We start from the raw sequence: 72,089 nt of genomic DNA, 5'->3' as shown, positions 1-72,089 counted from the left end.
GGGCAGAAGAGAGGGGTGAGTGGGCTAATCCTTTTATGTTGTTGGCCGTCCCGTTTTTTTGTCTTGAAAATCTGGTCACCCTACCACTGCCTCCCTGCCTGCTCCTACGATGTCTTGGGCGTGAGGCGTGGGTTAACCATATGGCACTGAAACTTGAGACTGTCCCTTTAAGGAAGAATATCAGGGACGTTAGGAGCCTTGAGACAGGTTTGGATGCTTGGAGCCCTTTATGATAACAATATTACGCTGTCACCAGATGCTGTGACGTATAAGAATGTTGGGTCGCGTGCTATAACGTCAGTGTATTGAGCTAATGTGTTCTGCGAGAGAAACAACTAAGCTCGTATTATGGAGAGACTCAGTGATAGAAGTGTACCAAAAAAGTAGTGGAACTGTGACTCTGGTGGGGGACAGAGTAGGAAGGAAGGGAGCAACGTGCCACACTTTTTTTTTTCATTATGCTGGTTGACAGGCAATTAATTGAGTTGAAACTGAGTTCAGTTTAGCTGTAGCTGATGTCTGGTAGTAAAATGGAGAAGTGTGCTTTAACATCACAAAGAACAGTACTGGAATAGTGAAAATGGTTGCAAAAAGTAGTGGAGCTGTTAACAGTAAAAAATTTAAGTAGTGGAATGCTGCTCCTGACCGTTCCCACTCATTCCGACCACTGGAGAGACTAGCAGAAGGAACAAAACACTTATCTGACATGTGAGCAGCTCTGTGCTGCGCGGGGATGCCGCCGGCCAACACTCTTGTCCCACTCATGAATGGGGCAATATTAAAGAGTGAGCACAAAGAATGAGATGGTAAAGTACTTTCCTCTGAAGGACATGTCCACATATGCACCGTACAGCAACCCTAGTGCGCACTGTGACTAATGAGGAGTGAATCCTAGTCCCTATCGTGCAGATGAACATCTTTGAACTCTAAAAGGAATGTGAGTGAAGGGCTGTTTAGCTGAGGGCGCCAACATCTGCCTTACTTCTGCTCATGGTACCAGCACTTAAGGAAGATATTTTCTTTGAGGATGATTGAGAGAATCACACAATGAGTCTATAAAGAAATGACCATCTCCCTCCTGAGGAGTAACAGAATAAGTGGCAACAAAGCTTTGTCCATAATGTGGTGTTGTGCCCCTATGGACAATAGTTGATGATGGGGGAGACTGCCTCTCATGTTGTGAGGAAGGGGAGGAGATAGATTAATAAAGGATGCACACGTGCTGGAAATCAGGCTGGCAGTGCAAGCAGTGAAGCCACCACAAGTGTCTGTGTGTCTTATGTGTACGGCCTAGTGAAAGATATGCGACTTTCAAATGTGGCGATAGGACGCAAACGCCACACAACACTGACCATTGATGAGCTGATCATAGACCTGACGGGAACAACAGTGTTCAGTAAACTGAACCTACATTCTGGGTACCAGATACGCCTAGCACGTGAATCAAGATACACCACAATGTTCTTGTCCCGTCTTGGCATCCGGAGGTACCGCAGGCTGAATTTCGGAATATCTGCAGCGGCGGAGGTATTCCAGAAAGAGATACAAAGAGTTCTACATGGTCTAGCAGGCACAACCAATGTCAGCGATGACATCTTGGTCTATGGGAAGCTGTCACAAGAACACAATGCCCGGCTAGGGGCGGTATTAAAATGACTGGAAGAATCACTTACACTGCATGCTGAGAAGTGTTAATTTTGAAAGAGTGAACTCGACTTCTTTGGATATGTATTTAATGCTGAAGGAATGTCACCTGGCCCTGCCAAAGTCACAGATATCAAAGGAGCAAGAGCCCCTACCTCTGCTTCCGAAGTCAGAAGCTTCATGGGCATGGCCACGTCCTGTGCCAGGTTCATTGCAGATCTTGCCACGGTCGCAACTCCACTGCGGGAACTAACCACGAAAGAAGTGCCATGGGTGTGAGGGGAAGGACACGAAAAGGCTTTTCAACAGATCAAAGACTCCCTAACCGGAAGACCAAAGATGGCCTTCTTCAACACCGAAAGAAGAACCAAACAAATAGTAGATGACAACCCCGCTGACTGCCAAGTAAAATAAAGAGTGGCAACGAACCCCCATTCACCAGTCGGTAGCTGTGGAACTTTCTTGAGAACCTTCACATACGCATGCACAAAATCACCCCTTTCTGGCCACAAGGTAATGGGGATGCTGAGAGGTTCATGGGGTCACTGAACAAGGTAATACAAATCAAAAAGATCAACAGCAGCAGTGGTTACCAGCGGTATACCATTTCCTGCTGTCATACCAACAGACCCCTCACACTGCCACTCAAATCAGCCCCACAGCGCTGATGTTCCGAGTCTCAAATCAGGATGAACGTCCCCTCCACTGTAATTGGGTGGTGTCAGAGATGGACATGGAGCAAGTAGAGAGAACACAGAGGCAGCACAAAGAGAAGGAGAGCTGGGGCCAACAGGCCCAACACCGGGAGCTCCAAACAGGAGACACAGTACTATTAAAGAATCAGAGTTCACCCAAGAAAATGACTATGTCGTATAAGTCACACCCTTTGACCATTGTGGATGCTAATCACAGCATGGTGACGGTGACCCGAGAATGAGAGACTGTCACCAAAAATGTATCTCACTTCCGCAAGGTACCTCTGGCGATGTGGAGAGAGAAAGTGGCCGAAACCCCAAGGAGTGATGAGTCGCCAGCACATCAAGAGGAAGCTTCAGGGGCAGAAGAAACAGCTAATCTGAACGACACTCTGACGGTACCTGAAACCACTAGTCTGGGGTCCCCACCAGGTGAAGAAACAGATCTCCCCAAGAGAGGGTGAGGGTCTCGCTACATGCTGAGAGAACAGCCTCAACCCTCCTCCCAACTGCGAGGGTATGTACTCAACAGGGTTTACCACCAGGAGGAAGGACCAAAGTGATGGACACATCCAAGACCCTGTGCCCCATATCACTGAACTGTAGAAGGGGTCACACTATTGTTTTGTTAATGTAAGTTTTTGAGCAATGTGGTGTTGTGCGGAGCCTGCCTCACGTGATGATAGATTAATAAAGGACACACGCACACCGGAAATGGGGCAGCGTGAGCAGTGAAGCCACCACTAGTGTCCATGTATCTTATGTGTGATGCCCAGTGAAAGGCTGCCAGGCCAATCCTATGCTCATCCCAAGCGGGGAAGCACAGGTAATTATTCAAAGTAATCCCTTTCTTACGTGTGTTTCTAACTTTTGTTTTACACAAGTGTGCAAGAGCTGAAATGCGCTAATGAAAATCTGAACGTGCAAGAGTCCTTTTGTAACATTGGTGTAGAAAAGATGACTTCCAAAATGGCGCCCAGGCTTAAAGAAGCTTCAGATTCCATGACTATACAATGGGCAGTCTTGAAATACACAGCCCTGACATGAAGGATCAAATGAAGATACACCAATCTCTGGATAGGCAATTTAAACTGCGCTATGGGAAGAGGAGGGACAACCTTAAGTGGAAGGAGGAAGAGGGTGAAAAGATTGAAGAGAAGGAGAAGGAGTGAAGGAGCATCAGCAAGAGAAAGGAGGAAGGGGAGAGGAGAGAGACAAAGAAAAAACACATAAAGTATGAGAACATACACAGAGGAAAATAAGTGAACTTTTTCATCTGGTATTCATTAGATTTATACGAAAAGAAGTGCCGATTATAGGGCTGGATTCGTGTTTGCACGTGAAAGTAGAACCAACATGCATCCAAACCACCTGTTAGCAAAATACCAATCATAGAGAGCAAACATACTCCCAGAAAATAGGAAACTAACGACAAATAAAAGCCTTGCTACTACCCTTATAGCTTCATAGATCCATTTGAATCAGTGATACCAGCAAAGTGGTGCCACAGGAACAAGCTCTGCTATTATTACCACCTGTTCTGAAGTAGCACTCCCAGGTACAATACATCTTTTAAGTTGCACAAATGGGCAAGTTTGAAGAAGTATGGATTACAAAAAGATGCCTGTTTAACAGTTCAAATGTGACTCTACTCACGTAAATAAAAAAGAATTGGGTCTAGGAATAATTTTGCTGCCACAATATAGGGATACGAACATTTATGATTCTTATCTGTAGACGGGCACATAGCTCTCTGGGGGCACTTGCAGACATAGGTTGAAGTGAGCAGGAACTTACGGCGCTACGTTCCACTTTATTTTTTTTTTACTGTTAACAGTTACACCCCTGGAACAGTTTTTTGTAATTTCTTGCTGCAAAAGCATGACTCTTATTTTCAAATGATAGGCACTTTGAAGCAGATTGCTTCACTTAGCATCCTGCTTGGCTGGCAAACAGTACAATAGTGCATTAGACCTCTGTTGTGTTGTGCCATGGTGTGCTCAGGCACCCCGTGAACTCCCACGGCCAACAGAGCACAAAGAATACGCTGCTTCCACAAGCACACTAGCGCTCACATGACACGCCCCCTTTATTAACCCACACCTGGCAGAGTTACGTGTGTCTCCTTAAAAATACAGACACAACACTCCTCCTTTTTCATAACAACAAAACACAATAGGAGTTCTGAAAAGGTATAAACATTTAACCATAATAACATTTCACTGCAAACCTTACTCCCCTGATTTCTTAATTCCACAGGCACCCAGGTCCCGACTGGGTCCAGTGGATAGGCTGTGCAAGTTCAGGGATCCAATATATAGTCATGGAGGTGGGCAGGGTTCCCCCTTCCCACTCTCTGGGGATACCTCCTGCTGCCTTCCTTGCTCGGACTCTCCTCACCTGTGTCCCCTCGACCCAGGGACCTTGGCAGGTGGCCAGAGCCACCGCCCTTGTCAGGTACTTCGTTGCAGTCTCTTCTCAGGGTCGCCTCCAGCCTGGCATTCACAGTCATTTCCGCTCGGCTGGTTTCCCCCACCTTCTTAAAGAAACTGGCGTTCCGGATGACAGTCACGGTTCCATTTGACGCCGTCACCATTGGGCCATTGACTAAAATAACATCCATGGGGTTGGGTTAATAAATCAGGGAGAGTTTGTCCTGAAGGTGGCGGTTTCTCACCAGCACCTCATCATTGAGGCTTAGCTGATGCTGTCAGAGACCTCTTCTCATGTTCTCACCCTCTGTCCTTGTCCTTTCCGTTCCACTTAGGCATCATCATTCACTGCTGGCTCCCACACGCCTGCATCCGTATCAGGCCCCTCGGGCATCGCTGACACATTGCCTCAGCCAGTGACACTCTGGTTGATGCATGAGGGGTAGCTCTATACTCCCTCAGCAATTGGTGTAGTGCCCACTGTAGGAATTGGCCCTGTCCATGAGGATTTCTGAAGACTTTGTTGAGGGTCCTCAGAAATCGCTCCACCTCGCCGTTTGCACGCTGCAGGCTGGGTGTGATCTTCTGGTCACGGATCCCGTATTCCTCCATGAGCTGCCCAAAACTGTCCCCTTGGAATGGCGGTCCATTGTCCGAGCATAGGGTCTGGGTCAGCCCACGAGTGGTGAAGATCTTCTCGAGAGCCACAGCTACCTTGTCAAACGACACTGACTCGACAAACATAACCTCGGGGTACGTTGACCACTCGTCTATCACCACGAGGAAGTGAACGTCTCTGCCTGCAGACCCAAAGTCTGCATGTATGATTTTCCAGGGCCGTGTTCCTCAGGGAATGGCCTCGATTAGGGATTCCCGCTGTGCTGGGGAGTCTGCTTGACACCACACACAGGCTGAGAAAAAGACTTCCAACTGCTTTTCGAGATTGGGAAACCACACCTTTACTGCAGTCTGGCTTTTGTCTTGCCATGCCTTGGTGTCCCTGGTGTGCCAGCTCGATGGCTTGCTGAATCTTGCTTGCCGGCACACAATGTAATCCCAGCTGAGAGGAAGCCCTGACTTCATGAACATTAATTCATCCCTCACTCTCCATAGATGTTCTAAAGTAGTCCATGCCAATTGGGTTCTTCCCCCCTAGGGATTCCACCACTGCCCTCCATTCGCCCTTTTGAAGTGCCTCCTTGAGGACCGGGAAGCACCCATACGCCTGCACCACCCTCTCCAACTCCTGGAGGGGAATGGAATTTGAGGTTGCAGACTCAACGAGCAACTGCACATGCTTGTCAGACTCATCCACAATGATGTTCTTTCCTTCATCGACCCCACACTTCGGATATCTTGACAGGTAGTCAGTTGCATTCATGATGCTAATGAGCTGCGTTCAAAGAATCACCGCCAAACTGGTCCTGCGGTGCCGTGGTGTGCATCAGGCATCCCGTGAGTGCCCCCAGACAACAGAGCACAAAGGACGCGCTGCTTCTTGTCCGGGCTCCACGGGCACTCTGGCGCTCACGTGACACACCCCCTTTATTAACCCACATGCGGCGGGGTTGCGTGTGTCTCATTAAAGAAACAGACACCACAACCCCCTCAGGTGGTGCTTTTTAGCTCTGGTTTTGGTGGGGAGGGAGCTGCAGGAAGAGCATGTTCCACTGAAAGGGCACATCTTGGTGAGTATGTTGCATAAGTGAAGAACTTCACATTCACCACATAATCATATATTTTGCTCTACTTAAAAGTCACAGAGAATTTGCATAAGCAAGACACATAGAACCTATCTATCCTTTTGGGATTAATGCATAGCACCCCTTAAAATGTTGCTTCCTCAAAAGTATTTGCATGCATTATTCACCTAAACACATCTTCTCCTGGACCACTCTGGGGTAATTATCTGCATCTCCAGCAGCACTGTCAGAGCCTGGAAACAGAGTTGGCAGATTCGATGAATAATTCTGCAGCACTGTCGCTCCTCCTTTAGAATTTCGTTTCTATTGGAAAACCTATATTTTTCTCTCTCACAACAAAATATCTGAATGGCCATCTCCTGAGATTTTTCCTTCCTACGCCATCGTAGCTTTTACTTCTAACGTTTCGTCTATTTTAATAGTAGACAAAAATGACAAACGACGGAGTACGAGACGGTTATTTTGCGCACGCTATCCATCGCGCCCCGCAGAGCTCTCTAATAGATGTGTTTCACCAGGCTCCCGCCATCTCCTTCACCCCATGGCCACTATTACATTTTGGCTACAAGTCAACTGCTGTTCGCAGTATGATGAATTCATTTTAAATTGCGGAGCACTGTTTACTATTACTCGAACAGCCTCATTTTCTGGCGCTCAGTTGGTTGTCCAGGGACCTGTGTTAGCTCCTCACACAGCTGAACTATACAGTGCAGGGCAGTGAGCCAAGAAGGGAATAGGACTTCACTCTACCTGACCGGGGAAGCCAATTCATTTCCCACTTCTGGCGCAAATGTTGTCAAATGGCACAAATCGACGTAAGATTATCGACCAGTCACCACCCTCAGACCGATGGTCAGACCGAGAGCCTCCTCTTGATCGCCCCGTAGTTCAGTCGCCATCTCTGTACCAGAAAGGTGTAATCTGGGTACGCAGTGATGGTTGCTGACGCTCTGTTTATTGTTCCCCCTTTACAAAAGTGCATCTCCAGGTACCTCAAGAGAGAGGTGTCACAAACCAACTCGCAGCGTCGGGACAACCGCCTAGCCCGACGACTTGGGGGTTTCTCTGCAGAGGAAGTGTTTGCTGGAATGACAGTTAAACAAGAAACCATAGTTTTCCTAGTCGTGTACTCATGCAAGGCTGCAAGGGGCACCCCGTATATGCAGACTATCACCATGTCGAGGCACAGTACTATGCACTGGTGTCCAATTCCCTATACACATTAAAACAAGTGGCAGTGTGTCAGTTGTAACTGAATGCGTTTGAGTTCAGGAATGTTTGACCCCGATGTTAGAACGGACCCTGACAGGAGCCTCCGGTCCAGGCAGGATGCTTAGCCCCCCCTACCCGCACAGCCTGGCAAAAAAGAAGTGTCAGTTCCTGAGCTCAGGAAAAGCTAAATATTTAGGGACAGGAAGAACTATGAAGCGACGATATCCCACAGGCTAGCACCCGGAAGTGGTCTTCCTCGAAAACCTTCATAAATCGAAAGCCCCGTTCTCCATATAACACGTTGTAAGAGTGCTGAACTGATGCCTCTCTAAAGGAGATACTTTCATTGTTTATGTCATACGATCTCTGTTTTTAAAAAAAAGACTGCTCACCATCATTGGGTAACGGTTTCTTTATGGTTGTGAAAAGGCTGATAACGCAATCTACTGCAACACAAGTGTGTCAGTTGATGTAAAGTGTGATTTTTCTAGTAAAATAGAGACCATATTAAAGGCAGTAGACGGGTATTGTGCCGTCAACTCCTTTCTTTATCTTTACAGCAACAACAAACAAGTTTTAAACCTTCCCATTTTATCTTTTTGTTAATGGTGCAAAAGCCTGATAAATCCTGTAGTACAGCCCCTCTGGAGTGACTAGCCTGTCCTAGACTCTGTTCTAACCTGGCACCCTCCGCTGCCATTCCTCATTTCCTGAAAGACAGCACTTATCCATACTTCTCCCCCCAGACCCTTGTGGCAAAGCATAATATCAGTAGCCTCCACAAAATCATCAGGGTGGGTGATTAAATAATAACATGTCCAATAAGCCAGTTGGTAACCTCTGTCCCTTAAATGCAATATCTACATTCCGTCGGCTTTAGTATGAAAATCGTAGTTTTATGGCAATACACATAGGCTTCCAATTGTGCATGTTGAAATCTGAGACAAACCAAACAGCTGATGCGTTACAAAACAGTTTACAATCAAAAGTACTGAATACTGGCCCGGAAGACCAATGTGCTGTTGTGAGTATCTGTACCAAACGTGCCCCTGGCCACAAGGCCTTGGAAGCCACGGCTCCACAGGTAGGGTGTACCCCAAATGTAGTGGTGCCAGTGCCACCTATAGTCTACCGAAGCCACCTGACTAGGGTAGGGGACGAGATTGCTTTGTGGGATTTCTGAACCTCAGAGATCTTCAGTTCTAGTTTTATATGTCTTAAGACATTGTACCATACGTAATAGGATAGTCCGAGAAGCCTGTCAATCCTACAATCCTGTTATGTGTGTTTGTTCTGTGAAAAAGGGGCAAACTAATGACCAATGGTAAAAAAGGATTTTGCTTGTGGTCTAATGCCTGAAGAGTAGATACTCTGCGGAAGGAGATTAAACAACAACAAAGTGAGTAGTATAGAAAAATGGTCATTACCGGAATGCTCATAATTTTCTAGACAGTCTCTAAAGAGTGATAGTGCTAGGGTGGTGCTGTTGCGCACGTCGCTGAATGCAGCCTCATATGTGAGCTCCAGTGGAGATCCATGGTCTTGGGCACGAACATTGATATATAATGCCCGTTTTTTTAACCAAAGTGCATATACAGGCGTAAGAAGGACCAGTGAATGCTGAGTTAACACATCGTGAAGATTGGCCCAAGGGAACACGAGTTGTGGGCAGTTTTCTGCAGGGCGTGAGACAGCCTAGGGGAGGAGCGATTCATGCCCACGTGAGCTCCCCCTTGCGGGAGGCCATGTATAATCCACCCGCGGTGCTCAAAGCCACGATCGAGGCCCTTCGCCCAGCATCCACAAGACTGAATGCTTCGTTGGAACGTGGCGATCACCCGAATTTGGAAGAATAAAAACAGTGAGAAGCTGGCCTGCCTTTTGAAGCTGAGAACGTGTGGAACAGATTTCGGCAGATCGAAATACCAAAGCAATGGGGCTGTGGTGGGCTCACCAGCCCCTCACCCAAAAACGGGCCTGCAGCTGGGCGGACAGCATGAGGCGGAAAGCAAGGGCAGCAGGGATAAGAGCCCATACCCACAGGTGGGGCCGAATAAATACAGGTGGCGTCACCCCTTCAGGGACATACGGACACAACCCTCAGCTCCGCATTGCATGAACGGCATACAGACCGCTGGCACCGGCAGCACCATGGACACATGGCACCCCACCGTGGTAACCTGCTGTTAAGACGGATTTCTGAACTCTGTCCTGGTGGCGCAGAAGTTCAGAAGGCCAACCTAATTACTTGGAACAGGGTAACCTCTGGACAAGCCAGACCAATCAAGGTAGCGATCGCGGCGGTCAAGACTAGGTCTCAAGAGGGGTGAGGGTGACTGAAAGCCCGCAGTGAGCACACAAAGCAAGAGCGCTTACAAACTACTCCAAACAGTTGTTTATATCAAAAATAGATACACATTTATTATAAGGCCTCGAAACTAATAACCACAGTAAAAGCAGCAAGATACAACGATATTAAACCAACACATACACTATCCACCCAATATATATACAGAATACACAGTTTCACAGCATTAGCAGCACGAAATATGTTATCCACCTGCAGGGGAAGGAAAACAGGCAGTGCGAACCAATGCGTGTAATATGTCCGCCTTCTGAGGCCCCTAACTGGATGGTAGTCCAATCCCTACGAAGAGTGGAGCCTAGCGCTCAAAAGTACCTGCACACGCCGGTGCCAATGGGCAGAAGGTGAAGCTCTTCGGAGGACGTTGGACAGCTCTGTAGGGCGCCCTAATGAAGGAGAACACGGTCCGCGACTCTAGCGCAGCCTCCACTGTGAGGCAGAAGCAGGGCGCGAGTACGGACAAGGGGTGCTGTATTTACAGCGGGGAAAAGCACAGGGCACTGCAGGAGGGCGACCAGATCCTAGCTAATCTACTCACCGGTCCCCGAAGCAAGCAGGCCCGAGCTTCTCCTCGATAGATGCAGCTTCTGGCAGGTTCTGAAGAGCAGGGAACGTCTCGTCGTCGTGCAGAGTAAAAAGACGTCCCGATCGAAGAAACAAGCACAGTTTTGTCGCCACAGCAGGGCAACGGAACGGCCGGGTGTATTCAAGCCAAACGAGCACCGCTCACCTCTAGCTTAGGGTTGCTAAGCAAACGAAGCGTGTGAGCGTGCCCCGGACTCAGAATACCACCCAACCTGTCGGCGATTACAGAGCAGGACTCCTTAGTAAGCTGGTCAGTCAACTGGATGGCCCAGAGACACTTCCGAAGGCTTACGGCAGGAGTTGATGAAGGTGCCGGGAATAGCTGGTCCTGCTATTCCAATAGGTCGAAGCGCCAGTACAGGCCTTCTTGTTCGATCTTAGGTGGAAAGGGCTTCACCGGACGACAGCAATGAGGAGCAGAAGTTCTTCAGGGGGTCACCAGCGATTCCTCGGTCCAGCCTCGTGTTCGCAGGATACTTGGCTCCTGTATCCCTGGGTTCGTAAGAACTCAGGAGATCGACATGGTAGTGGTGTTTCCAGCTCCCTCTTATCCACGGTTCCCTTCGCGCCAAAACGGAGGGGAGCCAATGGGAGATCCGCTCATCAACACACATACCATACGTGGACCAATCACGGACCACGGTGGTCCCAGGCATTCACACCACCCTAGACTCTCTGGCACCCAGGATGTGTATTGGGACCAGACAGCCCAGCCCACATCCTGGGGGCACTCAAACGACATGCAGAAGCCCGCGAAAGCAACCGTTGTTTCGCGGGAAACTACATGCCCAAATAAGGAAGGCCCCGGGTCGCCTGACCCGGGGGAAGGTAAAGGGAGCAAGACGGACAGTGGACGAGACAAAGGAGCCTCGTGGTCCGGCCATTTTGTGTAGCCGGGCCACCCTTTTGTGTTCGCGGCAAAAAGGTGCTCAGAACGGCAAAAGGAGCTCAAAATAAACCAAATGATCGCTGCCACCAGCCCAGTCCCTGAATGACTTGCACCGATCCAAAAACCATCCTACAAGAGTGTCTAGGGTCTGTAGAAGGCTAGAGACCCAAGAGAGCTGTAACTTAGTTTACAGTGCCCTCTTGTGTCGTGTTGCACTAAAATGGCGACACGGTAAAAGAAACTACGGGAAACAGCGTTCCCCGGTACTGACTGTCTTAAGGGCATGTCAGTTTCCCCGTAAGAAAGGAGCGAAAGCCCAGAGGAGTACGGCAGAAGGCTGCACTTCTCTGGCAAAGTCAAGAAACAGGTTGAAAACAATAGCAAAAAGTTTAGGGGTTGCCACATGGAAGGAAAGTTCCCTACAATAACGAAATCTTTCCTAACACTCGCCCCTCCCAGACTATGGACAGGGGGAACTAATCCACCCCTGGATGAGTCTCTTGTTCAGGTCGGTAAAACATTCTGGACAACCCATCAGCATTGCTATGTTGGACACCTGGCCTATGCTCAATAGTGAAGTCGAAGCCTTGTAGACTTATGGACCACCTAAGCAACTTTGGATTCTCCCCCTTCATGTTCATTAGCCACTTTAACGGCTTATGGTCAGTCTGCACAGTGAAGTGGGTCCCATAGAGGTAGGGCCGCAGCTTCCTTAGGGCCCACACAACAGAGAAACATTCTTTCTCTACCGTGGACCACCTGAGCTCTCTGTCCTTAAGCTGGCGACTAATAAAACCGATAGGGTGTTCCTTACCCTTCTCATCTACTTGTGATAGTACAGCTCCTATCCCAGTGTCAGAGGCATCCGTCTGCACGATAAAAGGTCTTTGATAATCAGGGGCCCTTAGGACAGGGGCCTGGCACAAGGAGTCTTTCAAGCCATTGAAGGCCTTCTCACACTCGTCGGTCCAAGTTACCTTCTTGGGTTTCTTCGGAGTTGTGAGGGCAGTCAGAGGAGCAGCTATGGTACCATAGTCTGCCACAAAATTGCGGTAATACCCCGTGAGTCCTAGAAAGGCTCTCATTTGGGTTTGCGTAGTGGGGGTAGGCCAGTCTTGTACTGCTTGTACTTTACTGGGGAGAGGCTGTATCCTTCCTCCACCTACTTCATGCCCAAGGTAAACCACTGAGCCTTGTCCAATCTGGCATTTACTCGCCTTTATGGTCAAGTGGGCTTTCTGAAGAGCCTGGAGCACAATCCCGAGGTGTTTCACATGGTCTTCCCAGGTGGCACTGAAAACTGCTATATCGTCCAGATATGCAAGACAGAATTCGTCCAACCCATTCAACACATGATTCACAAGCCTCTGGAAAGTGGCAGGTGCATTCTTCAATCCGAACGGCATTACCCGGAATTGGTAAAGCCCGTCGGGAGTTGAAAATGCTGTCTTCTCCTTGGCATGTTCTGCTAAAGCTATTTGCCAATAGCCCGCAGTCAGGTCAAACGTGCTGAGGTACTTGGAGGCACCCAAGGTATCCACCAGCTCGTCAGTTCGAGGCAAGGGGTGTGCATCTGTCTTGGTGACAGCATTCAGAGCCCTGTAATCCACGCAGAACCTCAATTCAGAAGTGCCTGCCTTTGGAACCAATACCACAGGACTGGACCAAGGACTACTAGAGGGTTCAATCACCCCAAGGTCTAACATCTTGTTGACCTCGGTCTTAATATAAGACCGTACTTTATCCGACATCCTGTATCCCCTACTTTTGGTAGGTACACTGTCTCCTGTGTCAATGTTATGTTTGCACCAAGGTGTCAAACCAGGCGACTGTGAAAACAGGGGGGAAAACTGCCTAAGCAAACTTTTCACCTCAGCCTGCTGATCAGAAGTCAGGTGAGGGGCCACTCGGACACCCTCAACGGAGCTATCTGAAGGACCGCTTTGGAACAGGTCGGGAAGAGGTTCTGACTCCTCTTCCTCAACGTCTGACGCCAGTAGCAGTGCTGCGATTTCGACTCTTGGGACGAAAGCCTTCAGCCTATTTACGTGGAACACTTATGGAGCCTGTCCAGGCCTTCCAAGGTCCACTAAATAGTTCACCTCACCCAGGGGCTCCACCACTGTGTAAGGGCCTGACCATTTGTCCTGTAAAGCGCGAGGCCTTATAGGGTTCATGATCAGGACTTGCTGACCAGGGGTAAAGTGAATTAAGGAAGCTTTCTGGTCGTACCAATGTTTCACCAGCGCTTGTCCTGCCTTCAACTTTTCACTAGCCAAGCCCATCAGGAGTACCATCCGTTTTCTGAGCCCTAGCACATAGTCAACTACATTGGTAGTAACAGGGGGAGTGGGCATCTCCCATCCCTCTTTGACGATGGCTAAGGGTCCCCGTACGGGATGACCGAACAGAAGTTCGAAGGGGCTGAAGCCAACACCCTCCTGTGGTACCTCTCTGTAGGCAAACAGCAAGCATGGTAAAAGAAGATCCCATTTTCTTCTCTGGGGTTCCTCCAGAGCCCCAATCATGCTCTTTAACGTTCTGTTGAAACGTTCCACCAGACCATTGGTCTGGGGGTGATATGCAGAAGAGAACTTGTAGGTGACCCCACATTCTTTCCACATAGCCTGCATATACTTCGACATAAAGTTGCTGCCACGATCTGACACAACTTCTTTAGGGAAGCCAACCCTAGTAAATATGCCGAGTAAAGCTTTTGCAACCGACTTGGCAGTTACAGTTTTTAATGGGATGGCCTCAGGATACCTGGTTGCATGGTCGACCAGCACCAGGATAAACCTATTGCCTGAGGATGTTTGCGGGTCAAGGGGACCAACGATGTCGATCCCTACCCTTTCAAACGGTACCCCCACAACTGGGAGCGGTACCAACGGAGCTTGGATTGTCGCGCCAACCTTACCAGACAACTGGCAGGAGGCACAACTCCTGCAGTGACTTTCTACTTGCACCCCCATCTTGGGCCAGTAGAAGTGCATAGATAACCTTTGCTTGGTCCTCTTCATTCCAAGGTGACCAGCAAGGGGAACTTCATGCGCCAACTGCAGGAGGAAGGGTCTAACAGAAAGGGGAACCACCAACCTCCTATGGTCTCCTTCTGTAGACTCTGTGGGCTCACTGTACAGGAGTCCACCTTCCCAATAAATCCGATGCTTCCCAGGAGGTTCACCCTCAAGCTGGGAGCAGGCCTGTCTCCTTAGGCCTTCCAGAGATGGGCACTCACGTTGGCCCTTACTGAAGTCGTCCCTATCAGGACCTCCTTCAACTAACAAGTCTTTTAGTTCAGGATGGTCGTTGGGGTCGAACACTTCAGGTATCGCCACCTCCTCGTCAGGCTCGGGCGATTGACCAACTCCCTCCACCGCAGTGGTAGGCGAGCTCGGGGGAATATTCTCTTTCCCCCGTCGGGACTTGTTGACTCCTTTCGCCTTGGGTTTCCCCTTCGGCTGGGGCGGCGTATTGGACTTGGCCAATGCTGCCCGTGCTTGAGACCGTGTGTAGGGTCTTTCGGCAGTGTCTCCTACGAGCCCTAGAGCTCTGAGATCATTGCCCAACAAGACCTTTCCCGGGACGTTTCTCTGAATGCTCACTGGAATCCTAACTGCTGTACCATTTAAAGTTAGATTAACAGGGATCACGGGAAACATACGGAGGGGGCCATCAGCCAACTTAGTGGGCATCAGAGGAGCTCTGGCAACTTCCTCTGAGTCTACCAAGGTAGAATCCACTACAGTTCGACTGCACCCACTATCCCTAAGAGCTGGAGTATCCACTCCATTGATCAGCACACTGTCTTTAAAGTAGTGCTTGGTATTATCCGGAATCCTAGCATACGCCTCTGCGACTTTAGGCTCCCAGGAACCCAGGGACACTAAAACTACCTCAGCCTTGATCCCGCTGGGAAACGAGTCTGAGGAGAAGGATGCTCCTGTAATCTCTTCTTCCTCGTAGGAGGAGAAGGCCAGATTAGCGGAGTGGACCCCCAAAGGTTTAACCTTACACCGGGGATCCCCCTTCACATGGTCAGTTGCTCCACAAGAAAAACAAGCCCCATTGGGTCTGTTTACGTAGGGAGGCTTATTATAACCAGAGTTCTGTTTCGGAGGCGAACCTCCGCTACCCTGTGAGTTCTCGTATGGCTTACCCTTATTTTTCTTTTTGTGGCCCTTTTGGGAAGAAGATTTAGCAGATTCCCCACCCTCCATATCTTTGGACTTTTTCCCTTCCTCCTGCTTACCAGGATGAGTTTTGTCCTTATGGGACACTCGATGTGACACCCATAAGTCTGCTGCAATGGCCAGCTTCTTAGGATCTATCTCCTTCGAATCGGCCAAATGCTGCTTAAGCTCCGGGGAAGAAGAAGCAAAAATGTGTTCCAGCATGACCAGATTGATCATGCCTTCGAAGGTAGAAACCTTATAACCTTCAACCCAGCCAGTCAAGTTTTTCAGGGACTCAGCTACATACGACACCCAAGTACCACCTTCCTTTTTCTTATACTCTCTAAACCTTTTCAAATATTGGGTCGGAGTCTTCCCAAACTTTAAAATGAGAGTCTGCTTCAACATTGCAAAATCAGCGCGCTCAGCCTTCGACATTTCCATAATGGCACTGCAACCAGAATGGGGCAGTCTGCTGAGTAACCATGCAATCTTATCCGCATTATCAACCTCTTGAACCTCGCATGCATACTCAAACGCATTTAACCAGTCCATAATGTCATTTCGTTCCTCATACACACTGAGCAGATCTTTTGGAAACCGTGGATGAGAGGCAGCCCCAGAACCATGTCTAGGACCCTTGGACCCATTTGCGAACTGAAGCTTGGCCAGTTCCAACTGGTGATCCCTGTCTTTTTGTTTTTCTGCCTGTTCGATTTTTAGTTTGGCTATGCTGAATTCAAGCTCCTGCTGCCTAACCCGCAGCTCTTGCTTCTTGAATTCAAGCATAGCCTCCCCATCAACACTGGCAGAGGAAACGTTAGACATTACATCCTCCCTGTCCTCGTGGTCGTGATGGATCAGTGCAGCGGCAGAACCGTCGGTTCTGCCAGTGAGAGCAGCCCCACCACCTTCTGCACTGTCCTCGGAAGTTATAGCGTCAAGCTGCGCTTCTTGCCACGCCACGATTCTCTGGATCATTTCCAATTTAGTGCCTTGAGAGGAAACCCCTCTCTCCGCACACATCTTCTTCAATGTTTCAGATTTCGAAGCATTTAAGGTTAATAAAGTATTCGTTTCCATACTGTCGATAGGACTATGGCCTTTTTAACGTTATATTCAATACTTTACTGCGTGTCCTGGTTGGAATAACCTGAAAACGCCTTAGCTCGTGCGCAACACTGGATACCTTCAGTCGTATCCCACCGCTGTACACCAATTTGTTAAGACGGATTTCTGAACTCTGTCCTGGTGGCGCAGAAGTTCAGAAGGCCAACCTAATTACTTGGAACAGGGTAACCTCTGGACAAGCCAGACCAATCAAGGTAGCGATCGCGGCGGTCAAGACTAGGTCTCAAGAGGGGTGAGGGTGACTGAAAGCCCGCAGTGAGCACACAAAGCAAGAGTGCTTACAAACTACTCCAAACAGTTGTTTATATCAAAAATAGATACACATTTATTATAAGGCCTCGAAACTAATAACCACAGTAAAAGCAGCAAGATACAACGATATTAAACCAACACATACACTATCCACCCAATATATATACAGAATACACAGTTTCACAGCATTAGCAGCACGAAATATGTTATCCACCTGCAGGGGAAGGAAAACAGGCAGTGCGAACCAATGCGTGTAATATGTCCGCCTTCTGAGGCCCCTAACTGGATGGTAGTCCAATCCCTACGAAGAGTGGAGCCTAGCGCTCAAAAGTACCTGCACACGCCGGTGCCAATGGGCAGAAGGTGAAGCTCTTCGGAGGACGTTGGACAGCTCTGTAGGGCGCCCTAATGAAGGAGAACACGGTCCGCGACTCTAGCGCAGCCTCCACTGTGAGGCAGAAGCAGGGCGCGAGTACGGACAAGGGGTGCTGTATTTACAGCGGGGAAAAGCACAGGGCACTGCAGGAGGGCGACCAGATCCTAGCTAATCTACTCACCGGTCCCCGAAGCAAGCAGGCCCGAGCTTCTCCTCGATAGATGCAGCTTCTGGCAGGTTCTGAAGAGCAGGGAACGTCTCGTCGTCGTGCAGAGTAAAAAGACGTCCCGATCGAAGAAACAAGCACAGTTTTGTCGCCACAGCAGGGCAACGGAACGGCCGGGTGTATTCAAGCCAAACGAGCACCGCTCACCTCTAGCTTAGGGTTGCTAAGCAAACGAAGCGTGTGAGCGTGCCCCGGACTCAGAATACCACCCAACCTGTCGGCGATTACAGAGCAGGACTCCTTAGTAAGCTGGTCAGTCAACTGGATGGCCCAGAGACACTTCCGAAGGCTTACGGCAGGAGTTGATGAAGGTGCCGGGAATAGCTGGTCCTGCTATTCCAATAGGTCGAAGCGCCAGTACAGGCCTTCTTGTTCGATCTTAGGTGGAAAGGGCTTCACCGGACGACAGCAATGAGGAGCAGAAGTTCTTCAGGGGGTCACCAGCGATTCCTCGGTCCAGCCTCGTGTTCGCAGGATACTTGGCTCCTGTATCCCTGGGTTCGTAAGAACTCAGGAGATCGACATGGTAGTGGTGTTTCCAGCTCCCTCTTATCCACGGTTCCCTTCGCGCCAAAACGGAGGGGAGCCAATGGGAGATCCGCTCATCAACACACATACCATACGTGGACCAATCACGGACCACGGTGGTCCCAGGCATTCACACCACCCTAGACTCTCTGGCACCCAGGATGTGTATTGGGACCAGACAGCCCAGCCCACATCCTGGGGGCACTCAAACGACATGCAGAAGCCCGCGAAAGCAACCGTTGTTTCGCGGGAAACTACATGCCCAAATAAGGAAGGCCCCGGGTCGCCTGACCCGGGGGAAGGTAAAGGGAGCAAGACGGACAGTGGACGAGACAAAGGAGCCTCGTGGTCCGGCCATTTTGTGTAGCCGGGCCACCCTTTTGTGTTCGCGGCAAAAAGGTGCTCAGAACGGCAAAAGGAGCTCAAAATAAACCAAATGATCGCTGCCACCAGCCCAGTCCCTGAATGACTTGCACCGATCCAAAAACCATCCTACAAGAGTGTCTAGGGTCTGTAGAAGGCTAGAGACCCAAGAGAGCTGTAACTTAGTTTACAGTGCCCTCTTGTGTCGTGTTGCACTAAAATGGCGACACGGTAAAAGAAACTACGGGAAACAGCGTTCCCCGGTACTGACTGTCTTAAGGGCATGTCAGTTTCCCCGTAAGAAAGGAGCGAAAGCCCAGAGGAGTACGGCAGAAGGCTGCACTTCTCTGGCAAAGTCAAGAAACAGGTTGAAAACAATAGCAAAAAGTTTAGGGGTTGCCACATGGAAGGAAAGTTCCCTACAATAACGAAATCTTTCCTAACACCTGCATACAGGGCAAACTGGGAACAGGGCGGCATACATGGTGCCCAGCACACTGGGGGGCGTAACAACAGAGGTCTTCTACACACAGAAGCTATATTGCCAGTCTCCCCTCATTTCCTTGTCGACACCACCACCGGTCACAGCGCTGGGCCCCCTCCTGAGACAGAGTGGAAACCGCTGGCATGGATAGCACTATACGACCACGGTAAGCTTCCTACACAGAGGGGGTCCAGATGGAGCCAGCAAACAGGGCCACAACCCACAACATAATCGCGCCACAAGAAATAGCGCATTAGTTACACTCCTAAGAGCAGATCACAAGAGAGAACATCACTGCACTCGCTGAAGCTGCACAGGAAGCTAGCTAAGCAGACAGTGGGGTGCCACCAGTGTACAGTACGCAGATCGGACCGCACAACAACAGAAGCAGTGGCAAGATCTTCCAGCAAACGCGGCCATGAGGTAATTGGAATCGGAAGGTGTACTCTACACCCAGTCACGGCTGGGGCGGTTAAACACGCTACACCAGACACGGAGGAGTGCCCATCATTGTATGGGATTTCTGAGAGTAAAACTTTGCAGGTACAGCTAGACAGAGTATGTAGGCACTTGTTGGTGTGGCATAGGATGCACCGTGGGCATCCACAAATGTGCTTTAGTGAAGGCATTAGACCCAGTCCACTACAGTTAGGAAATTGGGTTTTTGGTTGATGGCATGCTTACACTGTTGGGGTGTTCTGGTGGGACACAAGGAATGGTTTGAGACACTGGCAAAGTGTGCAATGTGTTGATGCACATTTATTTAAGGACACAGTATGCAGAAGTTAACTTGCACGAACCGGATGGATGGGCACCAAGATGTTACTTTTTGGACATCATGGTATGTAGCCAGTGGTAACTTTCCTTGGTGTCCTTTATTATTTTAATTCCTTTATAATTTTAACTTGTCTTTTGTGGTCCTGATGAAGGCAGAGGTTTCGATGAAATAAAATGTACCTAGCCGAAACTCGAGTTGGCCAAGCTTTTAGCTTTCTTCTGATTGGTGCTTTACCAGTTGGATTTCAGTTCCATTCAATGCATTGCGCATCAGCGGCATTTATTCACTGAGTATTTAGCTACAAAAAAACAGAAAGCAAATGCCAGCCAGAATTCATCACTGTGCAATATTTTTGGGATAATTAATGTTTTTTTTCAGTGTTTAGCATCTTTTTGAGTTGAATATTTGAATATCTGATTGAAGAGAGGGTGAAGTGTGCAAGTGGTTGGTGTTAGAGAGTGAATTGGCCATTTGAAGTGTTCATTTTTATGTATATGGGTTCATGATTCCGTTCATGATTCTGATTTATCTAATTTTTCCATTATTTTATTTTGTGATTTTGTGTTAAAATTGTTGGGGAGTAGAATACTTTGCACTATCTGTCGTCATGTATTGTACATTCATGACTGTACTGTCTCAAATGGAATACATTATTTTACAGAATAAAAGCATAAATATTTTTGCCGGGGTCACTGCTTTTGTTGACTGTTGATTTATCCCTAAACTGGGCCCTTGTAGACTATTTCAGTAGAAAGGGGAGGCCTCACGTTTTTGTGTTCTTGTGGCTATGGACTGGCAAAATAAAAAGTGAATTATTGTAATTACTAACTTTGGTTGTCTCATTGCAATTGAGGTGCATAGATAAGGGTGTGTTAGGCTGCTGCATAAGACCTGTATCTGTTATTGAGGATCATAGATACTGGTGTGTTCTATGCTGCTGCATAAAACGGGTATTTGTTACATAGGATGACATCAAAGGGTGTGTGCTAGGCTTCTACATAATACCTGGATTTGTTATATAGTATCATAGATATGGGTGTGCACTAGGCTTCTGCATAAGACCTTGATTGTTACTGAGGGTCAGAGATAAAGGTGTGTGCTACGCTTCTGCATAAGATCTAGATTTGTTATTGGGGATCATAGCTATGGGTGTGTGCTAGGCTCCTACATAAGACCTGTATTTGTTAATGAGGATCATACATAAGGGTGTATGCTTGTCTGCTGCATATACCAGTATTTGTTATTGCGGGGCATAGATAAGGGTGCATGCTAGGCTGCCCCATAAGAACTGGAGTTGTTATTGAGGATCATAGAGGAGGGTGCATGCTCGGCTGCTGCATAATACCTGTATTTATTATTGAGGGTCCTAGATAAGGAATGTGTATGTTTGGGGTAACCAGGAAGAACTGCGCTGTGGCTATGATAAATGAGGATATAACAATTTCCTTGACAGCTGCATTCTATGGAACTGTAGGCTACCCCTACCTAAAGTAATAATAAAGATATTAGATGTGTTTTTTCTTGTTTTTTCTCCATCTCCCCTCCATTTTCATCAGATATCTTTTCTCCTTGTTCTTCCTTGTCTTCACATGACCACTTGATGAATCAATTCTGTAATGGTATGCAACGTGGCATTATTTGTTTATGCAATTCATCTTTTCAAATGGTTATTTTTTTCAAAATTGACATTGACATGAATGAATGCCAACTTGTTTTTTAAATGATGTGGAATACAGATCAGATTCTGTGCCTTCAAAAAGACTGATGTGGTTAAAACACGTGTCGACAACCACAGTATTGACCTTGGAATAAACACTGTGATCAGTGAGCTTTATTTTGTCTTATTATAATGTCTCTATGCCAGCGCTTGTACATGGAACACATCTAATATATTTTTTGGTCCTAGATAAGGGTGTGTGCTAGGGTGCTGCAAGAGACATGTATATGTTATTGTTTATCATAGAAAAGGGTGTATGCTACGCTGTGGCATAAGACATGTATATGTTATTGGGGAACATAGATAAAGGTGTGTGCTAGGCTGCACCATACAACCTGTATTTGTTACAGATAAGGGTGCATGCTAGGCTGCTACATAAGATATGGATCTGTCATTGAGGATCATAGATAACGGAGTGTGCTAGACTGCTTCAAAAAATCTGTATTCATTATTAAGGATCATAGATAAGGTTGTGTGCTAGACTGCTGCATAAAACGTGTATTTGTTATTGAAGATCATAGATAAGGGTGTGAGCAAGGCTGCTGCATACGACATGTATATGTTGTTGAGAATCATAGATAAGGGTGTGTGCTAGACTGCTGCCTAAGACATGCATATGTTTTTTGGGATCATAGACAAGGGTGTGTTCTAGGCTGCTGCATAAAACCTGTATTTGTTACAGATAAGGGTGTGTGCTAGGCTGCTGCATACAATGTTTTTTTTTTTATGGAGGGTCATAGATAAGGCGGTGTGCTACACTACTTCGTAAGACCTGTATTGGTTATTGAGGATCATAGATAAGGTTGTGTGTTAGGCTGCTGCATAAGACCTGTATTTGTTATTGAGGGTCATACATAGTGCATGCTAGGCTTCTGCATAAAAACTGAATTTGTTATTGAGGATCACAGAGAAGGGTGCATGCTAGCATGCTGCATAAGACCTGTATTTGTTAATGAGGATCATAGACAAGGGTGCAGGCTAAGACAGGGCAAGGCTGCTGCATAAGACATGTATATGTTATTGAGGATCACACATAAGGGTGCATGCTAGACTGCTGCATAACACCATTAATATTGTGTGCTAGGTGGTGCATAAGATATGTGTTTGTTATTGAGGGTCATAGATAAGGGTGTGTGCTAGATTGCTGCATAAAACCTGCATTGGTTAGTGAGGATCATAGATAATGGTGTGTGCTAGGCTGCTGCACAAGACCTGTATTTGTAATGCAGGGGCTTATATAAGGGTGTGTGCTAGGCTGCTGCATAAGACATGTTTTTTGTAATTGCAGATCATAGATAAGAGTGTGTGCTAGGCTGCTGCTTACGATGTGTGTTTGTTATTGAGGATCATAGATAAGGGTGTATGCTAGACTGCTTCGTAATACTTGTATTGGTTATTGAGAATCATGAAAAAGGGTGTGTGCTAAACTGCTTCATAAAACCTGTATTGGTTATTGAGGATCATAGATAAGGGTATGTGCTAGACTGCTCTACATTTGTTATTGAGGGGCATAGATAAAGGTGAATGCTAAGCTGCTGCATAAACCCTGTATTTGTTATTGAGAATTATGTGACATGATATGATAGTTTATTTCTATAGTGCCTATACACAATGTGTTTCAAAGTGCTTCACTGCAAGGGAGGGAACAACGGAAAATACAATGACATTCTTACAGGGCATGAACAATAAGAATGTGAAATTAACTACGATACTCGGCCCGACGACATTTCAGTTAATGCAAGAGCTAAAACACAAATAGGGAGGAAATGGGAAACAGACAGGTGACTACCGTACTAGGCCTGACAACATTTCTGGTAGAGCCGGATATTAACAAGAGGTGAGGGAGGGGGGAGGAGAAAGGAGGGAGAGGAACAAAATAAGCGACTATCGTACTAGGCCTAAAGACATTTCGGATAGTGCTGGAGGGGGTGGGGGACAACATGTAAAGGGGGGGAGACAAACATTGGTTGCTATCATACTAGGTCCAGTGACAATTCTGATAGAGTAAGTGCATAGAAAATGTAAAGGAGGGCGGAAGAGAGAGGGAGAAGGGAGAGGCGGAGAAAAAACAGAATAAAACAGTAAGAAAAAATAAATATATATATATATTCACTGAAAAAACCTTGTTAAAGAGACGTTATGGTTATGTTGGACTAATAAAAACCTATGAAATTCAAAGAAAAAACTTTGGTAAAGGGACGTTATAGTTTCAAGTAAAATCGAAAAACCCCAGAAATTCACCAGTTATGGTAAGCTAACCAACCATAACTCACGGACATCAAAGATGACATCACAAATGTCATTGATGACATCACTGATGACATCACATGTGAAATACATTTTGATGAAAAGTCCCTACAAGGAGTTGTGTTTATACTGTTGGTAACAAGATGTCAGGGGTGATCGGGAGACCTATCATGAACTACTTAATCTATTAAAGAATGTACTCATCTAATATTATTGTATTGGAGTGTTGTCGTTAATAAAGAAACCTAATCATATATAAACATAGGCAATAAATGCAGCATGCACCATAGAAGTACACCATTTATAATCTTGTAATTTTGGATAGTACAATAATGAATGCTCCCTTATTAGAGTTTTGAATAATGTTAAACATGTAATAACTAGCTAACAATTCAAGATTTACAGCGCTGTGCTGGTACATACAATACATATGAAGAACCACAATACATACAAATCAGAGGCACATACAGGGGAACTAAAGTAAGGAGAAAAAAAACTGCATCATCAGAAAATGTTAATGACATTAAAGTTCATCTTCATGTATACAAATGAATTGTGTGTTTGAGTCCTGCTCATTTCCCCATGTATGTGCAACATGAGCTGAGACCAAACCCTAAGGAAAGTACTTAAAGAACATATGACAAGATTGACGTCTAGATATATAGCACCTTTTTCAGTTTTATTATTCTGACTGCCAGTGAACAAAACCACCTGGCCTATATATGTCAATAAACAAAAACAAGTGGCCCAGATATGTGATGTCATCAGTGATGTCATCAATGACATCTGTGATGTCATCTTTGATGTCCTGGGTGTTAGTCTTAGCAGTGCACGGGGTGGCGCAAGTTATGGTTGTTTATCTTACCATAACTGGCGAATTTCTGGGGGTTTTCGATTTTCCTTGAAAGTATAACGTCCCTTTACCAAAGTTTTTTCTTTGGATTTCATAGGTTTTTATTAGTTCAACTTAACCATAGTGTCCATTTAGCATAGTTTTTTCAGTGAATTTCAGAGGTTTTTATTAGTCCAACTTAACCATAATGCCACTTTAACAGAGTTTTTTCAGTGAATTTCATATGTTTTTACCAGTGCATGCTATTTTCCTACAACTTATTAATATCATACTTACCCAATATAGCAATGTTTGTGTCCAATTTACAAAGTGTCACCTTAAAACTCTGCCATTTCCCACCTTCTGGAATCATTTTAACACTTCCATAAACTTTTTACAACTATTTCAACTAGGTTTGCATCCATAGACGTCTACGAACTGACTTCATAGCGGACTTTCCAGACAGTGTCACATGACCATACGCTGACGCGCGGCATGATGACGTGTTCGAGCACCCGTCCGCACTTCACAATAAGATCTCTGCTGGCGAATTTCTGGGGTTTTTCGGTTTTACTTGAAACCATAACGTCCCTTTAACAAAGTTTTTTCATGGAATTTTATAGGTTTTTATTAGTGCAACTTAACCATAACGTCCCTTTAAGAAAGTTTTTTCATTGAATTTCATAGGTTTTTATTAGTGCAACTTAACCATAATGCCCTTTTAACAAAGTTTTTTCAGTGAATGTCATGGGTTTTTACCAGTGCATTCTATTTTCCTACAACTTACTAATATCATACTAATATCATACTAATATCATACTTACCCAATATAGCAATGTTTGTGTCCAATTTACAAACTGTCACCTTAAAACTCTGCCATTTCCCACCTTCTGGAATAAATTTTAACACTTTTCACAACTATTTCAACTAGTTTTGCATCCGTAGACGTTTACGAACATCTGACTTCATAGCGGACCTCCCGGACAGTGCCACATGACCATACGCTGGCGCGCGGCATGATGACGTGTCCGAGAACCCGTCCACACATCACAATAAGATCTCTGCTTCGCAGACAGTTAGGAACTGCATTTTCTACTGATCTACGAACTTTCAACTTCAAAATTTCCCTTGCACAGCTCCAACACCTATTCCTACTCATTGTCAGAAATCCTCGGCAAATGCTTGACCACTTAGTGTAGCCGAAGATATCTTCCCAGCAATGTCACTGACTGGCAGCCAAATATCGGACAGACTGAGACATTCTTTGAAAGGTGGAAATCCACGAAAATCCGGAGGAAAACCAGAGGACGCCCCGAGGGTTAAACAGCAAGGGATGTCAGCCAACTCCGGTAACCTATAGAAAAAGCCCCCGATTAGTTATCAGCACAATGCATTGCAACAGTCGTAGAGTACTAAGTATTAGAACCAACCTTATAAGGTAGGAACACAGGAGCCAGTAAGAAGTACAAGGAAATCTATCCTCCAAAATTCTGTGACAAAGTAAGCAAAGACAAATATGATAAGAGGAGGAAATCCTACACCTTCGAGTAAACAATGTATGTAGTGTATGATGTACCTTACCATGGAACTCCAAGAAGTCAGCAAGAGAGGTTAATCCAGAGATGCCGTACCCAGGTAGCAACAGCCCAACTGTGCCCGACGAAACAAGGACGCCTTCGTAGAGTCACTAGTTCCAGATAGAGAACCCGACGTAACGAGGACGCACAGGCAATACACTCAAAGAAGTCTCTAATCCAAGGTGTATTTCTGGGGGAGGCGGTAAAGGGTTGAAGTAACGCTGGGATACAAGCAGCTTGCTTGAAAAGTCGTAGTGAAGAGAAGGTCAAACAGGTCCGGTATACTTGATCCGTAGGAAGCACAGAGAACACTGCACAATATGAGCAGGACACGAAGCAGACAAGGAAGTAGCCAGGCAGTCCAGGAAAACGTTCCGAGGTCGAGGAGCCAGAGAATCCAAATAATCCAGACAACAAGGCAGACAAGGGTAAGGCAGGGACAAATCCGAAACACGAAATCAAGGGTCAAGGCAGCAGAAATCCAAACAGTTTTCAAAACAGGAAACAAGGCGCACTTCCACGTTAATCAGAAGCGCTGAATCCAAGGCAAACGGGAACTAAATAAGACCAAGTCACATGACAGGAATTCAAACGTGATGATGAAAACATCACGGGTGCCACAGTTTCCAGGCCAACCGCCAGGAACGCCCGCAGCGTCCCATATTTTGAGCCTTCTGGGAAATGTAGTGTACGTTAGCACTATGTGTAAAACGGAGCAGGTTCTTATGCAGAACGAGGCGTTTGACATTTACGTGAGACCTTGGTGCGAAAAGAGTATGTTTCCTGCTATATTGCGAGGTATCTAGTAGCTTAGCAGAGCCCCTTAAACCCCGTGTGCGTGAACGGAGCTTAGTGGTAAGTGGATTCCTAACACTCATTATCCATTAACAATCTAGTACACAGTTCATACTTTTAGCAAAACTGCTATTTATCTTAAAATGGCATCAGCTAATGCCATCCCTCCTCCTCAAGAGCCACCACCACTGCTGTAATCAAGGAGTATGAGAAACACTGCCCCCTACCTTAGAAATAACACACGCACAACATTTTGCCTTGTCCACCTACCCCTCCATATTAGTGTTTTGATCCTCTTCCCTAATTTCCCTCCCCACCTTTCGTTCTCAGATCTCCTGCCAAAAAAAATACATCCAAAAACAACAAAAGACATATTCCTTTAGGAACCACCTTTCGCAGTTAAAAAATAGAACTAAAAAAACATGTATGGACTCCATCAACTTTATATTTCTCAGTAAAGTACATAGGGCCTCATTACGATTTTGGAGGCAGCCATACCCTTAATAAGGGCATGGCTGCCTCCAAAATCGTGTCCGGGTCCGGGTTCCCTGAATGGGGAAATACCGGCCCATTCCGAGTATGGAGGGCCCAGTATTTCCTCCTTCAGGGAACCCGGGCCCGGTCCTTCCCCATTCCCATTCGAGCCCTCATAGGGCTCAATGGGAAGGGGGAGGGAGCTAACAACGGGCATATTACGAACGGGCGGATAGTAATAGCAATATTACTATTATTACTAATTGTTATTATTATTACTAATTATAATTATTATTACTAATAGTAATATTATCGTAATAGTGCGGAGTGGGTTTAACGGCACCGGCACCATTACCGGCGCCGTTAAACCCATTCCGCACAAATCATAATGAGGCCCTATATGGACTCAATAAGATTTTCCAACATTACCATTTGCATTTTGTGTTATGCTAATGGGAATATTGTAGCGTTCATCCTCCGTTCCAGGTACTGGAATGGTGGATACTGGCCCAGCAGCCCAATTTATCAGCCCAAGCGAAGCGAGGGTGGATAACAAGGTCTCTGGACCATTATCCCCCCATTCTAGCCCATGAAATGGGGGATGAAGGCCATTAGCACCCTAGGTTCCCAAAGCAGGAACCTGGGGTGCTAAAAAAGAGGATTTTTCTATCCTTTTCCAAGATGGCCACCATGGAAAGGGAAGGTAAGGGTTCCATACAGGGCCCCTCTTCGCTTTCCGTGGCAGCCTGCAGAAGGCAAAAAGAGAACCCTATGACCATATTACCACAAGGTCATTTTTCTTCCCTTTCAGATCTATCCTAATTTCGAATACTTTACCACAAAGCCAGTCCCAGGTGGACATGTCCACTTTAATCCTATGTTTTGTCCCTGGTGGGCATGGCCAGTAGCCAGATTGTCCGGATCGACCTTATTCCATGACCCGTACAATCTGGCCACTGCCCATGGCCACAGGGTAAACCTCAGTCAAATAATGACACACTGGCACATTTGCAAAACCATGCTTGTAGGTCCTTGCCAATACACCTTACGCAAGTTTGCTAGAAGTCCACCATGTTTTATTTTTTCAAAAGTGTCAAATGTATGCACATACAATTGTCATATAACCTAGCCCCCACTTGACAAAATGCATTCAGACTTTACGAAAACATCTATATCTAGATCTATAATCTTTTTGCAAACCTTTGTGTAAATTTGTCAAATGGCACCACATTTATAAGACTTTACAATATTGGGACCCCCCCCTCTAATTTTGTTCCCTCTTGACAAAATCCCACCAAACTTCGCAAAAACATGTATATCTTGATCTATTATCAGTTTGCCAAATGATGTGTAGATTCATCAAATTGCACCTCATTTATAAGCCTTTACATTATTTTGGGACGCCCCCTCTAATTTTGCCCCCTCATGACAGATACCACCAAACTTTGCATACTCAATCAGAATCAGCTCAGAAATATACATGCAACATTTCATGCATTTCCATTAAGTGGCGCCAAAGTTATAAGCCATCCAAGAATTGCATTTCACCAACCCTGCAATGCTGAGGTGTTTGCGAACTTCACAGGACTGTTCGCGAACATCCGAACAATTCGCAGACTTTCACAGGAAAAAAACACCCATTTTTTTTGCTTCTTGCAGCCATATCCCATCCCACCCTCATCACCCCTCACCTCCCTAGAGATTATTTGATAAGTTTGACAAGTGCAATGTTGTGTTTTTTAATATGTTTTTACCGCAATGTCTGTGGACAGCAGCGAAGTCCGTGAATCCAAGATGGCGGGCGTTTCCATAAATCTGACACACTTCACGCTCTTCACCATCCAATCAGCGAACACTTCGCAAGTCCGTGGACATGACGCAAGCCGATTAACCAATTGGTGTCCTGTCCGCGGAGCGAACAGGGAAGTGTGTCCGCGCAGCAAACATAGATATCACACATTTTTTGTGACCTACCTTTTGGTCATTTAAAAAAAAAAAATATTGGACAGATTTTCACCAAATTTACAAAAGCACGTTTTCGGAACTAAGCCGCTGCTCCTGCCGCAAAGTTAGTGAAAATCTGTCCAGCGGTTTGGGCTGTAAGCATAAGCAAAGGTTTTTCCCCATTCAGTCTATGGGAAACAAATACATTTTGGGACCCCTCCTATAACTGTGTCCACCCTGGACCAAACCTTGCCAAACTTTGAAAATAAAATCAGAGTCGCCCATATACTTATTTTGCAAAGGTTAGTGTGGATTCGTCAAGGGGGAGCGAAGTTATAAGCCGCCCAAAAAGTGCTCTTCCTATGGGTTTAGCAACTTAACCATAACCACACGGCCACTACCGTGGGCTGTGTAATATATATAAAACACATGTGCCAACCGTGAAGCTGTATTTCTGTGAGGTTCCAATACATCTGAACTTCAAAACTGCAATGTTCACCCAGTGTTACTGCATCACTTTTCTCATCTCAGGCTGTTCCTGGTATGGGCATTGTGGAAAAACTCATAGATAAGGGTGCGTGCTAGGCTGCTGCATAAGACATGCATATGTTATTGAGGACCATAGATAAGTGTGGGTGCTAGACTGCTGCATAAGACGTGTATTTGTTATGGAGGATGATAGATTAGGGTGTGTGCTAAACTGCTGCATAAGACCTATATGTTTCCTGCGGATAAACCTAAGAAAACAGACCAGAAATTAAACATCTGTGTGGGAAGTTGGAATGAGGTTACAGACTGACAAAAAGGAACAGGTCTGCCAATTGTTCTGTGCAAGCCACTCTCCCACCTCCATTTCCCAGTGAATTCTTCACACAGGCACTATGAACTGACAGTACGTGGTACTGTAAACCACAAACGTCAATAAAATTGAGAGTATAGTCCATTATGAGCTTGGGCAGCATGTGGCACCGTAGGTTTAATACTGGATTTCGCTGCTTAGCTGGCTGCATGTGGTAACATCAGCTGGATAGCAAAAGGCACAGTCAGATTTAACATCTGTTGCTTAGACAGCACGATCATATTGACATTAGATGCAACTGTGAAATAGACACATTATGGTACTGTCACTTTAGGTTGAAGTTTATCAACACACCTTCAATGTAGTGAGAAAATGATCATGTTGCAATGAAGTTAGATATTACTTAAGCAATAAACAGCGAGTTGGTAATGGCCCAGCCACTAAGCCACTAAGTTACAGACCGAGCACAGTGAGGGCCTTAAGTTTGTTTGTAGTCCTGTCACTGCTCACGCAGAGGGGTTTATAGGGGTTCATATAATTTAATACACCAGGATAAAGCAGGAAGCTGGGGAAATCCCAGGGTACTAGTGGAAATATGAGGATTGTGGAGAGGCTGCAGAAGTAAAGCTTGGAGTTCCGCCAATCAGAATGTTCTAGTTTATTATAGTGCAATGAGCTCTGGGCAGCATTTTAAAATGGATATGTGAGCCAGAGCATTATATTTGCATATGAAACTTGACAATCCTATTGTTTCAGCTTTGGGATCTTGGACAGTATCGTCCCAAACCAAAGCGATGTTAGACGCCAAGTGTTTCATGGTATAGCACCCTTGTGCTGCACGCTTAATGCATCACTCTTACACTGATTACAGATATGCAAGTCAAATAGTTCAGCCGGTTAAGTGCTCCCCTCATACTTCCGTTTTCAGCCTGCAGGACACAAGTTTACACTCCAGCAGGCCGAACTAAGCCATTAATACTTAGCAGGTTGATAAGATGAATACGACGTGATAACACCTTTTGTGCAGCGGTTAGAAGCGCGAGGAGTGTGGCATGAAGAGCTATACAATGTCACATTATATTATGACATCATCTGAGAACCTAGAAATCTTGGAGTAGTTTGGTCCATGTCTAGGATGTTCTGGGTGGGCTAGGTTTTAATGTTGATTGCAAGCACGTGGGTACTGTGCGGCAAGCAGTTGAATTAATGCCAGCTGGTGTGGCTGACTCCAGCAGTGCCTGTCGGGTGAACGATATCCAATTCGAGGGTGATTATAACACGCCTCTGCCTAATAGGTTGGCCACAGTATGTTGGGAGTGAGCACACAAACTTTGAAGTTAGGTGTAAGGGGCCTTTTTGTGTTTTCCTAACATTGTTACTTTCTCTGCTCCAGATGTTGCCCTCCACTGTGGTATGGGGTCTGTATTATTTATTTTATAGTATAATGAACAAAGACCATTTTCCCCGGATGCAATGGGGGATGTCTCAATTGGTAAACAGTCTTGCTCGGCCAAATATTGCCTCCCAAGGGGGTACCTGATCCAAGCAGGAGCACTGTGAATCCCACAGACCATTCCCATGCTAGACCACGTCTCCAATCGTAAGGACATGTTGACAAGGTGGAGGGGGGAAAGGGGCCGGGCATCTTAAGCGGTGTGTCAGTAGAGGAGAACTCTTCCCTCATGCATGTTTCCTTCCTGCAGGAGCTGTAACACAGGACACATGTATTATGACTGTTTGCTTACTCCGACAACCCTCAGCATAACTACCACCGTCATCCCAACTGCACCTGTGCAGTGGTGCTGGTCTTTGGTGGGGAACACCTGCACATACCTGGTCTTGGGTAAGGGTATGCACCCACTCTCAGCTCAGACGAGGGGGAAGTCCCGATTGGAAAAAAAAAAAAACTGCACCCCCCAGGCCAAATGGACCGAGAGGGGCACTGCACCTCCCAATAAAATCGCTGTTAACATGAGATGGGCTACACCCCGAGTTCTAACCTCATGCATTCATGAGACACAGACATCAATGTGGATTTATTTAGTGACCCCAATGGAGACCCCTATTAAATTATTTAAACACATAAACTATTGTTTTAAACATTCCTACCACTAATCTTCTAGGTTCCCCTGGTGTTAGATCCCTCTAAAGGAATCTGGCCCGTCAGGCACCTTCCCTTAGAGAGGTTAGAGGGAGGCCAGAGGATGGTGTCCATGGGTGGTCCCACACCCTAGGCGGATTCTGGCAGGCCACTCTTCCTCTACCTGTCCCAGGCCAGGTACACACAATCCCTCCATGTTTTCTATCCCCTCACCCTTTGTATACCCAACTACCCAACATTATAAACTTTTTCCTACATAAAACTACCAATGCACTATCTGTGATAACTACGCGCATTGGTGGAAATGCTTTTTGAAAGTGCTGTTTGCTGTCGTGCTGCCGTGCTGTCCAGCTTGAAGAAAAAGGGCACTATTTACAGGCATAGTTTTTTTTTTTTTTTTTTAAGGAATACAGATCGTCTCCATCCCCTGACCCCAGAAGTGCCTATATTAATACTCTCGCACACGCATTTGTGTGTGCGCATCTGTGTAAGTGCTTTTTGAAAGTGCTGTTTACTGTGATACTGTCATGCTGTCCTGCTTGAAGAAAAAGGGTACGGAAAAAGAACACGGACATCTATGGACTTTTTGTTAATAATAACTGCCCATTGCTCATAGAAGCCATCAGTGTACTTAACTGCACTATTCTTATTATTACAGGCACTATTTACAGGCATATTTTGCAATTGTTTGGTAGAATACAGATTGGCTTGGCCCCCTGACCCCGGAAGTGCCTATATTAATACAATCTTGCGTGCATTTGCACGTGAACATTTGTGGAAGTGATTTTTGAAAGGGATGTCTGCTGTTCGCTGGGTCGACAGGTGTGGGAGAAAAACGTAGTTGTATTCACTGTATGCAAAAAGATAAGAGGAGCTAGATTGCAATATTGTGGGCGAGTAATCGAAAGTATTATATGTTGGTGAAGTGTGGCGATAATATGTATATCAGTAAGGATTGTAGATTGCGATCATAAATTATATTTATTAAGTATTTAAGTTATATATAGAAGGAGCAAGTATGATGCATGTGAGCCACACCAGACTCCAGCTGGGAAATGCAGTTGTTCTTCAATATGCCTCTAGGATTCCATGACGCTCACACGTGATTAGCAATCGCGTGCTCATGACATGGAAATCACGAGCCTGTGTATTGCAACAACACGGACAGGATACTGCACATCTCCCTTCCTTTGCTTTTTATAACACAATACAGTCTTTACACAAAGTCCTCCATATGACGGGGTCTGCAACTAACTCTTCCCCATCTTGACAGGTGTGGAATATCTGTGGTAACTTTTGGCAAAGAAAATCTCAACATTCCTTCGTCTCTTGCTACTCTCCTCACCGCACCCGACTTACTGACAATCTCTGCACTCCTACTCTCAACTGTGGTCTTGTCACTATGAGTAGCTCTGTCACCGTGTCTCTTTACCACACACACTCTCTCCATATTCCAAACTCTTCCATCCTCTACCTTTACTGCATGCCTGAACACTTCAACTAACCCTATGGGCTTGGATCATTTACATGGTCCATCTCTCAGGACAGGAGGAAGTGTGATTCTTATGAATCCTCCCGCTGTTGGAGATGTCATATTTTCACCTCCAGTTAAACATCTGTCATGCGCTAACTTGTTCCTGAGTTGGGGGTTCCTAATGCCCTCACACACAGATCCAAAATCCTTCCTTACATCAGTTTCTCTCCCCATCCAGGACGGTACTAATTTGGTGTAAGCTTTCCATCCTCTACTCAACTCAAACGGGGATAACCCAGTTGTACAATGTGGAGTGAAACGGTGAGCAACAATTTGCTCTTTCACTGCCTCCTCCCATTCCAACCCATTCGACCAAGCCCATCGAATGGCATCTTTAAGTACTTTATTGAAACGCTCAACTACATCATTTTTCTGAGGGTGATAAATGGCACTCCTTTTATGTTCAATAGATTTTTTTTAGAAACAATTTCCATTTCTTTTGAGCGCAATTGAGTGCCATGATACATTTTGGAAACCCCTCTCTCTCACAAATTTCAGATAGAAAATCAGTGACCGTTTTGGCAGTAATGCACGGCAAACGAATACCTCCACCCACCTGGTTAATAAATCAATTACAACCAAACAAAACTGCTGCTTACCATTACTGCAGATTGGGCCTAAAACATCCATACCTAAACCCTCCCATGGCTTCTCAGGAATTTCTGTCATAACCATTGGATACTTCGCACCCATACACACTTTATCACTCTCATTGCAAAGGATACAATCTCGAATGGATCTCTCAATTTAAAGGTCACATCCTGGCCACCAAAAATCATTCTGTATCCTTTGCTTGGTCTTCACTATCCCTTGATGACCTTCGTGACCTAATTCAATCAGTTTCTGACATACTCCTGCTGGTGGCATAATTCTGTCGCCTCTCATGATCATGTCTTTTTTTATATTAAGTTCTTCAGCAATCCTCCAATAATCCATAAGGCACATATCCTCAAACTTTGTTTTCTTCAAAGGACATTGACTTTTGACAAGTTGCCTCAACTGTACCATTGAGATATCTTGCATCTCTGCTTATTTCCGTGGTATAGACACTGTTTCTATACTTAGGACTACTCTTGAGTCATTTTCATTTCCATCCTATACTTCAGAAACACTGGTGAGGCGAGATAAATAGTCAGGAGCAATATTCTTCACTCCTGGTACATACCACACCATACAATTGAATTCTTGTAACCGTATTACCATGTTCTGATTCGATTTTAGACTTAATCCAAACCCTTTTTCATAATAATGTGAACCAGTGGTTTGTGCTCAGTGCGGAATTCTACTTCCACACCTCAGATAAAACCTCTAAATTTTTCTGCTGCCCATTTGATGGCCAAGGTCTCTTTTTCTATAGCAGCATATGATTTCTCAGCACCCTTAAGTAGTCTTGATGCAAAAGCAATTAAAATCTCTTTCCCATCAACTTCGGGAGTAACAACTGCTCCTAAACCCAGGTTGCTAGCATCCGTGGTAATTACAGTTTTCCTGTCACTCCTGAAAATCTTTACTGCTGGTGCTTTGGCTAATGCTAATTTGAAGAACTCAAATTCTTCTTCACACTCTGTATTCCATTCAAAAACTTTCTTTCTTATAAGTACACGTAGCGGAACAGTGTGAAATGCAAAATCACGTATACATTTTGAATAGTATTCTGCCATTCCAATAAAAGTCTGCACTTCCACTTTAGACTTTGGCTTGGGCATATTCTTTATAGCACCAGCTAACTGTTTCTTCGGCTTAATACCTAGCGCTGAAATTGTGTGTCCAAGATATTCAATTTCAGAACTGTTTATGTTGCATTTGTCTTTGTTTTGAGTCATTCCTGCTTCATACAATTTCCTACAAACATGTTCTAATCTCTAATTATGCAACTTCTGGTCATCCGCATATGCTAAAATATCATCCTGAAAACATGATTCCTTGGTCACCTTCAAAAAACTTGTGCATCATTTTCTGAATTTGACAACAACCCAAAAGGCATTCTCTTATATTGATATAATCCATTCGGTGTGATGAATGCTGTCATTTTTCTGGAATACTTTTACTTGGTGGTATGCTGATGTTAAGTCTAACGTAGAGAAAACTCTAGATGGACCTAGTGTAGAGACGATTTCGGATATAGATAACGGAATTGCACATAGCTTTTGTGCTACAGGAACATGACCAGGTTTCATTTTGATCTCATGAACAAAACCGCGAAGACATCCAATTTCCTCTCTAAACACTTCTTTCATTATTTCACCTATTTCATTATGTTTTGTTGTAACATTCTCCACTGATAACACTATTCATTTGCGCCAGCATCCAACTTCACCTTGAGTTTGCTCTGGTGAGTCCAACTCAATAAAGGTGTCCTTCCCACTTTTGTGATGTATATTATTCCATTTGCTTTCCTGTCTTTGAATTTTAGTGTGCCCCAGAGCCATCCAATTATGTCAATCTTTATTTCTCCATAAGCTCTGGGCTTGATATCAGGTTCATGCAAGTATTCATGTTTGTTTCTGTTCCATAAGTTCTGAGGTACAAGAGTGTATTTAGCGCCAGAATCTCTATCATCATACGCATACTGTTGCTTTTGGGCTCTCTGTTTCTTCTTCATTCTTGTCATCTACTATCATGAACACACATTCTTCTCCTTCTTCTTTACTATGGTCACTATCTCCTATCCAATTTGTTGATACATTCTGAATTCTAGCATAGTGTCCATTTTCCTTTGCATTTACCACAAATTATCTTCAAAGCAGGACAGTCTGGGTCATCTGCCCAATGATGAACACCATTGCATCTGAAACACCTGCCCAGATTTCTCCTTCTCTGGCTGTTTCTTTGTCTGGTTGCACTCCTTTTTCTTGGGTTAGTAGTCTGTTTCCTGAAGGATGTCCTGTTTTTCTTATCATCACTCCATAATGGTTTGCGTGTTCTCCTGGGTATACTCCGCTTACTGGCTACATCATTCACTTGAGCTATTGATTCATTATTAGTGTTAGCATTCAAAGTTGTAACACTAGGTTTGATAGCTTCATGTTTAATTTCAACTGTCTTGTCTCTACTTTCTAATTCTTTCACACACTTTTCTGTGTGCTCAACTTCCTTTGCTACACGTAAAACAGTATCTAGCGGTGGATCATCCTCTGACCATAATTTCTCCCTCACTTTAGCACTGCTTCAACTGGTCTCTCAGTCTTTCATCAAGTTGTTCGTTAAAGTTGCACGTTCACACCAACATTCTTAAACCTGTTACATATTGTTCAACGCTTTCTCCTTCCTCCAGCACTCTCTTCCCAAATTTGTATCTCTCCAAGATGGTGCTGAGTTTCTTTTTGTAGTGTTTGCTTATTTTCTTGACAGTGTGTTCGTATTCATTCAGATCAATATCTTCACTTGCAGGAAGATCTGCTAAATCCTCAAACTTTTCCTGACCAGCTTGGCCCAACAATGTAATAATAATGATTTCCTCTTTTCTATGCTGCAATTTTGGCCACATACAACACCTGCATAATGTTCAAACGATTTAATCCATTTCTTCCATGGTGTTGTAGGTTCGCCAACTTCAGGTAAGAAAAACATGGGTGGGGGGACACTGCTGAAAGACATGTTGTCAGATGTGTTCAAAATGATGTCCTAAATATATGTATAGTTGAGGCTACACTTCACTATCTTGTAGTTGACTTGATAATCTTCATACATTTAGATTTAATTCTATGCTGTGAGAACTGACTGGTATGAGTTTCACAGAATAGATAATTGTTATTTTCATCAATCTTCATAAGTATAGTTTTATATATGCTTGCATTTTGCATTTGCACTTGTCATTCTTATCAATCTTCTTAAGTATAGTTTTATATATGCTTGTATTTTGCATATGACTGTATTAAATGTGATTTCCTCCTTTAAAAGTTGCCGTGCCCTGTGTAACCAGCTGTGTCATACAAATTTTGCTTATGTTTGTTCTATAGAATTTCTGCGCATGTGTAGAAATGTATTTGTACACTTTGCCTTTAAATGGATGGTTGCTATTCACAGACACGACGTGATGCGGCAGCTCCTACGTGCATGCGTATGATTTCCTCTGTAAGGGAAACCGGAGTACAATCCCGTGTGGATGCGTACGCGTATAGCTGGCACTTTTATAATTGAACAAATATTGTGAAATACCCTATTCATGAAGGCCGCTGCAATGCTTATGGTGCGGAGCGGCTTAAAACTGTGAGGGGATCACAGTGCAGCACCAGTTTTTGAGGATCACTTTGTTTCTGGTGGCCGCTGCAGTGCGTCTGGTGCAGAGCGGCTGAGGGCTGTGAGGGGATCACAGTGCAGCAACAGTTTACGAGGTAGGTCAGCAATGCACGGGTCGGTGGGCCTCAGGAATCCTCGTCGTCACTTGAAGTTTGCGGATAATATGTATATCAATAAGGATTGTAGATTGTGATCATAAATGATATTTATTAAGTATTTAAGTTAAATATAGAAGGAGCAAGGATGATACATGCGAGCCCCACTGGAACTCCATCTGGGAAATGCAGTTGTTCTCCAATATGCCTCCAGGATTCCATGACGCTCACACGCGATTAGCAATCTCGTGCTCATGACATGGAAATCACAAGCATGTGTCTTGCAACAACACGGACAGGATACTGCAGTTGCCAAACCCTGCAAGAGCTGAGTTAGTCAGAAGCATAGAGAAACATTAAGGGGCCGATTCATGGAACAAACGTGCGCCGAAAATCCAGGCGCAAGGGAGCGCAAGCGTACAGCAAAAGCGCACATAGCGCGGCGCACACAACCAAAGTGGGCAGAACAGTGGGCGTAACACGCGGAATGGGGAACAATGCGTGGAAAAGAAGGCGTAACTGGGGAAGTACTGCAGGGAACTACACGGAACGCCCACATGCACGCAAACAACCCGTATTCATGGATCCGAATACGGGAAACCCACGCACGGCAAAAGACACACACAGGCATCAACGCGTCCGCCACACGAAGGCAGGCGGAAGCGTCCCCGCGCACAGTACAAAAGTGCGCGCAAACAACAAACATGTATATACAGCTACGATGAATGCCCCATTTGTCGCAGCACTGATCGTGGGACACAGCAGGAGGAGGAGAATAGCCAGGGCACGCATTTTCGCACCACGGACAAGCCTTTTTGGGATGCCTGACGACCAGGTCTATGGCAGGTATAGGTTTCCACCCCACATCATCCTAGACCTGGTCAGGGAGTGGGAAGATGACCTTACATCCCCCACCCTTTGCTCCCAAGCATTGAGCCCCTTGGAAAAGCTGCACAATGTCCTGCATTTTTTGGCCACTGGGTCATTTCAGTGGACTACTGCCATAGTGGGGGGGGTCTCACAGGCCACGCAGTCACGCTGCCTACACCAGGTACTGGCAATCATGACAGCGCGCCCCTCAGTCCGCAGGCACATATACATGCCCAGAACACCCTCAGAAAGGCAGGCCGTTGTCCTGGATTTTTTCAGGGTGGCACACTTCCCCAAAGTGCTCGGTGCCATAGATTGCACCCATGTGGCCCTACGTCCACCTAGGGCCACTGAGCACATCTACCGAAACCGCAAGCACTGGCATTCCATCAATGTACAGGTGGTATGCGATGCAAAGGGAATCATCACCTCTGTCTATGCAAACTACCCTGGCTCCACCCATGACAGTTTCATATACAGAATGTCCGCCCTGAGCCGGGCCCTGGAAGCTGGGCAGCATGGCGACACATGGCTCCTAGGTGAGTACAAATGCCCTTGCACATGCATGCAAGTCACACACAGACAAATACCCAAACCCTAATAATCTCAACTATTATCACCTCCCCAGGGGACAGTGCCTACCCTCTGAGCAGCCACATGATGACGCCAATCCGGAACCCCACCACACCACCCCAGGTAAGATACAACGCCGCCCATATTGCAACCAGGGCCATAGTGGAGCGCACATTCGGAGTGCTCAAGTCACGTTTCCGCTCCCTTGACTGCTCTGGCGGGAAACTACTCTATGCACCACCAGTAGTGTGCAGGATCATTGTGGCAGCATGTGTCCTGCACAATGTTGCAACACGGCAGGGCCTCCCGGTGGACATGGTGGTGCCCCCACATCCCCAACCACAGGCACAGGCGCTGCCCATGGGAGGGGACAGGGCCCGTGGCGAGGAAGCCCGGACCCAGCTTGTGGCCACATTTTTTCACCTAAACTCCCACCCCTGCGGAGTGCACACAGGCCTGGCACATACCAGATGACAATCGATGATGACAAAGAGACAGTCAACTGTCACAACCTTACCACCCTGAGATAGTTGCCATGGAAGTGCCACATCGTCTGCATCCCTAGCTACTTAAACACAAGCTATCCTGTGTGACCAAAAGGCACACATATGACATGATATGGCCTATACACAAGTATTTCAAGGTGCGATGAGGCAGGGAGGGGGGAACAAGGGAAGACAGACAACGGTACTACTAGGCCAGGTGTCATTTAGATCGTGCAAGTGCAGGGGTAGGGGGAAGGGAAAAGTGCAAGGGGAAGGGGAGGGGGGAGTGCAGTACAGGGGAAGTAGACCAAAAAACAAATACATAGGTCAGCTGGTGGCAACTGCAAAGGTAAGTGCAAGCAAGTGCTGGGAAGGGGGGGCTGTAGGGATAGAGAGACAGTACCGCAGTGCAGGGGTGCCAGGGAGGCAGTGCAAGTGGAGAGTGGCTGGGCCAGGGACCGAGGTCAGTGAGAGTGGCCCAGTTGCAGATCCAGTGCAGTTCCAGTGAAGAATTCCGCAAGGGAGAGGCAGAGAGAAAGCAGAAGCAAAGAGGAAGGTCTTGAGGTGCTTCCCGAGCCGGAGATGGTTCCCCTCAAGTTCAAGTGAGGCAGGAAGGCTGTTCCAGAGGGAGGGCCCTGCCGCGGAGAGAGATCTACCCCCAGCTAGTTGCTCTGAGAAGCGGATGACCCTGACATGCAAGGTGTGCATCACACACACCTGCAAAACAGGCCATGGCCATCACTGTTATGTCACTCAAACCCTCCCAAACCACAACATGACATGGCAAGCAATGCCCATACACCAACACAGTAACAATAAGGTACACATTGCCATGTCCAAAATGTACAGTGGCATCAGACAATGATGCCTGACCTGGAATCAGATGAAATGACTGACCAACAACCTCCCACCCAAAATAAGTAATTTCCAAATGCATTACAAGAGTTGTAGACGTAACATAACAATTAATGCCTGTCTGCATGCACTTTGTGCATTGCAAAATCAACACTGCAGCTTCTGTGTGCTGTGTCCTACTCCTGCAACACACTGCTCAGCGCACATCACATTGAACAGCCATTGTGTGTGATGCACACCCTGAGCATCACATCTAAGTGACAGACCACATCAAAAAGCAAATTAGGCATGTACAGGATCCATAATTGGTCACAGACCATGTGCTGCAGGGACACAGTGGCCACCAGAAGGCAAACAGTGTACACGTGGATAAGCAAGGGTGGGAGTACATGTAGTGCATCAGAGTGCAAGTGTGTGGGTCTGCAAGGACATGCATTCAACATATGCATGTGCACTCAAGTGACCATCAGTGTTCTCTACACATCACATGTGAACATTCACCATGTGTACACCCCAGCATGTCAAACCACAACTATCCCCTCACACCTGAAAGGTAAACACAACACATGAACAGGCATTGATCAGCACAACACAACATGTACATAGGATACCACCATTACAATGTCAGAGTTCCCATCACACTGCAGGGCAAGGCAACTATCAACAACAACCCCCCCCTCCCTCACAAATGACCATGACCCACTGAACAACTGCCCCTGGGTCATGGAGCCTCCAAACCTCAATTCCACCTGGCCACAGGATCACCTTTCCCCTTCGTCACCATCTCCCACCTTGTGTGTAAAAAGGTGCCTGCACCCTCAGAAACCACACTCATTTCCAAAATCACAAAATCCAAGCCATAAAAATGAACCCGAACACCCTCCAGTAGATGACTTGACGTAGCAGTACCTCACAAAGGCCAAGTACTACCACAATGATGCAACAACCAAGGTAGCACAGTAAAACAATGTCACAACAGGATGTGATCCATGTGTGGTACATAACATAGGATGACGCACCATGAACGGATGTGTACTGTCACAGGTCCCGTGTACAGGCGCGGGAGTGTCACGAAACAACCACCCCCACCGTGTCCCGGGTGCCTGCAAGGTCAAACTCACACAGGCCCCTGAGACCCTGGTGGGGAAGGAGGTTCAGGGATATGCAGTCGGGACAGGTGTTGGCACACTGGATAACTGGAATGAGTGGCAGGAGAGGGGAGGAGGAATGACACATGAAAGTAGGGAATGCACGAAAATGTACTACCTGCATGAACACATACACAATCCAAACAAACTTGGACATCATTGTCATGGCCTTCTGTAGTCCACGCTTAGGAGTGGTACGAACCAACCACCCCCTCTAGGGTTTTGGCGCCTGCAAGTTCGGGGCTTATACAGGCATCCGCAACCCCAGCGGGGAAAGAGGGTTAGGGAACGTTGCTTGGATAGGTACGGGAAGCAGGAACACTGGGTAGAGGGTAAAGGTTTCAAAATTGCATAGGATTCCGGGTGATTAGGGGGGAACAAACATACCAAATTGAATCACACATACATTCATGCATTAGTGCACCCCCCAGCAAGCCTATGCAGAGCAGTTTGAAAGAAAAACAAGACACTTTGCTCTGGTTTTGAGTGCTGGCCTCCTGCCTGCGCACTCTCAGGTCCGGTTACAGGAGCACTGCAATGCTGCAAAGAGAGCCACAGTCAACAACCTGTATGTGCCAATTACACAAAAACACACCACCAAACATGCCCCATAGCAACAAACTACTCTACAAACAAACAATCTGGTGTAGATGCTTCGTACCCATATATAACATTACCCCTGTGACGGGTCATACACAGTCAATGCAGTAAGTCAGCCGCCGGTGGGTGCGTGGCAAATGGAACACCAATGTGTCACAATTCACACAACATGCAATGTTCCCTGGGTAAGCAGACAGACCCATATAGCAAGCCATGACTTCAGAGCAAGTTGCGTACCACCATGACCGAAACAAAGTTGGCAGTGCATTTATCATAAAGTACATGGAAATGAAATGCACTGCACCCGAGTATGTCCCTTGCTGTATGGCCCTGTGAGCTGCCCCTTTCCATGTCTCGGAAGGCTACATGGTTGATACAAGTGCCTCAATGGACCTTGGTGTACCGGAGGGCATGTGCCACTGCCCCTGCAGGTGTCCCAGACAACCTTACAATCAACAGCCATCAGTCCACCAACACATCTGAGCTGCATTGTGTGCTTCAACACCAATATTCGTCCAAGCTCACCCTCAGTGCTGTGACTAAGCCTGCATGTGCAACTCGCCTGGTGCAAGCTTTGCTGTGTTGTGGCCCCCCTGTGCTGCTCACCTTGCCTGGAGTTCCTTGGAACACGTCAGCAGTTCTAGGATGTAGGTCTGCAATCCCTGTGCCTCTGCTTGTGCACACATGTGCATGTGGGCACCAACAAACATGTCCAGAATTCCGTCGTCCAATGGGCCATGTCTGCTGGTAAAGGTGCTCTGGAGGCTCATCCCCCTGCAGAAAGGGCATGAAGCACATGATTAATGCTTTAAAGTCATCTGTGTGTGTCTCTTCAGGCATCTCATTACTTGACCATGTCAGAGAGTCACATCATAAATCACACCATCAGTCCGTCTTTCACATCCAAAGTGTGGAACACTATCTACAGCATGAATTGCAACAAGCACGTGTACAGTAAAGATAAGAAACATACTACACAATGCATAGCAATTAATGTACACATTAATCATGAAACACCCCATCTAGCAAAAGCTGAACAGTGGACAATAACACCAAAATCATCCCCACTAGGGGTGTAAACACAAGTCACACAGCACCAGACATGCCACAGATATGACAGTCCAAAGCCCTTGTGTAAAAGTTTGTGACACCGAACCATCCTTGCGAGCCCATGGATAAGGGAGGCAGGAGTGGCATATGTGAGTCAAGGACCCCAAGCAGCAAACACATACACAAGACAAGCCTGAAGGGCTTGCTGGAACAGACAGTGGATGCCTTCAAAAGCCACAAAGCACCGCACCGTCACATGAAAGCACAATAGACAAGCAATTTTAAACTATAGTAACTATTAACTAATTACACTAACTATGGAAAACCTACATTACCTAATTAAACTAACTATCAAACAGAAACGTAACTAACTAAACTAAAAGAAAAATCAAAAATGGCCACATACGACCGGGGGGGGAGGGGAGGCACCCAGGAGGGGGGAGGCACAGGGTGCTGCTCAACATCCACATGCGATGATGCTGAGCCAAAAAAAACCCTCCATGGGCTCAACGCCTGCACAGCCCGACCTATGTGGGAGATAGATGGTCATCCGAATCTGGCTCATCCTGTAAAGGAGGACGTGGCACAGTAGCCTGGCCACGCCTAGCTGCAGCTTGCCCCTCGTCGGCAGCAAGTCTGCCGGACAGGTGAGCCTGGTTCTGTGTGGCGATGTGATGTAGGTCTGCATGCAGAACCTCACCTGATACACGTGCTTCCTCTTGCAAGGTAGCACGTGTAACACGGAGTTCCTCCTGCAAGGCCTGGCTGGACAACCGCTGCACCTCCCGGCAAGCCTGTAGCTCAGCTGAGATGGTACGCTCAAGCTGTGCAAACCTCTCCTCTGCCTGCTGCCTCTCGGACATCATAAGGACACCCAGAGTGGATCTGAGGGAAGCATACTCCTCCCTCAGGGCATCCATGTGCGCCTCTGCGTGAGCAGCAATTGCTTGACGCAGAGACGACATTTCAGCCTGGTGTGCCCTGTCTGAGGCCGCCATGCCCAGCCCGAGCGAGCGGGCCGTGGACAGTGCCGCCTGCTGCTGGAGAAGCACCTGCCTAGCAGGGGGGAGCACAGATCGGGCCACACGCTCCATGCCCTCAGCGATGTTCTCCATTGCTGCCCCCTGCCATTCTGAATTGACCGTCATGTCTTGCTCCCACTCAGTATACTGCGGTTGCGCGCGGCGACCGCGTTGCCAGGCTTGACCCCTGCGGGACCCAAGGACCGGGGGTCCTCGCTGTATTGGCACCGCCCGCGGCTGCACGACTACATGCCCCCGTCGACGTGATGTGCCAGGCACATCAGTGACTGGTGTGGAGGGTGACCCTGCGTCCCGATCCACCACGGGCGGAGGAACCAAGACTGTCTGATCCCTCAGTGCAGGGGTCGCAGACAGAGGAGTGTCCACATCAGAATCACTCACCCCTGACACATGGACTTGATGCTCATCCAACTCAACATGGACGTCAGAGTCGTCATCAAGGCTGGACTCATAGGCAGCCAGAGACAAGATGGACTGTAGCACTTGGGGGTTTTCGTGGCCTACCACCCCACGACCCCCACTAGTGCCGGGTTGATGTAGTGGTAACAACCCTGTGTCTGGCATGACAACACCATCCTCCGTCTCCATTGCGTCATCACCTGAAAAATAGAGAGAAAAAAGGTCACTACACATGTCAGAAGCACACAACACACATACACCGACAGCAAACGCATCAGGCAGACATGTGACACACAACATATAACCTGCCATGCATGCTGGGTCAACTTTGAATTGCTTCTGTGATCAGACCTGTTGAAAGGTGGCAGTTTCCATGGAAGTGGGTCTATGCAGTGCAGAAAATGTGTACGCCACTCACTACCTACATGTACAAGGACTCCATGGTGTGTGCCAGGAAATGTGAAGGCAGTGCAATGTCAAATTCAGACATCACGTGCATTTTGCATTCAATGTGTACCATATCTAGAAGCCAAGCACCCCTCCACCCCAGTACCAAAGCAGGGATGCCTAGCATGGTATCAAAAGGCTGACCATACACCTGTGTATTGACAGGCAGTGTTGACTGGCATCAACAGCTGAATGTGATTCAAGTGACAACACTGCAAATGATGCAGGGACAGTAAGCAGGACACATGATGAAAACTCTGGATTCCGCCCATGTGTGAAGAAGACACAACAACAGTTGGACAGTCATTGGCCATTGAACAGGCTGATGCCTGTGAGCCACACAGATTGTCAGACCCTAAACATGTGTGCAACGCAGGACTGAGGCACAGTTGACATGGGAAGGCTGATGAGATGGCAGGCAATGTATGTAACCAAGGACTTGTATTACAGTGATCATCCAGTCAAGGACATATAGGGGCATGCGTGCAATGCACATGGAGCATGAATGGGCACTCATGTCCCTGCGGGACATCTGACCTATGCACAGTACAAGTGAGATACCCTGCATCAAGTACTAACGCTGTACCACACTGCATATGTGTGGCAGATTCTACGCTGGAAGTTAGCATCTACACAGGACGCATGAACAAGAAAGTACACATTGGCAAGATTGAAGAACACCAGTGCAAAGGTGGAACTGGGGTGCAGAGTGGCGGAGGAGGGGCAAGGGAGCATGCATACATGGAGTCCCCGCATGCAGGCAGAGGAGACATGCATGACGGAAGCATTGCATTACTTACACATCAGAACCATGTACACGTCACATGTAGCGGCAATCATGCACAACACATCCCACAAGTGAAACACACACGTCCTCAACAAACACGCATCAACACTCACTGGACTGGGCATCAAAGTCCAGAATCTCTCCCACTCCTTCGACCAATTCAGGTGGTATGAACTCCGCAACGAGTGCCTCATGCGGAGTGAGCTCTTCCTCCTCTGGTGCGGGCCCACCGCCAGTCACCAGAGTCAAGTTGTAATTAGAGGCACGCTTAGCCTTAGTGCTGCGTTTGATGTCATTCCAACGCTTTTTGCACTCTTGCGCCGTGCGCACCTCATGGCCGAATGAGCTGACATGTTCCGCAACATCCTTCCAGTGGGTGTCACGTTGGGCAGCCGTAGTCTGACTATTGACACCCACTAGCATGTTACGGCTGTGGCCCCGCACGTAGTCCACGAGGAAGTCAAGTTCCTGCTTACAGAAAGGCTTCTTCCTCGACGTGCAGGAGGTCGTGGCTGTGTGTGGGGTCCCAGCCTGTGCTGCAGGTGCAACCTTCCTCCTCTTGGACTGTGGCGCAGACCCTGGCTAATGCCGCCCTGACCAGTATGGCCAGTGGGTTCGGTGGATTGAGCCAAGGGAGTGGCAGGTGGAGGGATGACCAAAGGCCTGACTTGTGTCAGTGGCAGCTGGGTGCCCACTAATGGACCCTGCGCAGCAACATCAGCTGTGGCAGGGTCACTGACCACAACGGTCCTGGTTGGCAGACTCACAACCGGGGTGCTGTTGGGTGCATCTGCCCCTGCACTTGCCAACACCCGGCTGTTTGGGGCAGCAGATGACATGACTGCCCCAGGGACACGTGTCTTGGTCTGAGCAGCCGGGCCTGCCCCTATGGTTTCCCCCCTGGCCTGTTGGAGATCTACCAAGGGCTCTTCAAGTGCCAACGCAGCCTGCGCTGGCAGAACCCGAGCCTGGGTGGCGGTGTCCACAGCTGCACCTGCAGCTACCACTACCCTTGGGCCCGTGGCAGTCGATGGAACGGACTGCCTGGTCACACGGGCGCCAGTGCCAGATGCAGAAGCTGCATCCACCGGAACCACAGGGGGTGGTGGCATGACTGCACCGACACATGGCACAACATTGTGCTCAAGTGGCGCACCCCTGCCTCTTCCCCCTCTGTGGCCGCCCTGGACACCCCGGAGTTCCCCTACTCCCTGGTCACCACGACCACGTCCCCGACCACGCCCGCCACGAGGAGGACGCCCGGCACAGATGGAGTGGTGCCAATGGGAGGTGTACACCACAATTGACCTGGGCAATTGGGGTGAAGGGAGTGGGAAGCAAGATGTTAAAAGCCCCCCTGCACCTGCAAGGCTGTATGTGACCCCGGTGATGTAGTGACGGGTCATGCAACGCTCAGGCACCCCAAAACTGCAGTAAAACCATGCACGCAACCCTGCAGCCTACGTGCGTGGATTCAACCTCCCGCAGTACGCGGTGGCACCCAGTAACACGAATAACGCGTACGCGTGGGACACGCAGGCTACTATGACATCGAAAATGGGTGCGATACACAGGGGCACCCGCAGGGGGAAAATGAGCGTGTGCGACTCACCGTCTGACTAGCGCGATGCAGAAAAACACGCATAGCCAATACCCCCGCCAAAAGAAGAGATACGTCCTTGATAGCTGTGAAGTTGAGATGGGGCATGAAACAACAGGAAGCAGCAACACACGTCGGTCTCCAGGAAAGGCACGTACAGCAAACTGCTGGGCCCGCTCACCTTTAACCCGTGCTGAGGGAAACGCACATGCGCATCACGTCACTTACGCGCATGGGCCCTTTCCTCGTATTACACGCGGACGTGCAGTTTTTTACGCGCGCTGAAATGCCCATGCACGCCTGTGCGCGTCACGTCACAGGGGCGCTTGCACTTGAGGGGCCTTCTGTCCAATGAAATTGCGTATGCGTGCAGACGCGCTTACGTGCTAAGGGCCTTTCCTCGAATTACATGCTGACGTGCCGAATTTTCACGTGCCAAATCACTCCGTATCAAGCTGGCCACGCGTAAGCACACGGAAGACCACGCTCCTGCCCAGAAGGCCGAACTACTGCCCCCCAGAGCCCCGAGCACGCTCCCACCTGCCATCCGCTGCTGCCTGACTGCCTGCTGCCCATGTGCCCTGCCATTTGCTGCCTGCACATTAGCCAGGGATGCTGTTGCTGTGACCACCCCTGCTGGAACGGAAGACTCCCGACTGGGATTCCATTGCTCCACAGCCCAGCCCCAGGACCCAGTTGCCCACCCACTCCTGCCTCTGGGGTTGTCATGTCGGGCACTGCAACATCTGGCACCACTGACAACCCCAGGCCGGAGAGGCAGAGGGGCACCAGCTTCAGTGCCAGGGAAGTTGGTGTCCTGGTGGAGCAAGTCCTGGGGCAATATGATGCCCTCTTCGGAAGTTCCCGCGCCGACAAGGAAGGACGGACTCGGATCTGGACTGACATCCTGACTGCCATCAACGCGGAGGGGGTGGCAGTCCGAGACTTCCAACATGTGAAGAAGCGCTGGGAGGACTTCAGGTCCAGGACCCTGAACAAGGCCCGGCGCCTCTTGAAGGCAGCGGATGCCAAGGGGCGCCTCGGCCACTTGTCAGAAGATCAAATGAGGGTCCTGGAACGCATACCCCCAGCGCTCCACGTCCAGGTACTTGAGAGGCAGACCCGTCTGGAGTCGAGCGGTAAGTGTACATGCATCCTGATTGTGAGCTGTGCGTGTGGTGATGTTTCAGTAGTGTGCAGGTTGCACATCTGTTTGTATGGGGTCGAGTATGGGTGGGGGTGTACAGGGCCGTGGGGCTAACACATAAGAAGGCTATAATGTGTGAGACATGGATGGTGCTTGTGTGTGTAGGCTTGCATGCCAAATGCAGTTGTGTGGGCACACATGTTTGGATGAATGTGTATGTAAGTAGACATGTCCGTGATGTCACACATGTATGTTGTTTTCAGCTGCATGTATCAGCACTGTGTACATGTGCATTTGTGTGTATTTGACAAGGGTGCAACAGTGATGCAACATGGATGCATGTGACAGCGGGATGTGGAAGCCTGATTGGCAGATGTACATGGATGCCCATCTGAACACTGCGACACTTGGCAGAGGTGTACACATGCATGCAAGTGTGGTGGTGTGTGTACATGTGTGGTGCACTTCCTGTGTTGCATGTGATGTCTGGCTCAGCTTTGCCTGCTCATGCTGTTGTATGTGTATGGATGGTGCTGGCAGTTGCGATATGGCTGTGGTATGGCTCATGTGTGCGAGTTGAAATGACATGTGTGTTGGGGATTGTGATGGCATGTCTGAGGTTTGCCAATGCCACTCATGTACAACTGATATGTGTTTATGTGTCCATTGAACAGTGTCTGATGCCTGTGTTTTATTTCTCCCTGTCTGCAGCGTCGACTGATGAAGAGGGCGGAGAAGGTGCTGTGGAGCACAGCGGCGGGGAACCCACCGCCAGCCGGAGACGCAAGGCCCGGCTCCCCTCCCAGGTTTTCATCTCGTCGGGGAGTGAGGAGTCCGATGCCGCGTCCCAGGCCGCAGCTGCCGGGGGGAGGTCCAAGAAGGGGAGGTTGGAGTTGGACTCCTCGGCAGCAGAAGGGGCAGCTGGGACCCCACAGGGCCCAACGGGGGAAGATGGCATGGAGTCATCCAGGTTGGTGGGGGGATTGTTGGAGGAGGATGCCGTACAAGCAACAGAGACGGGGTCTGGAGGTGGGGATCCCACTGGTGCTAGTGGTGCAGTGCAGGACCAGGGACAGGAGGCAGCACAGGCCGCCGCGGAGGTGCCTGTGTGCAATGCTGTCCCTGATCCTGTCCCTGCATCATCTTGCACCAGCAGGGATGCCTACGTCCAGACCCATTTTCAGGCAGGGGATGAGCAAACGACAACTGGCCTTCCTCTGCCTGCGGACGTGGCTATCCGGGTCCGGGTTGAGCCTGTCCTGACTCATGTGGCGTTGCGTCAATGGGCCATGCGAGGTGACCTGCAGTCTTTTCATGAGGAGACTGCACGTCATCTCGAATGGCTCGTTGACCACGTCAGCCTACTGGGACAGGTCACCCAGGCCGGATTCCTCCGTTTGATTGGGCTTGCTACGACCCCCTCCTCAACTGAACCCCCTACGCGCCAGTCGTCCTCCGTGCCATCTTCCCACCCATCAGTCACCTGGGTGCCCTGTGGAGCTGCCTCTGACGGTGCAGCCAGTCTGGTGGAGGAGGCATCCCTGCCACAGTCGGGAGTCGGTCGTCCAGCAGGGGTGGCCACATCAACGACTGCACCCCAGCCGGCGGAGGATGTGCAGGCAGCAGGAGGCAGTGCACGGGCAGAGGCACAGCAGCAGCAGCAACATGGTGGGAGCCATGAAGGCTCGGCACCTTCAACATCGGAGGGGCAGGCATCGGCCGGAGGGCAGGAGGACCCAGGACAGAGAGTGTCTTCCGTGAGGCAGCGGTTGGGCCACGCCATAGATGCGGAGCTGCAGCGGGCGGAAGAGGCACGGCTCACAATGGTCAGGGCGGAGAACTCCATGCGGAGGGCCCTGAGGCAGGCCGAGTGCCTCGAGGCAATCCGCAGGGGGTTGGAGGTGGACACGTCGACGGCCCTGCTGACCCTCGGGGCCATGGAGAAGGACCGCCTCCCGGACATTGAGCAGGAGTTCGATGATGCCCTGGCCTGGGACATCCAAAAGTGAGCCGTCAGACTAGCCCGCTGCCCTGGTACATAGTTATGTAGTTAGTGTTAGGTTTCCTTTGTTTTTTATTTATTTTGTACCTTTTGGACATTGGCCACATTTTTGTATATAGTTTATTTTATTAGTTAGTGTTGTTAGATAGGTTTCATTTCTTTTGTTGGGATAATGGACCCTGGCTTGTTTGTCTGTACATAGTTCACTGTTGGATTTTATTTTTCTTTCACAATTTACCCATGGAACAATGGATTTCAATTATTATTTCCCATTGGATTTTCTTTTGTGGACAGTGACTTTGGACACCATACTTTGAATTATGATTTTTGGTTTTGCTTTTTTCAACGGACATGCTTCTTTTCTTTTTTGTACATTCCCATTTCTGTTTCTTTATTTTTGAATCTATTTATGTTTCCTTTAATACATATTTTTTTATCGAACTTCAATGTGTAGTATCATCTCATTGGTTTCATGCATATCATGATTTGGGTTTTGAGATTCACTGACACCCATTGGGTGTATGTGAGGGACATGTGTTTGTTTTTCGAAACTTGCAATTGGTGTTCTGTCATGTAATTGCCATTTCTGAGTGGGTGGATGCAATACTCGGGTGGGTGTTTTGCATTTGGAGGCTGACCATAGGGACCAGGGATCTAGATTGTGATGACATGTTGGCTGGGGAACATGAGTTGGGGCCTGCTGGCAGGTGCCCCACAGTGCTGGGGGGTGGGGGTGGTGGGGAACATGAGTTGGACATGGGTGGGGGCCTGGTGGAGGGTACCCCTGCACTGCTGGGGGGTGGGGGTGGTGGGAGACATGGGTGGGGGCCTGGTGGAGGGTGCCCCTGCACTGCTGGGGGGTGGGAGTGGTGGGGAACATGAGTTGGACATGGGTGGGGGCCTGCTGGCAGGTGCCCCATAGTGCTGGGGGGTGGGGGTGGTGGGGAACATGAGTTGGACATGAGTGGGGGCCTACTGGCAGGTGCCCCACAGTGCTGGGGGGAGGGGGTGGTGGGGAACATGAGTTGGACATGGGTGGGGGCCTGGTGGAGGGTGCCCCTGCACTGCTGGATGTGGGGGTGGTGGGAGACATGGGTGGGGGCCTGGTGGAGGGTGCCCCTGCACTGCTGGGTGGTCGGGGTGGTGGGGACATGAGTTGGACATGGGTGGGGGCCTGGTGGAGGGTACCCCTGCACTGCTGGGGGGTGGGGGTGGTGGGAGACATGGGTGGGGGCCTGGTGGAGGGTGCCCCTGCACTGCTGGGGGGTGGGGGTCGTGGGGACATGAGTTGGACATGGGTAGGGGCCTGGTGGAGGGTGCCCCTGCACTGCTGGGGGGTGGGGGTGGTGGGAGACATGGGTGGGGGCCTGGTGGAGGGTGCCCCTGCACTGCTGGGGGGTGGGGCGGTGGGAGACATGGGTGGGGGCCTGGTGGAGGCTGCCCCTGCACTGCTGGTTGGTGGGGGTTTTGGGGAACATGGGTTGGACATGGGTGGGGGCCTGGTGGAGGGTGCCCCTGCATTGCTGGGGGTGGGGGTGGTGGGAGACATGGGTGGGGGCATGGTGGAGGATGCCCCTGCACTGCTGGGGGATGGGGGTGGTGGGTAACATGAGTTGGACATGGGTGGGGCCTGCTGGCAGGTGCCCCGTAGTGCTGGGGGGTGGGGGTGGTGGGGAACATGAGTTGGACATGGGTGGGTGCCTGCTGGCACGTGCCCCACAGTGCTGGGGGGTGGGGGTGGTGGGAACATGAGTTGGACATGGGTGGGGGCCTGGTGGAGGGTGCCCCTGCACTGCTGGGGGGTGGGGGTGGTGGGAGACATGGGTGGGGGCCTGGTGGAGGGTGCCCCTGCACTGCTGGGTGGTCGGGGTGGTGGGGACATGAGTTGGACATCGGTGGGGGCCTGGTGGAGGGTGCCCCTGCACTGCTGGGGGGTGGGGGTGGTGGGAGACATGGGTGGGGGCCTGGTGGAGGGTCCCCCTGCACTGCTGGGGGGTGGGGGTGGTGGGGACATGAGTTGGACATGGGTAGGGGCCTGGTGGAGGGTGCCCCTGCACTCCTGGGGGGTGGGGGTGGTGGGAGACATGGGTGAGGGCCTGGTGGAGGGAGCCCCTGCACTGCTGGGGGTGGTGGGGACATGAGTTGGACATGGGCGGGGGCCTGCTGGCAGGTGCCCCACAGTGCTGGGGGATGGGGGTGGTGGGGACATGAGTTGGACATGGGTGGGGGCCTGGTGGAGGGTGCCCCTGGTGGCTGGGGGTGCAGGGGACATGCGTTGGTGGGCAGTAGTGCAAGTTGACATGTGGGTTGGCTGGGGGGGCATGGCCATGGTGGATGGGGTGCCTGCAGGACATGTGCAGGGTAGGCCCCTGTGGTGTGAGCCACCTGCAGGGGCCGTGGAGGGTGTAGAGGGACCACCTGGGAGGACCCACACGTGCAATTCACATGTGGTGCTCCCCGCGCACCCCTGTAATACACGTACCCTGCTGATATCGCGTGTGAAACTTCCCACGCACCCCGAAATACACGTAGCCAGGACATTCGCGTGTGTAACTTCCCGCGCACCCCTGATATACATTTACCCTGCTGACTTCGCGTGTGAAACTTCCCACGCACCCCAAGATACACGTAGCCAGGAGATTTGCGTGTGTAACTTCCCGCGCACCCCTGATATACATGTACCCTGCTGACTTTGCGTGTGAAACTTCCCACGCACCCGAAGATACACGTAGCCAGGAGATTCGCGTGTGTAACTTCCCGCGCACCCCTGATATACATGTACCCTGCTGACTTTGCGTGTGAAACTTCCCACGCACCCCAAGATACACGTAGCCAGGAGATTCGCGTGTGTAACTTCCCACGCACCCCGAAATACACGTAGCCAGGAGATTCGTGTGTGGAACTTCCCGCGCACCCCGAAATACACGTAGCCAGGACATTCGCGTGTGGAACTTCCTGCGCGCCCCTGGAATACACGTACCCTGCTGATATCGCGTGTGAAACTTCCCGCGCACCCCGAAATACACGTAGCCTGGACATTTGCATGTGGAACTTCCCGCGCACCCCTGGAATACACGTACCCTGCTGATATCGCGTGTGAAAATTCCCGTGCACCCCTGATGTACACGTACCCTGATGGAATCGCGTGTGGAACTTCAAGCGCACCCCTGTAATACACGTACCCTGCTGAAATCGCGTGTGGAACTTCCCGTGCAGCCCTGATATACATGTACCCTGCTGATTTCACATGTGAAACTTCCCACGCACCCCAAGATACACGTAGCCAGGAGATTCACGTGTGTAACTTCCCGCGCACCCCTGATATACATGTACCCTGCTGACTTTGCATGTGAAACTTCCCATGCACCCCGAGATACACGTAGCCAGGAGATTTGCATGTGTAACTTCCCGCGCACCCCGAAATACACGTAGCCAGGAGATTCACGTGTGGAACTTCCCGCGCACCCCGAAATACACGTAGCCAGGACATTCGCGTGTGGAACTTCCCGTGCACCCCTGGAATACACGTACCCTGCTGATATTGCGTGTGAAACTTCCCGCGCACCCCGAAATACACGTAGCCTGGACATTCCCGTGTGGAACTTCCCGCGCACCCCTGGAATACACGTACCCTGCTGATATTGCGTGTGAAAATTCCCGCGCACCCCTGATGTACACGTACCGTGATGGAATCGCTTGTGGAACTTCAAGCGCACCCGTGTAATACACGTACCCTAATGGAATCGCGTGTCAAACGTCCCGCGCACCCCTGAAATGCACATACCCAGCTGAAATGACGTGAGGTACTTCCCCAGTGATACACATAGCCGCTTGCCGTGCTGGTACAGGGTTAGCGCAGCCCTTTGCGCTGGATTGGGGATTTTGATGGCTTTTCCCTGCGCGAGAGGCGATCTTGGGGGCGTAACTGGCGCTGCTGCAGGGTCGCTGCGCCACTGTGCGCCACGGCTGGTTTTGGTAGCTGGAATCCATGAATACGCTGGCCGCGGAAATGGGTTTTGGCGCACGCGGCTGGCGCAGGGATTCGCACGCACACACTGTGCGCCAGCCGCGTGCGCCACTTGTGCACTGAATTCTATGAATTACCCCCTAAGTGTTCTAAGTATGGTTGTGCAAGCTTTTGATTGTAGATTCTATTAGATACACGTTGTTGCGTTGACTTCTTGCCTGCAGTTAACGACTTTTGCTGTGAAGTCTACCGTTAACCTAGCAGGATCAGATAATAGTGTGAGAATGGGTGTAACGCAGATTATTGTGCCCCTTTCCCTGTCCCAGTCCGTGGAGAAACTGGGGAGTCAGAGACAGATACTACACCTGATGCCCCGGTTTTATAGCCCCAAGCGCGTAAGCGCCCCCGACAGTGTCGCAGAATATATCCCCTTAAAATTATCATAAAACCAGTCCCTTCCTCCAAACCAAGAAATATTATTTTGTTTAGATACTTCAACCTTCTTTTCGGCTTATAGCCCTTTCAAGCCGATTCTGATGTGCCAATGATATTCTTTGTGCTTGGATCTGCACTCCAAATGACTCTATTGTGGCTGAAACAATAATGACTAGATATTTTTCTTCATATGTTGTCACTTGTAATTTGTGCGACTCCTGCACCAAATATGATAAGATAGACTCTTAGTTATTTAAATTATGAATGATTTTATTTCTCATGTATTATTTTCATACATTCCAGTCATCTAAGTTTACCTGAAAGATCCGCGGATCCTGGCGAGCATGCTTAAGGCAATCGGACCTGGCAAAATAACAATAAGAATAAGATTCATCAATTTTGGCATAAAAGAAACCCACTTTTCAAGTCTTGAAATCAAAAAAACTACAATTACATTTCGAAAAAAAGAAAAAAAGAAAGGAATCTCTCCTGAGGAACCACAGCTAAAAGCTGTGGGGAAACATGTGTTGGGAGAATAAAAGAGTCTTTCATGTAAACTTAGATGACTGGAATGTATGAAAATAATGCATGAGAAATAAAATATTCATAATTTAAATAACTAACAGTCTATCATATCATATGTGGTGCAGGAGTCGCACAAATTACAAGTGACAACATATGAAGAAAAAAAACAAGAAATATGATGACATTTTTCTCCAAAGTAAGCAAAATAATTGCTATTGGCAAAGAAAATGCAGTCAAGGAGATTGTGGCAGATGTAAACTTATCGTTATGCTATTTAGATACAAACATGATTGTCCATGTAATTAGCCTGCCCATTAATACTACTAACATTATTAATACTGCAGAAAATGAAATTGAAGAGGTGCCAGTGTCTAATCAGACATGTATCATGATGCATGAACAGAAAAAAGTGGAAGATTCAATAGCATTGTGTGCTGAATGCGAGGATCACTGGAACAATGAGCGAGCAAATGTGGCACATAAAGTTATAGGTAGGTCCAATGAAATAGTCGTTGACAAAAACGTGTATGTATTGGAGCACACTGCTCATATGTATGTATGATATGATATGTAAAGCAACACAATGGTAGCTGACATAACTAAGATATAGGGAGGTTAACTCGGGCCACTGTAATAGACTGCTTAAACATTCAGTAGAAATGTGGGCCCACTTACTACATATCCTTGTTGTGCAAATTGGTGAGTTTGGTATCCTACCTGCAACATGGAGAGAGTCACATTCTCCCTGTACATAAGAAGGGATCCTGGATTGAGCCATCCAACTACAGAATGCTTGCCATGTTAGACATACTGGCGAAGATATTTGACAAAGAATCGTCAGTGGAACTACACCAGTGGATTAAAGCTAATAGTATTCTACCAGCAAATCAGATTGGCTATGGGATGAACTCTAGTACATGACATAGGGTGTCATTCCGAGTGTGGCGGTAAGGGGTTAACGTATCGGTAAAGGTGCCAGAGCCATTACCGCCTCATTATGAGTCTGCTCGTGGGAACCCGCTAAGGACACCTGGTTTTACCAGCGAGCAGACCAGAGTGTTAACAACGGGCCCATTGTTAACACCCTCCCCATTCCCATTGAGCCCTATGTATAGTCGCTGCAACGCTTTTCAACTTGCTGATCTGGCAGGTGTTTTTGATAGCCCAAATAACTACCCTGTTAAAGTTGGTACACACAAAATTGCTGGCTAGGATATGCCGACAATTTACTTTTGTTGGACCATACAACTAAGGGCCTGCAAAATATGCTAGATTGGAGAATATGCAAAAACTAATGGTCTCAGTGTTAATATTAATAAGAGTATTTTTTTTGGGCATTTATAGGCAAAACTAAACTAACTCATACATTTGTGTGGAAGTTGGATGGTGTACCGTTGGAATGTGTCAGATGTTACAAATATCTGGGGGTCATTGTTGATGAGAATCTAAAATGGAACATACATTGGGACGAAACTAAAAACATATGTATGAGGATAGTACATACACTTAGTTCTGACTGGAGAAATTAGGAAATTTGAGGCTAAAATATAGCATAAATTATTTAGAATGCCGAAGACGTTATCAGTTGAATTCCTCCATCTTGAATTGGATTTGAAGGGAACAATGGCAGATTTTAGCTTTAAAGTGGCCGTGTGTTATGACAAATTGTTGTGTCATGACAATGTAGAGACGATGGAATACATGTGAGGTCTAAGAAATGCTGGCCAAAACAGAAGATAAGCGATTATAGCCTTGAGAACAATCTTGTGCAATTGTCAACCAATGCTAATTGTGGACCTTACATTCATTATAGAATGATGCGTGTACTTAAACCCAAATATATCTTTGCCTGTTCTATTAGCAGTATTATCAGACAGTATCTATTACTGACATTTAACGTTAGATTAGTTTTAGAGGTGAAGGGTGTGTCGATTATGCATTGAAAATATGCTACAAACATTAGAACACATACGGGTCCATTGTATGATTCAGAAACAAGATTAGAAATAGTTATGTCAAATAATACAACAATGCTATTGATTGTGTAGATATTCTTTTATATGGCCAATGTTAATGGAAGGTAGTGACATCAAATTTGTATATTTTATGGTAACATTTTACTTGAAATGTAGTGATATTTTAGGCACATTATAAAAAGCGATTTTAGACTGATTGGAATCATTATTGGTTTAATCGTGAGTATTCCCATTTTTAAGAATAATCCGCCTCGTATGAATTGTGAGTTAGATGTTTTAAATTAATTTACTATTAGTATTGGTGGAAATTGTATCTAATGTTTTATGTATGTATGTGTCTTTTTCAGTATATACAAAGCCGATGGCTGTGTGTATATTAATGAATAAATAACTTAAGACATGCATTTAAATATACATTTAAAGGTACACAAACATATAAGCACATATCATTGTTGCAATATATATGGGTGACATCTACCCCTGAATGAAATGGGGCTATCCTCCAGTCTGTTCTGCTGGGTGGGCACGTCCAGCACCTGGAGCCATCCAAACTTGCTGCAGGCCCCATGCCAGAGTGTTGGCCAGCTGTAATCACTGCTGTGATTGTGCGGCCCTTCATTATCTTCTTTGGCCGTCTCATACCCCGAGGGACCCACCCACCATCCCTGCCTCAGCCCATGGCCCGTTGTTTTCTTTTTGGGTGGCCCCTTGCCCTGAGCAGTCACCCACGATCACAGCCACAGCCTAACAACCCTTCTTTTTATCTTCTGGATGGCGCCATGAACTGGGGGGCTGCCCGCGATCACCACAGCGCCCAGGCGCCATTTCATCTGGTGGCGTCCCTGTTGCTATGGGGATGCAGCCATCATCAACCAACATGCTCACAGCAAACTCAATGGCTCACATGCCCACCCCTCTCTTTGCTGTGTCTGAGAAACACAGCGAGCAGGACGCTCTCCTTCTGGATCTCTGTCCAGTGTGCCAGAACTCCCAGCTTTCCCAGGCTGCCAGACATGGCGGCCAGGGACTTCTCTTTACTGCTCCACCCTTTAGGGCTCAGTGAACTTCCCCAGCCACTCACCACTCTTCACCAAGAACACCAGACATGGCGGCCCAGGACGTTAGTTCACTGCCTGTTTTACAGGATGGGGCAGACCCCTCCCCAAACCTCTTCACCTCCCTGGTCTGACATGGCATACGCAGCCCAGCAGGACTTCTATTTGGGGCCAGACTCACCTGGCCACTAAGCAGCCTGACATGGGGCCGAGCCAGGTCACCCGGTTTAGTCTTCCCCCCACACAGCCCGGACAGGGGGCTCTTCTCTTTGCCTGTACTGCCCCATACAAGTGTTCCAGGCCTTAAACAATGGGCCTGGCCGGTACAGCCCCCGTACAGTCCAACAGTCATCTCGGCCTTTTGGGTGCCAGGTGCCACAGTAAGGATGCCGGATCACCCCCACGTGAGGCCAGACAGACATTTTCTTTAGGCCCTGCCCACCCAGAGAGCTGTCTTTTTTGCTTCCCTCCTTTTCTCACTCTTAAGTTTTTTTTCTTTTTCCCTGTGCCATCCCTTTGGAATATCTAACCCCTCCCGCCAGCCCACTCCCATGCAGGGGAACTCTTTGCTGCGTTCTTTTGTCCTTTATTCTTCCAACATTCCAAGCAGCTCCATGGGGTGCCGGATTTATTTGTCCAGGTATGCATTCACCTTACACTAGAGTTTAGTCAAATATAAACACCAACACTATACAAACACAAAATAAAGTATTTCATGGTATGTGGTATCGTGCATTTAGTTCTAGATTTCCTATACATTATGCTTAAGCAGCCATGTTGCTTAATGCAAGTCTTCCCTTGGACTTGGACTCATATAACTTCTCTTGAGTCTTTAAGTATTGCTTTAACTTCAAGCAGTACCTTATCTGGTAATATTCTCTGGCGCCCCTTGAAACTGAACAGCGTTGATTCCTCAAGTCTTGCATCTATTATGTTCATATCTGTAGTATGATTGTACCTATGGTTTCCAGATTTTGTATGATTCATGTACGTTTACAGGTGCACATGAGTCTGATGAGTTAAAGTTTGATGAGATTAAAATGTGAACAATGCAAATGAGGATTTCAAGTGCCTTTTACCATTTTATGTACATGCAGTTATTGAAATTAAAATTAAGTGGGGTGTGTTATGAATTGTGTATAATAGGCACTCAGAAGGTATTGTGAGCAGTTGATAACACTCATCATTTCTCTGCAGACATTGCGTGATCACCATTGCTTGCAGATGATCGATGTAAATAAATATATATTTGAACAAAGAAGAAACACTTCTGTCGCCACACGGGAGATGGCACACGCAGGAAAAATGCTCCAAGGAAATTACCTTGCATAAAAGTGCCAAACAAATGCAGTTTTTTTTTAAAGTTCCAGTTTTATTTTGACATTAAAAAGAAAGAGACATGGTACAACACGTTTCATAGCACACCGCTACTTGTCCACGTAGACACAACTTGATACATAGTAATACTTTACAGAACTTTTCCACAATCTCTATGGTTCTCCATTGTCCCTTTTTGTGTTCATTAACTAATGCTTACCACATTCACATTTGGTTGCAAAATGTGGCGGCCATTTTATAGTATGTATCCATGCATCACCGGGTCTAACTTTTCAGATCTATCCAAATATTATGCGCAAGAAGTATTTTCATTGTGCACAAATTAAAAATCATATAATGCTTTTAGTAATACATCAACATCCAAATCATGATATATATATATATATTGCGGTAGCGTCCATGTAGTTATGGTTAAGTTGGTGTTTCCATAGGAAGAGCACTTTTTGGGTGGCTTATAACTTTGCTCCCTCTGGACGAATCCTCACCAAACTTTGCAAAAAAAGTATATGGCCCACTCAAAGTTTGTAGAGGTTTGGTCCAGGGGGCAAAGTTATTGGGGGGGGGGTCCCAAAACTTTTGTTTTTTCCTATAGACATAATGGGAAAAAGCTTTGCGCACGGCTACAGCCCGAACCGCTGGACGGATTTACACCACATTTGCGGCAGGAGCAGCGGCTTGGTCCTGAAAGCGTGCTTTTTCAAATTTGGTGTAAATCCGTCCAGTAGTTTTTTAAAAAATGACCAAAATGTAAGGCAAAAAAATTAGTGATATCTGTGTTCGCTTCGCGGACGGACTTCCCTGTTCTCTCTGCGGACAGCACCCCGATTGGCCCATGGGCTTGCGTCATGTCCGCAGACATGCAACGTTTTCGCTAATTGGACGGCTTGCGGCGTGGAGCGCGTCAGATTTTCTGTGGCGCCTGCCATCTTGTATTCGCCGTCGACCGCGGACAGCGCGGTGAAACTTGGATTAAAAATTGTATCTAGTGGAGTGTGTTGGTGTGTAAGAGTGTTTGGGGAGGGTGGGGGAGTATGAGATAGGTTCAATGTTTTGTTTTTTTTACGTGCTATATGCTTTTGTTGTGTTCGATTTGTCCGCGGAGAACACGGCTGTTCTGACATTTTGTAAATAAACTAAATGGTGGGGTGTTCAGAGGACGGAGTATGTGTCCTTTTTGTTCGCAAGGAAGGTAAAATTGAGCTAAAACCACTCGCAGTGTATTTAAATGTTCGTAAATACACAAACTGGGGGTGTCCTGAGGACGCTGTCCGTATTTTAATCTGTCAAGTTGAATGTGTTCTAAGAACACTCGCGGTGTCCCGATAATGGTTGCAATTACACAAAATGGGGGTGTTCTGAGAACGTTGTTTGTATTGTTCGTTGTCAGGTTGAAAGTGTTCTATGAACCCTCATTTTGTCCGCTGATAGTACAATTTAATATGGGCCTCACCCGACTTTTTGTCCACTAAAGAAACGATAAATCAGGCTGGTGTGTGCCGACATTATCTGATAATCCTATGACTGGCGCTATTGACCTGGCTGACTTGCTTTTGCGACACTAAATCATATCTCCCGCCCCCTAAGCCTGACATTATGAAAGCATTCATATTCCCCGCCTCTCTCCGTGATGTTACAGGGTGTGTCATCAAACGCGCCCAGTCGTCTCCAGTCCTACGCGACTTTACACAGAACCCGGAAGACAACACACATTATGTCACAACACAGCGCGCCACAATTCGGAATATGAAACTGTGATTTAAAAGCAAACAGCAAGATTGTAAATTTTGTAAAGTACATTTATTTGACATCAAATGTTTTGAGAATATTCAGCGATTTGCATTTGTCTTTGTTGTCGATCCGCAAAAGTTCAGGTTGAGCCACGCGATATTCCTTTGCGGTACGGAGGGTGTTAGATCAGCTTAGAACACAGTGTGCCACAATTCGGAATATGAAACTGTGGTTTAAAAGTAAACAGCAGGATTGTACATTTGGTAAAGTACATTTATTTCACATGAAATGTTTAGTGAATATTCAGCGATTTGCAATTGTCTCTGCTGTCGATCAGCAAAAGTTTATTTTGAGCCACGCGTTGTTCCTTTGTAGTAGATAGGCTGTTGGTTTATGATAAAAGCAGTAAATGGTTGCACTGATAATCGGAATGTTGGTCCAACAACGATGCATTAGACCACCATAATGGTTGGTATGTTGCTTCTAGCCGCTAGTACTGCGTAAGGGCATATTGGTCCTTGGCAATTGTCCCATAAAATGGTGAGGGTCATGAAGTTGCTTACATGGAGCTGCACCTGGCAGTTGAAAAATCCATCCGCTGGAGTCTGAAAATCATGACATTGGCAAAATGGGGCAACATACCTGTTTTAAAAAACATAAATTAGTCTCACCAGCCGATCTTTATTAAAAATATACATTTTATTTATTAGGGCGTGAAACTATTTGCTAGCGAAGATAGTGCAACGGAGTATGTTAATAATAAAATAATAATATTTTCGCATTTATATAGCGCTAAGAACCGCCTGGTATCTCAGTGCTGCTTATTATTACCCACGGTGTGTGGTGCTCATTTATCGACCACGGAAGGATGAAAGGCTGAGTTTGGCCATGCCAGGATTCAAACCTGCGTTAGCAAGCTGTGCACGGATGTCAAAGCGAGCACTCTACTCGCTGTGCCACTTGACCGGCTACAGTGAAGTGGCACAGCGAGTAGAGCGCTTGACTGGCAACAGACCAGTTAAATTATTTCTATTAACCCACCCTGTGTCGTCTGCCTTTTTCAGAGCCCTCTAAACGACAGGGGATCAATTCGGCAGTGATAGTGCGCGGTAGAAAACAATATGTCACATTGAACGAACATTGAACGAACAAGTAGAACTATTGTTATTATATTCCGGTATAAAATAATCTAAAGGGTTACTTACATTATAATTGCATTTTCCATTGTCCAAGTGTAGTGCAGTCCCAAAATACGACTCTGCGTGTGCCAACGATCTTTCTCAAAGTGATATAATATACAAAAGTGGTTTCGTTTGAGAAATGTCATCTTTATCGTGTCTTACGTTTTTGCTACACTTCTTCAAAAGAAGTCTTTCAGCACAATCTCTGTCTGTCAAGGTAAAAAAAAAATAGAACCTTATACTGGGAGTCGTGGGCCTCTCCGGGCCGCGAGAAAAAAATGGAAGCAGCTGACCTTCACTGTGAACGAGCATAAATGCTTACTTTGCAACATTCTGTGTAAAGCCATCTGTGAGAACTTGCTGTTTACACTACATCTTTGTATATTGTTTGCGTGCTAATAAAAAAAGTTTGTTTAAGGGACGTTATGGTTCCAAGTAAAGCCGAAAAAACGCTGAAATTCGCCAGTTATGGTAAGCTAAGCAACCATAACTCGCGCCACCACCGTGCACTGCTAAGACTAACACCCAGGACATCAAAGATGACATCGCAAATGTCATTAATGACATCACTGATGACATCACATGTGCATTTACTTTTCATAAAAACTCTGTACAAGGGATTCTTATGATGCTGACCAAAAACTGTCAAGGATCATTGGGATAAATATCATGAGCTAATTAGTGCATTAAGCAATGCATTGATATAAATAGCATTCTATTATGAAGTTCTATCCAGTATACTAAGCTACTCAGAAACATAGGCAGTGCGTGCAGCATACATGATGAAGGTGCCATATTCATAATCTTGCCATGTTGAATAGTGAAATGATAACTGCTTTCTCATTAGAGTTTTGCGTACTGTGAAACATGTAATAAGTAGATAATAAAACCCACTTAATACATAATTATTACAGACAAAACACAAAGAGACAACAACACATACAAATATGAGTATATACAGGGACAGTGAAGTAAACAAAAAGGCAGAAGTAGTAGCAGAAAGAGTTCATAACCTAACTGATTGTCTTTATGCAGAGAAACTATTGCTCTGTTTCAAAGCTGCTACTTACCATATGTATATGTGTATCACATGATGTGACTGCATCCAAAGGAAAGGAGAGTGAGTATAATGTATACAAATATGAGCATATACAGGGAAGGTAGAGTAATAAAAATAAAACTATGAGAAAGTGCTGATAACTTAAATGATTATCTTCATGCACAGAAAGGATTGCTCTCTTTCAAGCCTGTGTCTTCCCCTATGTATATGTTTCATATGATTTGACTTGACCCTAAGTCTACAAATATAGTACCTTTTCAATTTTTACTTCCTGACTGTTACTGAAGAAAACTATGTGGCTTAGATATGTCAGTAAAGGAAAAAAAGGGAGAGCCAGCCATGTGATGTCATCAGTGATATATATATATTGCTGTTTTTTGTGTGTTGTGGAAGTTTGTGAATGTTTGATCCCACCCCACATGAGTGCTTTAATATATTTAAAAAATGTGAATTTACAAATGTATGTTTTGATATGCTAGCTGACGTTTATATTTGTAATGAATGAATGTGATGCAGCTATGTGCCTGATATTATGCATTGTAGTTCTTGTCTACTGGTGTGAGCAGTAAGGTAAGGTCTGTGGGCGATTAGTATCATTGGAGTGTGAAAAGGAGATTATTGGTAGGTGCGTCTTATAATGTATTTAAATGCCATTGTGCGGAAAGTATGACTATATGAAAGCACTAGAATTCTGTGCATATTAAAAATTATACTAGTTGTGATTGCATGCATGCAAGTATTCCATCTTTTTAACCAAGTTACACAGGAGTAATTAACCTATGCCTGTGTGTCTTAATTGATGTTCTGCTTCTCTAGTAGCAACGTCTGTTTCTATGTGCTCTTTGTATTGTTTGTAACTTCCTTTCTTTTCATTGCTTTTGTGCGTGCTCTTTGGGATTGGTATGGTAGAGATAACCGTTGTTGTGGTTGGTGGATTTTGATTAGATTTGTTGCTTGACAGGATCCCAGTGACAGTGAGAGGTCGGGTTGGTGGTAAGTTTGGCTGTGCTAGGTTTTCCTTAGGTGGTTGTGAATTTCTCAGTTCCCGAGTAATGATAGGTTATTGTGTGTGGTTTGTGAATGTGCTCATGAATGTGCTCGGGTGTGGCAGGCCTAAGGCCCCGTGTGGCAGGTGGAGTGAGAGGTGAATACGCTGAGATGGTTGTGGATGTTGTACAGTGTTGTTTGTGCTTGAAGATGGCAGCTTTGAGATCCAGGGATGGTAGTCCTGGATAGATGGTGGTATGTTTTCTGTGATGGTTTTGAATGTTAGATGCGTGTTTGGTGCAATAGGCTCTGGTGGTTGTGAATGTGGTTTTGTTACAGTGAGGTTGGTTTTGTGTTGCTCTGCATGGGATACTGTCTAGTATGAGTGTGTGTGTGTGTGTGTGTGTGTGTGTGTGTGTTGACCCTTTCCTATTGTCTTGTAAGGAAGGTGTGTGTGTAGTGTGGTACTTGCATTACCATATGCAATGCAAGTCGTAGAATGTTGTCTAGTGGTGAAACCCTGGCTTCCATGGGTGACAGGGTGGGAGTCAAAAATGAGAGGAGGATGTTCCCTATTCTCTCCCTCTTGTTATAACTTATACCCTGAAAAATAAATGATGTACTTCTACATTTTATACCTGCTGGCACCTGTATCATACCTGCATCCTGTCTCTTCCTCCTGGAGTGGCACACTACAATATCCCAGTCCTTAGTAACTTTCCCAATATCATCTATCATGGATAAGGTGCTTCAATCCTTAGTGATCGCTTATTGTCAATTCACTCGTTCTTAAAATCCTTAATTACTGCCAAATGCCATACATTTTAAATATGTGTTTCTTTCAGTACAAGATCAATGGTGATGGATTCCAAAACCTGGATTCAGGAATGCAAGTAAGCAATTCTCTGCATCGCTTCTTCTCCAGAAAGTACTGGCTTACCAAGCAAAGAGCGTAAGCAGGTTCTGTGGCTCAGTAGACTAATGCAGCCACTACTACAGTGATTTTGTATTTGAGATGTTTGTTTTAGGTACAAATCCTGGCAGGCCAACATAGCCTTTGATTCTTTAGAGGTTGACAAATAAACTTTGGTTAGTGCCAGCATGCCCACTGCTGTGAGAGTGTGCATCAAAATGAACTTGGTATGTTTTGCTTGAACATGCTTTGTTGCAGAAGTGTACACTGTTCACTTTGAACCAGGTAGATGCAGATAAGTGAGATTGTGTCCTTGAAGTGCATAAATGGACAGCTGCTGTCGGTAGGTGGGGAGGGGTGAACTTAGGTACATTTACATTGACAGCAGTGTATACACCCCTGGTGGACTTTTACCAAGTATTTAGTTCCACTACTATGTGGCCTTTTTAATGACTACATAGACAGAGGGATCCTGTGTGAGGCCCTTAGCAGCCTCATCCCTGAACTGACTAACAACTCAACTCAATGCAGTAACTGCAAACCAAAATGATTGTTGCATCTGGACATAAAGACATAAGACAATGGCAAATATATTCATATTGAATCTAGAGTCTGTTATGGGGAAGATGATCCACCCATCATAGGCAGGCTTTTTATAAGACATGAGTAATTCCCATGGGTTTCCTCTAAGGCTGATAACGCTTTCAAGAGTGGAAACTGTTCTGACATGGAGTACATGCCATGGAAACTCAAACCCAGAGATAGGTTTGTAAAACTCTTCAAAACTCTGCATGGTGTGCTTCGACAAAGGTTCTTGTAAATGGAATTATGTATGTCTGCTGTGAGAAACCTGAAGGTACTCTCATGTCTTCACCGCAAGGATCTTCTCTTCAGGTGGCCAGGGAAGGGCCATCGCTTTTGGATCCTGATCCTGGGGTGGACAAGTGAGGGAGGAGGGTCCTTGGGGATTGGGGAAGGAGTGCCAGAGGGTGAGACATGGTATTCACCCTTTCCTAACACTGACCTATCTGACCCCTCCTCAGCCTTTATGGGTTTCATGCAATCACAACCCATAAATCCCTATTCACCCCTATCTGGTACTGAGATGAAGAAGAGGGGACTAGGAGTAATACACACTTCCTATGGGAAACACCACTATAGTACTGAGATGTAGAAGAAGAGAGTAGGAGTACTACACACTTCTTATGGGAAACACCACTACAGTACTGGGACGAAGAAGAGGAGTATGCAGCCATCTACTACTGAAGGTCAGGCATGTCCCAATAATTGGATTAATTATGGTCAGACAATGCCAATTGACAACATACACCTGAGACCTATTAACAAGGCTCAGGTGTGTAAATGGTGGAGCCCAAATCAGAGCAAACAGAGAGAGCTGCCTGGGTGCAGGGAGAGAGAGCTGCCTTGGTGCAGGCAGAGAGTGCGGCCTTGGTGCACATTGAGAGAATTACCTTGGTGGCAGGAGGCGGAGGTCGCGAGACTTGCCACTTACCCAGAAGACCATAAACAAGCTAGTTGCATGGTGTGTGCAGGACTGGGAACCCATTGCAGTGAAAGAGGATAATGGAAGCTGTCTAACTAAAGAAAAGCAGAACGGCTGCAAACCTCAGCCACTCTGGTCGCAGGCGTGTGCAAGGAATTGCCTGGCGAGGAGGAGACGTGAAAGCGGTCTGTGTGCCAGCTATCCAGGAGGGTAGAGGGAGCAGTAGGGAATGCTATGTTGGAGCGGGAAGAGCCAGCAAGGGTCAGAGGACGTGAAAGTATCAGAGCGCTCCCAGGGAAACGCAGGCAAGTAGTGGTTCACAGAATTGAATACAATTACTGATTCTTGAATGCTGAATTGAACAAAAAGATTTTACTTAACGAAAGGCACTGTTTGAATGCAATTTCTCGATCTTGAATACTGAACTGAACAAAAAAAACACTTTGTGAATTCAATTGCTTAATCTTGAATGCCGAACCGAATGAACAAAACAGTTTGAACACAATTACACAGGCTTAAATACAGAACTGAAGGAGAAGTACATTGTAAATAAAAATATGCAATGTTAAATACCGAACAGGAGAGAAAGTATTGTTTGAAGCAAAATCAAGGAATATTAAACACTCTACGAACATTGGTAAGTGAACAAAGAAGGAGTTTCAGACTCTGTGAAAGCAGTATTGCACACAGAACTAAAACAATATGTTAACAACCAAATGTGGAGACTTGCAAATGACTGATGTACAAGAGTGTAACAACAGAAGCCAAAGGAGAGGAACATATGGTTGCGCAACCTGTGCTGGGTGGATTGTGTGGTCTGACAACTGCGCTTAGACCTGAGAGTTCCCCATTGTGAAGTTCACCTACAGTGCAAATCCTCTGAGTGAATGGAGGATAGCACAGGGGCAACATGCTGGTCTTGTAAGCAAGTCCATGCAGCGCAACAGAGGTTTGAATGCCGGGTCCACAGTTAGAAACCAAACTCAGATATAAAGTGTGTTTGAAAAAATAATAACATTACATTAAAATAAATAAAAGTCAAGAAGAAGCACAGCGTGCACAGGGTTGCGTGACCTTTGATGGGTGGACCATCTGGTCTGACAACTGCGCCAAGAACAGGAGACACTAAATGGTGAGAAGCTGAGACTTTGTGGCAAGTCAATTCAATGCTACAATGTAATCTTGGGGAAGGGAATCCTGAGAGTCTAAAGAACTAAGAAACACTGTCTTGGGAAATGGAACCTCAAGACCCCCTTTTGTAAACTGTGCTATATTGAACTTGGGGAAGGGAATCCTGACATGTGAAAGAGCATTGATTAGAACAACAGCTTTTGGAACTATATTAAGGCTGAAGTATAAGGCCCAAGAAGAACTTAAGCTGAGAGCAGCTGAGATTTTATTTTTGAACACTATTTTGGTAAACAGAAATCCCACACTTTGCTTATTTATAAATGTGAGGGCAAGCATAGATTTTGGGACACAGACAGAACTTTGATTTGGTCTTACAAATTCAGACTTTCTTTAGTTTCTTTAGGATATAGAAATCCACACCTTAGTTATAGGGCAAGTTAGCCCTTACACCACCCTGACATTTTAATAAAGCTTGCTGAAACTTGAGTTCTGTTGACTCTGTCATCGTTCTTGATACCATACCCATACCTGTCTCACATATGGTGTCAGCCGTGGGATGTAGCTCCGCTGACACAAGTGGGGGAACCGTACAATTTGATAAGCTAAGTGACAGAGCATCGAATACCACGGTGGCCACTAAGGGCTCCATCAGATTCGACATTTGTAGTAGACGGAATGAAATAATTCCCCCAGGACAAAGGACATTGATACCTACTGACCTAATATTAATCCCATGCCATAAAACCTATATTAGACTAGCACCCAAGTTAGGCTTAGCATGTTGATTTGGATAATGTCCTAGCAGGGGTGGTGGACTCTAATTACAGAGGTGTGGTCAAAGTCTTACTACAAATCCACAGAAATACACCCTTCCATCTTTATTACAGCCAGAGGAACACTCAAGGGGTGATTGAGAGGGGAATACTTCCCAGAATACAAGAGAAGTGAACCCAGCTACCTAGGGCCCTTTAAGACGAGGTAGCAATATTTTGAGATGGATGGAGATGTAGAATTTACTCAAACATCAATAATCAAACCGACTCAGGAAGTTGGCAAAGTTAGTCTGTTTTATTTGCAATTATCTAAAACAGTGATTTGCAATGGACATCAACGGACGTTCGCTCGATTTCTCTCAGTGCATGTCATAAAAAAGACAACTTTTATAATCAAAACTCATCATGAGTGACGTCACACTACATGGCAAAGTACAAAAACCTACTTGGGGATGTGATAGGATTACAGGGAGCATCTAAGTATTTGTTCCATACTGACGGGGGAAGTGATTGGGTCTCTACTGTCAGATGGGCAACTAAGCCCATCCCAAGTGAAAGTCACCTTCCATTAACACTAATATTTGACACGTTATTGGTTATACAAACTATAGGTCTTTTTGATACGTGGCCCCCTACTATTGGTTTGGCACCCTTGTACCCCTCTGGAATATTCCACACGCTAGCAGCACGCAAGCTACCACTCCAGGTGCAGGGAAGGTCGGCGTGATCATGACTCCCCTCCCAATTAGCCCAACATCTATCATCACTCGTGCAGTCTACTAGTCAATTAGACTTTGAACTCGGCCTTGTAGAGGCTCTCTGTGCCTGAGAAATAAAGGCAGTATCTTCTTGGTTTTGGTGTAGCTCGACCCAGTGTCTATTTTGATCTGACCATGTGACTGGGAGACCGCATTTTCAAGCCTTTTGTAGCATTTAATTCTATTAAATGATGAACTTTTGACACCTTCAGTGTTTTTCCATTCCACCTCAAGCAGAAGTGTGTTTCTTTCTCACGTTCTTTGTAACTCCTGGATGGACAACCAGGCTCATGGTGGCCTCATCTTCTTGGTGCTGGCCCAGCGAAGCCTTTCTTTAATTACTCCTCCGCCATCAGTAATTTTCCAACTGCGCCACACTGAAAACTCTTTCTAATCATGGGGTTTCAGGACTTGCTCAAGTGCATCGTGGAATATCCAGGTTCTATACATTCCTGTGTATTATACATTGGCGCATGGCTGCAAACTATTCACTAACTAGCCAGCCTCAATATCACTTTGTCTATTTGCGTTATTGCGTCTGTACAAGTGTAAACTGATTTGTATTTTCTTCAACGTTTCTGTAGCATGAGCATCTTCATCTCGGACCCAAAATGTTGCTCATCTTTACCACCTCCTCTTCAGAGCTTGTAGAATGTCTATGTTCCTCACCTTGTGCATCTTTTCTGGGTGCGTCAGCTCCAGTCCGCATTACATCACCAGTCTTCGTTTTCACTCATTTTCACACATCCTCCTGGACTCTGTCCAAAAGGCCATTATTTCTTCGTGAATGCATATAAGGTTTTCTCAATGGATACCTTGTTTCCAGGATTTTCTGCGGTACAGACATCCTCACACGATATCACACATTATGACTGATCTCTGGCTCTCCAAGTCTATACAATCCATCATCAAATGTTGTATGTCTTCAACAGAATTTTCTTAATTGCATAAACAACATGGCTGCGGGCCTGCTTTTAGAGTTTTACACCAGGTAGTTTCTTTGGTTTGAATCAGATTTAGTCTAAATCGTAGGAACTGGTCTCGAAAAAACCAATGTGGGAACATTTTTAAATAATTTGGGATGGAGTACGGTCTTTGACTGAGCTCCCATAATTTGCTATATCCCTTGTATTTGCATCTTTCGTCTTCAGTATTGAACCAGTCTAGCGAATAAAGTTTTCTTTTAATCTTATCAGGATTGTTCACCAGGGTGTCACTGGTTTCCTGCAAGCGATGGAGAATGATCAGACACTTATCTTCCCATTTAGTCAATGTTGGCCCGGACTGTTTCAATAGGGCTTCTTTCAAACATACAAAGCATCCTTTCGGCTGATCATCTTTGCATTTCCTATAAAAGGCAAGCATCTTCCATTCGGCAATTGCTGCCAATGACGTCAGACCCAATTCCATCCTTATTGATTGAATTGGAGTTCCCTTAGTAGTCTCATTGTTGTTTTCCTGAAACAACCTTCCAATAATGACCAGTTCTTTACATCAAAATTGAATGAAGTTTCCGCTCCATATGTCAAGATGGGAACCACTTTGGCTTTATAGAAT

The sequence above is a fragment of the Ambystoma mexicanum genome, chromosome 2q (assembly GCF_040938575.1).
Source record: "Ambystoma mexicanum isolate Mex_15411 chromosome 2q, UKY_AmexF1_1, whole genome shotgun sequence".
In the NCBI taxonomy this organism is placed as follows: domain Eukaryota; kingdom Metazoa; phylum Chordata; class Amphibia; order Caudata; family Ambystomatidae; genus Ambystoma; species Ambystoma mexicanum.
The sequence above is the reverse complement of the archived record's forward strand: the minus strand, read 5'-3'. Positions refer to the sequence as shown.